The 60,948-nt window shown below is 60.2% G+C and overlaps 1 protein-coding gene and 1 pseudogene across 2 annotated transcripts; one reads left to right on the forward strand and one right to left on the reverse strand.

Annotated features, from left to right (window-relative positions):
• Positions 1-6,797: 6,797 nt before the first annotated feature.
• SGSM1 (small G protein signaling modulator 1) lies at positions 6,798-59,290 on the forward strand. Of its 2 annotated transcripts, XM_075435014.1 has the most exons (26): positions 6,798-6,854; positions 6,975-7,018; positions 22,558-22,633; positions 30,261-30,423; positions 31,248-31,400; positions 31,944-32,011; positions 32,540-32,685; positions 33,131-33,262; positions 33,782-33,906; positions 35,989-36,056; positions 36,492-36,655; positions 38,039-38,168; positions 39,288-39,467; positions 40,522-40,660; positions 41,038-41,102; positions 41,488-41,633; positions 42,738-42,866; positions 43,357-43,539; positions 47,572-47,643; positions 48,337-48,921; positions 49,124-49,248; positions 50,467-50,549; positions 50,856-50,965; positions 51,251-51,347; positions 51,775-51,942; positions 52,451-59,290. In XM_075435014.1, the coding sequence occupies exons 1-26, from the start codon at positions 6,836-6,838 to the stop codon at positions 52,537-52,539; spliced, it is 3,459 nt and encodes a 1,152-aa protein (XP_075291129.1). In that variant the 5' UTR covers positions 6,798-6,835; the 3' UTR covers positions 52,540-59,290. The 2 variants fall into 2 exon arrangements, with proteins under 2 accessions (XP_075291129.1, XP_075291128.1); XM_075435013.1 differs by lacking the exon at positions 39,288-39,467.
• On the reverse strand, positions 26,300-26,408 carry LOC142363071 (5S ribosomal RNA; annotated as a pseudogene).
• Positions 59,291-60,948: the final 1,658 nt, after the last annotated feature.

Below are 60,948 nucleotides of genomic sequence, written 5' to 3' on the forward strand. Positions count from 1 at the left end.
CGCTGCTCAATTCAGTTTGACCGTTTAGCAGCAAATTTTATGGGGAATTCGGTGGGGCCGTGGGGGCTCCCAGCCCACGCCGCTCGCTGCAGCCGCAGCACGGCGGCCGGAGCCCGGTGAGCCCCTGCCCAGCGCTACCAGGAGCTGCCGGGGTGCTCCAGCCCCGGCTTTTCCAGGCACCCTCGTCCGTAATTAAAAGAAGCTGCAGAAGAGATCAAGCCGGGAAGGGCGGTTGGTGAGGCCGCGGTTAGCGGGTTGCTGTGACGACGTGACGCAGCCGCCCGGCGCCTGCCCGGCACCGGGAGCCTCTGGACACTGTTAATCCCGCGAGGAGAAACGCCCAGCGGAGAACACACCTCTCGCCGGAAAACACCACGGGTTTCTGCTCCTGCGTTGACGAGGCGTGACCGGGAGCGGCTCTCTGCACGTGCCGTTCTCCGAGCTGCAGGGTGCTGGGGTGACGCCACGTGCCCGTCCCCACGCTGGGATGACACGTGCTGGTGTCCATGCTGGGATGCCACGTGCTGGTCCCCATGCCGGGATGCCACATAACGGTCCCCACACTGGGATGCCACGTGCTGATGTCCATGCTGGGATGCCACGTGCCGGTCCCCACACTGGGATGCCACATAACGGTCCCCATGCTGGGATGCCACATACTGATGTCCACGCCGGGATGCCACGTGCCCGTCCCCACACTGGGATGCCACATAACAGTCCCCATGCTGGGATGCCATGTGCCGGTACCCATGCCAGGATGCCACATGCTGGTCCCCATGCCGGATGCCACATAACGGTCCCCACACTGGGATGCCACATAACAGTCCCCATGCTGGGATGCCACGTGCCGGTCCCCATGCCAGGATGCCACGTGCCGGTCCCCACACTGGGATGCCACATAAAGGTGCCCACGATGGGATGCCATGTGCCGGTCCCCATGCCGGGATGCCACATGCCGGTCCCCATGCTGGGATGCCACGTGCCCGTCCGCACACTGGGATGCCACATAACGGTCCCCACGATGGGATGCCGCATGCTGGTCCTCACACCAGGATGCCACGTGCCGGTCCCCACGCCGGGATGCCACATGCCCGTCCCCATGTCCCCGTGGCCCCGCAGTGTTGCTGGTGTGGCTCCGCCGCGAGCCGAGGCCCGGCACATGGGCACGGGACAATTAATCTGCGGGTTTATACGGGGCTTGTGTCGCTCCCGGGGCTGCGCAAAGCCGCGCGGTTCGGCTGCAGCCCGGATGACAGCGGCGTGGGCGCAGCCGCCGGGAGTTCAAGCCAAGGCTGTGCCAGCGGCGGGGGCTGGCGGGGGCTGTGGCTGTCCCTCGCTTCGGGATGAAGGTGGGAAATCCTCGCTGCCGGCAGCGCCGGGCTGAGGAGCGCGCTGGGGGAGCGAGGTTTAACCCCCCCGGGCAAGGACCAGCTGACGGGCATGGACGGCAGAACAGAGGCAGCGGGTGCCGCAGCGGCCATCAAAGACGCCAGCTGACCCTCCTCTTCTCCGGGTGGCTTCCATGCGAGGGCTGGGTGTGCTGAGCATGGAGACCCTCCCGTGCTTGGTCCTGCTCAGGGACTGGGAGCTGGTGGGGGGTGTTGGCGGTGCTGCAGGATGTTCTGTGGGGAGCGGGTCCCCCGGCAGCACCCCCCAACGCGGGTGCCGGGCGGGCGATGCTTCGGGGTGCGAAGCAGCAGCTGTTCAAACACCAGCAGCGGTACAAAGCGAAGCTGCCTCCTCTCCCGAGCAGCCTCTCGTTTCCCCCGCGCTGATCTTGTCCATGGTGGGCGACGAGAGGCCGCGGCGGGCTTCGCCCTGGCACCTCGGGCAGAGCTGCGCCCGCAGCGGCGGCGCTACCCGGGCCCAGCTGCAGCTATCGCCCCAACAGCTCCACGCCGGGGCCGCGCGGCGGGTTTGCGACGCAGGGATGCGCAGCCCGCACGTCGCCATCTAAAAGCTCCCCGCGCCGCGGCACCGACCAGCACCGGCTTCCTAGCGCGCTGACGCTGCTCCGCTCCGGCCGTGCCGTGTGCCGTGCCATGTCCTGTGCCGTGTGCCGCGCCGTGTGCCGTGCCGTGTGCCGTGCCGTGTGCCGCGCCGTGTGCCGTGCCGTGTGCCACGCTGTGTGCCACACTGTGTGCCGTGCCGTGTGCCGTGCCGTGTGCCACGCCGTGTGCCGTGCTGTGTGCCGCACTGTGTGCCGTGCTGTGTGCCATGCTGTGTGCCGCGCCGTGTGCCGCGCCGTGTGCCGTGCCGTGTGCCGCGCCGTCGGTTCGACGCCGATGCTGCCGGTCCGGCAGCCTCCAGCCCTGACAGATCCCCCCGGGTCCTCGCGGGTGAATGAGCCGCGAATGCACCCAGCGCGCCCGTCCCGCTCCCACCTCCTCCCCGGGCGCCCGTGGGTGCCTCTGCGCCGAGCCGGTGATGCGGCTGCCTCTCCGCCAGCACCGGGGCAAGGCTGCCGCTGTCAAGTCAATCAGGTGAGAGCTTTGAAATCTCAATTCTTATTGTTTTTTTTAGAAACTGCAAGCTGGAAAAAAACCATTGCAGGTTCTCAGGGCTGCTGGAGATGGGGGCAGGGCGGAGGGGGAGGCGAGGGAGGTGGTTTTCATGGCGAGGAGTCGTGCTCCGGTATTTCGGGGCCCTGCGAGCACCGAGGTCGCGGCGGGAGCCCAGCTCTGCGACCCGCAGGGACGAGTTTTCCCCAGAGCTTTGCGCGTTCCGGTCCCGGTGCGAGGGGCTGCACGTCCTGCGCCAGCCCGGCCCATCAGCTGCACCGCGCCGGGCTCGGTGCTCAGCGGCGGGGTCTTCTGGGTAAAACGTTGTTATTTTGCCAGTTAGAGCCGAATATTTCGGTCCGTTGCCCGGCAGCCAGAAGCATTTCGGGGAGGAGGCTGCGGAGACTTCGGCCCGTGGCGGGGTCTCTGCCGGTACCGCAGCTCCGGCTCTGGGAGCCGGCTGGCCGCTGCGTCGTGCTGGCTGCATCCCCGCAGCGGCACGGTCGGGCGTACGCTGTGCGCTCCCTCCCTCGGCTTGCTGCTGCTGCTTCCCGTTGTTTTCTTTGCTCAAAGCACGAATCGCTTTAGATTTAACATCTAGCTCAAATCAGATTGAAATCTGAATTTCCGCCGCGTTAGAAGCTGTTTCTCAACAGTACGATTATTTGATTCGCAGATTGCTTTTATCCTACTTGCTCATCCGTGCAATGAAATGCAGAGAATTGTGGTCTTAAAACCACCCTGCTTAAGCTGCCGAGGCAGCAGTGGGAAGTTTAATTTAATTAGCATGATACTCGGAGATGTAACTTAATCACATTAAGTATAGATCAACGTGCTCTCATTTAAGCTCTCCAGACTTCAGAAAACAGGGACCAGTCGTCTCCCACCCGTCTTTAATCCAGGGAGAAGCAGAATTTTCCAAGGACAAGGAACCAGCAAGGCTTGTGGAGAGCTTGTCTCTGTGCGTGTTCAAGCTAATTTCTCCCCAAAGGAAGGCCACAAATGAGTAACAGCTCCCACCCCCTGTACAGCACCGCTGTTCCTTGGGGAGAAAAGCCAGGAAAATCGCTTTTTGTCCCTCTCACATGGCCTAAGCGTTGCCTTTTTCGGTGCGGGGTCCCCCGGCAGCGCCGGCACCGCCCCGGGTTCGTTGGGCGTGTGGACGCTGCCCGCCGTGCGCTAGCCAGCCCGCAGAGCCTGACGGATTGCACAGCACCGGCACGGTTCATTCGCAGGGATCAAAACGATCCGCTGGCTCCCCGGGGCTTCCCCCTGCCCACGCTGCGCGTTCGGGGGTGGTCATCGCTCCCCCGAGCTCGGCGCAGCCCGGGAGGGGGGTGGGCTCCCTCGGCAGCGTCCCTCGGCCGCATCCTGCTGGCACGGGCGCGGGGGGAACCGGGCAGCGCTTGTCCAGAGCCCAAACGCTAGGGCAGAGCTGCTGAGGAGTCCTGGGAGCGGCACAAGTTGCTTCGGCTCATCCTGGCCCCTAAAATAAGTGGGGTTGGTAGGTTCGTTGGGGAACGTCCTGGAAGAGCTGTTCTGGCTCAGCTTGGGCAGGGTCATGTTCCGGATTCGGGTGCTAAACTGAGCGGTTCCTGCTCTCCCCGCTCTTGTGCCGGTCAAGCAGCAAGTCAGCGCCTCCAACATCGTTTTCACAGTGGCAAAAGCGAGAAGCAGGCAGCAGAACCTCGCCTGCCTGCCCGAGGCCAAGCTCGCAGCTCGGTCGGGCAGCCCGGGCTCTCCTGGCTGGCAGGCGCTGTTGGTTTAGGTCAGCCTCATCCCGCGCCCCAGCAGCTTTGCAGAGACCGGAGCCGCGCGAGGTGCCGTGCGTGACGTGCCCCGGCTCCTCGGGGACCCGGCACCGTCTCCGTTCCGGCACCTGCACGTACGCAGAGCTGCGGCTCGGCGCTGCGACAGCTCGGGTCGGCGGGGCGCGTCGGCTGTCTCTGCCCTGGGTAATTGGACTCGCTGCTGATGGCTGACGGCGCTCTTAGGTGGTGCTTTATGGGGCCGCAGTGCCTTCATTATGAGTGTTTATTAGCTTGTCTTAATTGCCCGCTCAAGACTGTAGGCCCTGCGGTCATCAATAAATGACAGGGGGGGTGGCCAAGCAGCGGAGCTGGGTCTGGGCTGATGGTGAGCACGGGCCCGGGTCCTGTGCGGGTCTCCGGGCAGAGCTGCAGAGCCCTGGGCGCTGCCTCTCAGCACCCGCGCTCCCTCTCCTCCCACCTGCCTTTGGGCGAAGGGGACCCCGTCCGCGGGGGTCTCCATGGGCAGACCCCCGGCACAGGCTGCAGGGCGGGCGAGGTGCAGTGGTGCTGACCTGGGCTCCTGCCTCGGGGGTCCGGGGTGCAGACCTGCAGCCGTGCGGATGAACCAGGGGCGAGACCCCCGGCGCAGCACACCGAGTCGGTGTCGCTCGCGGGGCCCCAGCCTGTGGCCAGGGGTGACCCCGGGGCTGAGATCTGCGTCCCAGGGGTCCAGTCGGCACCCAGTGACTGCAGATGGGCGTTGTGACCCCCCGGCAGCGGCACCTGGAGCTGCCGGGCTGGATTCCCACGGACCCCCAGACCCGTCTGGATCGGCAGCCACGTGCCCCTGCGCAAGCCGGCCCTGTGGCTGTGGCTCAGCAGCACCTGCGCTGCCCCCACCTCTGCTCGCAGGGTGTTTAGCGAGCAAATAAACAGTGGAAAGCAAACAGCGTACAAGGAAATAGGTTTTCTCCACGGCGGATATGGCACAGGTATTCTCCTGGCCCCTGTGCCAGCCGGGAAGGACAGGACGGGGCCAAATTCCAATTAATCCCGAACGTGGAACTCCCTTCTGTCCTCGTGGCAGAGCCGAGGCGTCGGCACGCCTGGTTCTGGCCGTCTGCAGGGCCACCGAGCCCCAGCACCCAGCGAAGCGCAGCCGCTCCGACGCAGCCCAGCTCCCGCTGCCCAGGGCTGAGCGCTGGGAGTTGGTAACGGGGTGGGAACCTCCCTGCTCTGCGCCGGGACGGGGTCCCTTCCCAAGCGGTGGCAGCCGGCGCTGACCGCGGCCATGACAGGGGATGGCGGCCGTGTGCTGGTGCGCAGCGTGGCCGGTGTCCGTGCACAGCGTGGCCAGTGTGTGGGTGCAGCATGGCCAGTGTCCGTGCACAGCATGGCCGGTGTCCACGTGTGGTGTGGCTGGTGGCCATGTGCTGGTGCGCAGCGTGGCCAGTGTCTGTGTGCCAGCGTGTGGTGTGACCAGTATCCATGCACAGCATGGCCAGTGTCCATGTGCTGGTGCGCAGCGTGGCCGGTGTCCGTGCACAGCATGGCCGGTGTCTGCGTGTGGTGTGGGTGGTGGCCACGTGCTGGTGCACAGCGTGGCTGGTGGCCATGTGCCATTGTGAAGTATGGCCGGTGTCCATGTGCAGTGTGGCTGGTGGCCATGGACATCGTGGCCGTTGTCCGTGTGCCAGCGTGCAGTGTGGCCAGTATCTGTGCACAGTGTGGCCAGTGTCCATGTGCTGGTGTGTGGCGTGACCAGTATCCATGCACAGCTTGGTCAGTGTTCATGTGCTGGTGTGCAGCGTGGCCGGTATCCATGCACAGCGTGGCCGGTGTCCGCGTGCAGCGTGGCTGGCGGCCATGTGCCATTGTGCAGTGTGGCTGGTGTCCATGGACATCGTGGCCGGTGTCCGCGTGCCAGCGTGGCTGGCGGCCATGGACATCGTGGCCGTTGTCCGTGTGCCAGCGTGCAGCGTGGCCAGTATCCGAGCGTGGCGTGGCCGGTGTCCGTGTGCAGTGTGGCTGGTGGCCATGTACATTGTGGCCGGTGTCCGCGTGCCCGCGTGCAGCGTGGCTGGTGGCCATGTGCCGGTGTGTGGTGTGACCGGTTCCTGTGCACAGCGTGGCCGGTGTCCGTGTGCCGGCGTGGCCCGGTGCCGCTGCCCCGGCGCGGTCTGCGGCTCCCGGGAGCGGGGAGGAGCCCGGTGCCGTTTCCATGGCAGTGCCCGGGGCAGCGATGGGCTCGCCGATGGCGGCCCCGGCTGACGGCGGGCGCCAGGGCTTCCCCCGGCCGGGCCGCGGCTTCACCGGGGGCACCTCGGCGCTCCCGGGAACGGCTCTCCCCGCCCGTCCCGGCCTTCCTGCCCCGGCTGGGGGGGGCTGGGGGGGGTCCCGGTAGGCGGATGCCCCCCTCCGAGGGGCGGACGCGCGCTGCCGGCGAGGCCCCGCCCCGTCCCCCCGGCGGCGGGCGCGGATTGGCGGCGGAGGCGGAGGCCACGCCCTGGTGGGCGTGGCCCCGCGGCCCGGTCCCGGCGCGGCCGGCAGTCTGCGGGCGCGGCGGAGCGGAGCGGCGCGGCCATGGCGGCGGCCCCGGCGGGTAGGGCAGGGCCGGGCCGGGCCGGGCCGGGCCGGGCCGGGGCGGGCGGGCGGGCGGGCGGGCGGCGGGGCCGGGCCGGGCCGGGCCGCGCTAACGGGCCTCTCCCCCTTCTCCCCACAGACGCGGAGACCCGGCAGCGGCTGCTGCGCACCGTCAAGAAGGAGGTGGGTGCGGGACGGCCGCGGCACCCCCCCCCCCCCACACCCCCCGCACCCCTCCGGTCCCCTGTCACGGCTCGGTGACCCGCGGCGTGGGACCCCCCAGGAGGGCAGCCCCGGGGCCGGGCTCGCCTGCCCGCTGCGCGCCGCGGGCTGCTGCCAGTCTAACACCCCCCCCCCCCAGCCCCGAGCCCCCCAGCCCCGGCGCGGGGTCCCGCAGCTGCCCCGTTCGCGGGTGGGCAGGAGCGTCCCGGCAGCACCCGTGGGGTCCGGCACCCCGCTGCACCGTGGTTGTCATCGCCGGTGGCAGAGCCGCTCTCACGACTGGGGGTTTTCCGCAAGGGAAGAAAAGGGGTGACGGGCGCTGGGACGGGGCGCTGGGACGGGGCGAGCCCCCACTGCGGCCGGGTGCCCTTTGCAGGGTGCTGGGAGCCCGGCACGGACGGGGCTGCACCCGCAGCCGGCCACGCACACGGGGAGCCGCACGCGTGTGTCGCGTGTCCAGCGCGACGCCGTGGCCTGGCCTGCTCTGGACACCCGTCGCGGGCATCGTCAGCTCCGTTAGCTGATGCGGCGTTTGATGCTCAGCTGCCTCCAGCTCCTCCCGTCTGCGTCTGCGGCGTGCGCGTGGTGAGCCATGGTGGGTCTGGGGAGCCCACGGTCCACGCAGCTCGTGGGTTGCTGGTGCGTGGAGGCACGGGAGCGGTGGTCATCTCCCGGCCGGGGTCTGTCACCGCTCCGGGGTTTTGGAGGGTGTCATGCGTGAGGTTCGGTGCCTGGTCCCGCGAGCGCGGTGGCATCCGGCTGACGGGCTGCGGAAGGTGGGACAGCGCTGCTGGAGGTGCCCCCGCGGGCGGTGGGGCTGGGGGGCTGGCAGCGCCGCGCGGTTGTTCACCCCGACCGCTCCCCACCCTTCGTCCTGGGCCGGGTGTGGTGGTGAGGACTGCTACTTGTTGCCTTGGCAACAGCTATTAAACCAGAAAGAGGGGATGACATTTATTCGGCGTCGCGGATGGAGCCGGCATGGCGTTATTACCGTCTGCCTGCGGCGGCTGCTGAGCGGAGAGAGACGCAACAGCAGCCTGCGCTCGGCCGCTGCGGCTGGGAGGCCAGGACGGCCCGGTGGCGTGACGGCCGCGGCTCCGCGGCCTCGCGGGCTGTCCCCGCGGCCGAGCATCCTCCGCGCCCGAGCATCCTCCGCGCCCGAGCATCCTCCGCGCCCGAGCATCCTCCACGCCGGCGTCCGTACCAGGCTCCTCTCCGGGGCCGAGCGCCGGAGGGAAGTGCAGCTGGAGCCGAGGGCTGCGGCGTGCCCTTCCGCGGGCTTTTGGCGAAATAACCGGATTGCGCGAGGGTTTGGTGAACGCCGGTGAGGGCTGAAGGAGCGAGGTGGGCGTGGGACAGCCCCTGGGGACGTGCCACCAGCCAACGCGCCGGGGCTGTGTGGCAGCATCCAGCGCCTCGCCAGCAGCCCTCCACCATGGGCCGTGCAGACGCAGGGCACGGGGTTTCGTCTGGTGGTCTCGCCACTGCAGGCTCTGCCTCGGGACGCCGGTGCGGGTGAGGGATCTCTGCCCGCGCAGGCACCAGCTGGTTGTGCCGACCTTGGGGATTCTCCCAGCCCGGTGCCCGCTGGAAGCGGCGGGAGCTGGCAGGGCTCTCGGCGTAGTGGGCTGCTTGTGCCCCGGCACCCGGGCGGGCGAATCCCCCTTTGGACCCGTGCGCTGCGCTCCCTCCGCCTGCGGTTTGCTCTGCTGGCTTTCAGAAACACCTGGGGAAGCACGATCCCGAAGGCGATGGAGTTAATTATTTAGCAACATCCCTGAAATTGGGAGCTGGTGGGGCGTGCTTTTGCCTCTTGCTCCCTGCTCCTTAGGCCCATTTTGCTCATGATTTGTGGGTTTTTTTATTTTTCCTTCCCCAGACTGACTTCAGGTTAAGCCAGGAGCTTGTGCAGGCTCCAAGGAGTAGTAGAAAGGGCGAACTGCAGAGATCTCCGTCCCGTTTTTCCCCCCCACCGCTGGGATTGTTACCTTTCCCAAAGCTGCGCATCCTCACGCCGTGAGGCCGTGTCTCGGTTGCACGGCTGCAGCCACGGCTCCGTGGGCTCTCCTGTCCCGCAGAGCCCCGCTGCGGCAGGGCCGGCCGTGGATCGCGCATGGGCAGCCGCACCATGTCCGCCGTCCGTGGGCGATAGCCGGAGGAATAAAGCACTGTGAAGACGAGGTCTAATTAGAGAAGGTGGATACTCAGTAAATCAGAATTAACCAGAGCACGGCAGTGAGCAAACGGACTTCGGTGTCTGGCTGTTGCCATGGTTAATGCCGTTTGATTTTTAAGAAGTCCTGCTCTGCGGCGGATTCGCAGCGCCGAGTGAGCTGTGCCATCGCCGACGTTTTCCTTCCCCCCGTGCTGGTCCTGCCAGCCGCAGGGCTGAGGAGCCCGGCTCGCTGTTCCGCGGGAGGAGAGGCACCGCCAGACCCGCTCTGGTGTGTTCAGAGCTGTCATCGCGCGGGATGAGGCTGCTTTAAAAACCCAGAGGCTGAAATGTCCGGGTTTAAAAGGAAATTGGATTTTTGACTAACGATATTCTTGCGACCCACGAAATTGGATTTTTGACTAACGATATTCTTGCGACCCACGAAATTGGATTTTTGACTAACGATATTCTTGCGACCCATGAAATTGGATTTTTGACTAACGATACTCTTCTTGCGACCCCCGCTCCTCCCCTTCTTCAGCAAGTTTTGTTTTCGGCAGGGGTGAATGCTGGGGCAGGTCTGTGCCCACCCGCAGGTGCCTGCGCGGCGCGCGGGCGTGGAAGCAGGTCTCACCCGCGCGCCGCAGACCGTGCCGCGCCGTGCCGCGCCGTTCCTTGTGAGAAGAGCTGAACCGAATACGAAAGCGAACGGTTGTCTCGCTCCTTCTGCAGAAGCTTCCTTGGTGTTTAACTTCCCGCTCGGGGAGTAGCTTGGGGTCTTCTACTCGCCCGTGGCGGCGGTGCCCGTGTCGAGCGTCCGCCGCCTGTTCTCCGAGTGGTTTTTAAAGCTGTCGCTGACCCACCACAGCGCGCTCGCTTGCCGGTGTCCCTGCTCTGCTGTCGGATATATTTATATTTCAACGGCTTGGGTGGCCGTCACTATGTAGCTGTGGACTGGCTCCGTCATCACCTCCCCCGGTGACCCGTCTCCTCCCTCCCACCCTCTGGCAGGACCCCCCCGCAGCCGTGCCGCCCGCTCCCCGGGAAGCCACGCGGAGAGGCCGGACGGAGCGGGATTGCCACCGCCTGGGGTTGTTTTTCTGGAGCGTGTGTGCACGCCGGTGGTTCCAGAACGTCAGATTGCAGGTGTCAATGCCAGCTATTTCATTCTGGATCGGGGGAAAATTGTAAATTAATTTACTGTTATTAGGATTTGAAAAATTAATGTTGATAGCTTTAAATGTTCTCGAGGCCAATTTAAAAAAAAAATAAATAGAAGGCCTTTGTGTAGCTGTCAGAACTGCTCAGGCAAAATGAAGATGAGGATGATAAGCTGCAGGCTCCTAATGAAAGCTGCTGTTTGCAGAGGGCCCTCCTGATGTCTCTCAAGCACCCGGGTCAGCCTTTTCCAAATGTTCCGATATCAAAAGTAAACAGACGGCTTTAATGCAGCATCTCTCGATTGCCCGCATCGATCTCTGCTGAAAAGCGTATTACTGATCGCTGGGGACCATTTTCTCTCCTTTTGAAGATAAAAGCAGCGGTGCGCAGAAGAGCTCTCCTGCTCCAGAAACCCCGGGCTTGATCTTTGCTGCCCACACCGGGTTCCGTGCCGCTTTCCGCCTCCCTTCGCCTGCCTTCCCGGCGTTCAGGGAGACGAGCGTCCGAGGAGGCTCCGTGCTCCCCGCTCTGCTGCCAGGACGCCGTCCTGGGCGCCGTGGGAATCCCTGGGTCTGCACGGGTCCGGGGCTGGGGGCTGCACGCGGTTCCGGCGCAGGTGGGTCCAGGGCTGGGGTCTGCACCCGGTTCTGGTGCAGGTGGGTCTGGGACTGGGGGCTGCACCCGGTTCCAGTGTAGATGGGTCCGGGGCTGGGGGCTGCACCCGGTTCTGGCGCAGATGGGTCCGAGGCTGGGGGCTGCACCCGGTTCCAGTGTAGATGGGTCCGGGGCTGGGGGCTGCACCCGGTTCCGGTGCAGGTGGGTCCGAGGCTGGGGGCTGCACCCGGTTCCAGTGTAGATGGGTCCGGGGCTGGGGGCTGCACCCGGTTCCGGTGCAGGTGGGTCCGAGGCTGGGGGCTGCACCCGGTTCCAGTGTAGATGGGTCCGGGGCTGGGGGCTGCACGCGGTTCTGGCACAGGTGGGTCTGGGGCTGGGGTCTGCACCCAGTTCCGGCGCAGGTGGGTCTGGAGCTGGGGGCTGCACCCGGTTCTGGCGCAGGTGGGTCCGGGGCTGGGGGCTGCACCCGGTTCCAGTGCAGGTGGGTCCGGGGCTGCTGGTGCTGGAAGCAGAGAAATGACCGAGGTTTCTGCGGAGAGGTGGCAGCGCCTTCGGCGAGCGCCTGACGCGGTGCTCGCGGCGGTGCCGACAGATGGCACGGCAGTTTGCGCGTGACAAGCGCCACGGGAATAGAACCAGCGGCAACGTGATCTTAAGTGGTCTTAAATTAGGGTTGCATGGATGGAATTTTTGGCCGGAAGTCGCTGCCCTGCGAAGAAGATCTGGTGCAAAATACTGTCGGCGAGTACGTGTCGCTGGGGCCGTTCTGTTCCCCCCGGGGTACAAGGTTGCTCTGTGGACCCTCCCATTGAATGTCTTTTTGATTTCTTTTCCAGCAAACTCTCCCAGTATTCAGAGTTTATACGCCTTGACACCTTCCTCCTCCTCCCCCCACCCTGAGGAGAGTCGGCGCCGTGCCCAGCCGAGAGCACCCGCGGACCCTGGGGAGGGTCTGCTGGCCCCACGTGCGTCCCGGGGACGATACCCCGGCTGCGGAAGGTGCGATGTTTTATTGAGTAAGCGGTGATGAATAATGAAACAAGACTTTTAGCAAAGCCCAAGGTCTCAGCTGGTCGGATTGCGATCGGTGTTTCTGTGGCAGCGCGGATGCGGAGCCGCCAGGCGGCTTTGCAGGCAGGAGCGTGGTGCCGTGGAGCTGGCCCCGCGCTGTGCCCGGCCGTGCGAGGGGGCCGGGGTCTCCGCTGCTCCGCCGCGATGGCTGCCAGAGCCCGTGACGCCTCTGGGTGTTAGCGGTGCCCGTCCTCTGAAGCTGCCAGTGTTCTAGCCGGCTGGAGCACAATTAATTGGAGTTATTTAATCACAGAATCATTCAGGTTGGAAAAGACCTCTGAGATCAAGTCCAACCGCCAGCCCCACGCCCCCCTGCCTGCTAAACCGCGTCCTGAAGCACCACATCCACACGGTGTTTGAACCCCTCCAGGGACGGGGACTCCCCCACTGCCCTGGGCAGCCTGGTCCAGTGCCCGACCACTCTGCCAGTAAAGACATTTTTCCTAATATCCAGTCTAATGGTCAGCTAGTAGACTCTCAGATAAGTGGCAGAGCTTGGCTGCGGCTTGTGATGGTGCTGGAAAAGTCTGGCACCTGCGGTGTTTGCTGCTGGGAAGATAAGGAACCGTATCTTGGAACACCGAGTCTGATAATGTGAGTTTTATAAACAAATCTGCTAAAAAAGGATGTTGTAGCTTTGTCAGCTAAAGCAACGAGACAGGCGGTGGGCAGACATTTCATTTTCAAATGAGAAGATAAATCTGGTTAGAGAGAGCTGCTGGACTAAGCTCTGCTGTAGCTGAAGACGTGGCGTTCGGCTGCGGTGCGGGTGGGTGTGCTGGTCCTTGTCTCCACCGTCCCTGGCGCGATGGGCCCTGCAGAGATTGCTGCGGGCGCCGGAGCGGGGGGTCCAGCAGTGGGGGCTTGGGGCGATGCCTTTGTGTCCGAGAGCTGAGCAGAGGCTCTGCGCTTGCTTTGCCTCGGACGCGGGACGGCCGGTGGCACGAGGCAGAGCCAAAACCCCGGCGTTTCTGCCGGGAATGGTGGGCGAGCTGGTGGCAAAGCCCGGCGGCGTGCTGCTGGGGCCGCGGCGCGGGGAACGGTGCTGCTCCTTGGTGCAGCCGTGCCTAAGGGTGGGGGTCAGGAGGACGGGGCCAGACTCTTTCCAGTGGTGCCCAGCGACAGGACAAGGGGCAACGGGCACAAACTGAGGCAGAGGAAGCTCCAGCTGAACCCGAGGAAGAACTTCTTCCCTCTGAGGGTGACGGAGCCCTGGCCCAGGCTGCCCAGAGGGGTTGTGGAGTCTCCTTCTCTGGAGATATTCAAGACCGGCCAGGACAAGGTCCTGTGCCCCCTGCTCTGGGTGACCCTGCTTGGGCAGGGGGTTGGGCTGGGTGACCCCAGAGGTCCCTGCCAACCCCTGCCATGCTGTGATGCTGTGATTCTGTCTGCTTCGCCAAGTGATCCTACCGCGTTCTGCAGTGCCGGGGAAGGGCCGATGGCGCAGCGCTGCGTGGACAGGTCCCGCACAGCGCACAGAAACGGTTTTCTGCGGGGCTGAGCCAGGGCTTGTTCCTGGAAAGAGACCTCGACTCGGAGAAAGAAGTAGAGAAATGCTCAGACTGCAGCAAGGGGTGCCCGTGTGGGCTTGTTGCACCAACACTAACATGTAAAATGGGGTTTTTAAGTGCTAGAGTGAACTTCCAAATGCATAATCAAAGCGGTGCTTAAAGACTCGAGTGAGAAGACAGCAGCTCATAAAAGAATTTGAAAAGCGGCTGTACGAAAGCAAACCAAGTTTAAAGCCTGTATCATCAACGTGGGGGTTTTTTTGTTGGGTTTTTTTGGTTTAGTTTTGGGATTTTTTTTTTTTAAGATCTAGAAGAGCAGATTGAACGGGTTCGTGGAGAAGAAACGCGCTGAGGTTTAGTGAGGAGACTTGAACGACGAGCAGCAGCTGTAGGTCCTGAGCACAGTGCTGGCTGCGCTGGCTGCTTGTCGGGGTGCCCTTGCTGATTCCCTGTGGATTGATCCGGGATCGCAGTTCTCTTCCCGCGGTCTGGTAGAGGGAGCGGGGAGGAGGAGGGCTTCCCCCGGCTGCCCTGCGTCCGCGGGGGTCCCTGGGAGCCCTTGCCGTGCCGCTGCGGGGCAGGGTCGCTTTGCCTGGCACCGCGTCGGCCGGGGCTCGGTTGCCCTCCGAGGCGCGATGGGCTCCGAGAGGGTGCGGGCAGTGCCGCTGCCCGGCTCCGGCGTTGCGTCCTCCCGTCCCACCCGAGCCCTGCGCACCCCGTGCAGAGGTGGATGCTCAGAGGGAGCGGAAGACGTCTGCGTTTCGGCTGTATTTTTGACGGTGCGTCGTTTCCTTGCGGGACGCGGGCCACGCAGACGCTCAGCAGAAGGCCTTACTGTTTCTGGGCAAAGCAGCTCGAGCTTCGCCTGGAGACCGGGCTGGGAGGAGGACCAGCCTCGGGGCTTGGTGTGCGTCCGCGGGCAGTTCCACAGAGTGACGAGCACGTCCAGATGTGTGGGGATGCTGCGCTTCAGCACGAACGCCTGAACAACAGCGGAAGGTTCGCAGGAAGCGCGGCGGGGCGAACCGTGACTGCAGACATCACCGAGGGATCCGCAGTGCGGGCGGTGGGGTGCCCTGCCTGGGAAACCCAGCCAGCTGAGAGAGAGGTGTGAGTCAATATTGCCTCGGAGCAAGTGTGCCCTGGGTGCCCAGAAGGCCAGTGGGATCCTGGGGTGCATCACGAGGAGTGTGGGCAGCAGGGCGAGGGAGGTTCTGCTTCCCCTCTGCTCTGCCCTGGGGAGGCCCCATCTGCAGTGCTGTGTCCAGTGCTGGGCTCCCCAGTTCAAGAAAGATGAGGAGCTGCTGCAGAGAGTCCAGCGGAGGGCTGCGAGGATGAGGAGGGGACTGGAGCATCTCCCCTACGAGGAGAGGCTGAGGGAGCTGGGCTTGTTCAGCCTGGAGAAGAGAAGGCTGAGAGGGGACCTTAGAAATGCCTCTAAATATCTGCAGGGTGGGAGTCAGGAGGATGGGGCCAGACTCTTTCCAGTGGTGCCCAGCGACAGGACAAGGGGCAACGGGCACAAACTGAAGCCGAGGAAGCTCCAGCTGAAGATGAGGAAGAACTTCTTCCCTCTGAGGGTGCCGGAGCCCTGGCCCAGGCTGCCCAGGGAGGCTGTGGAGTCTCCTTCTCTGGAGATATTCCAGCCCCGCCTGGACGCGGTGCTGTGCAGCCTGCTCTGGGTGACCCTGCTTGGGCAGGGGTTGGGCTGGGTGACCCACAGAGGTCCCTGCCAACCCCCACCATGCTGAGATTCTGGGATGCTGTTTCCTCCTGATCTCTGCACCTCGGTGCTTGTTGTGGCTGCTGTAATATTCGGTTTGCTCCACCAGTGTAAGTGGCAGCGGGGGCTGGGTATGGGTATGAAGCTCTGTTGGGGGAAAATTGGACTTAGGGGTGAAGCCTTGCCCTGGGAATGCTGTAGCGGAGAGATCCGATCCAAGCCTGCATCCCTCACGGGGGGCTGCTGGGCCCCTACGGTTTTGTTCTCATTTTTGATGGGGGAAAACAAGCGGTTAGTCACACAAAACGTGAGTAGCAGTGTTTGGGCTGCGGTGGAGCGGGTCGGGCCAAGGGGAAGCGAAGGAGAGCCGGGGAGCGCTGGGCTCGCATCCCTGCGCCGGGGTGTGGGGTGCAGGCTCGGATCCCTGCGCTGGGGTGCGGGGTGCAGGCTCAGATCCCTGCGCTGGGGTGCGGGGTGCAGGCTCAGATCCCTGCACTGGGGTGCGGGGTGCAGGCTCAGATCCCTGCGCTGGGGTGCGGGGTGCAGGCTCAGATCCCTGCGCTGGGGTGCGGGGTGCAGGCTCAGATCCCTGCGCTGGGGTGCGGGGTGCAGGCTCAGATCCCTGCGCTGGGGTGCGGGGTGCAGGCTCAGATCCCTGCGCTGGGGTGCGGGGTGCAGGCTTGGATCCCTGCGCTGGGGTGCGGGGTGCAGGCTCAGATCCCTGCACTGGGGTGCGGGGTGCAGGCTCAGATCCCTGCGCTGGGGTGCGGGGTGCAGGCTCAGATTCCTGCGCTGGGGTGCGGGGTGCAGGGTCAGATCCCTGCGCTGGGGTGCAGGGTGCAGGGTCAGATCCCTGCGCTGGGGTGCAGGGTGCAGGGTCAGATCCCTGCGCTGGGGTGCGGGGTGCAGGGTCAGATCCCTGCGCTGGGGTGCAGGGTGCAGGCTCACATCCCTGCGGTGGGGTGCGGGGTGCAGGCTCAGATCCCTGCAGTGGGGTGCGGGGTGCAGGCTCAGATCCCTGCGCCGGGGTGCGGGGTGCAGGCTCAGATCCCTGTGCTGGGGAGGAGGGTGCAGGCTCGGATCCCTGCGCTGGGGTGCGGGGTGCAGGCTCAGATCCCTGCGCTGGGGTGCAGGGTGCAGGCTCACATCCCTGCGGTGGGGTGCGGGGTGCAGGCTCAGATCCCTGCAGTGGGGTGCGGGGTGCAGGCTCAGATCCCTGTGCTGGAGCGGGTGCGGGGTACAGGCTCGGATCCCTGCACTGGGGTGCGGGGTGCAGGCTCAGATCCCTGTGCTGGAGCGGGTGCGGGGTGCAGGCTCAGATCCCTGCGCTGGGGTGCAGGCTCAGATCCCTGCGCTGGAGCGGGTGCACCGGGATTCCCGATGCCCCTGACGAATGCCATAACCAAGGACTCCGCGCCCGCGGCACTCGTATCCCGCTTTGGAGATGGGGCAAGGAGGAAAGAAAATTGTTTCCCTCGTCCCTCCGCCGAGCGCGTGCAGCAGAGCAGGGCTGGCTCGGCTGCCCACGAGTCGGTGATTCAGAGGGTGGTGGCGAGACCAGGCTGTCGCCTGTTGTCTTCTTGGAACTGGAGTTAACGCTGCGGAGTCGGTGTGGACACCCTGTTGTGGGGTGTCCCTGTGACCCTGCCCGGGGTGACTTCTCCACGCTCACAGCTGGAGCCAGCAGGAGGGGTTTTATTGTCGTGGCGTGTTTTATGATATTCCTCTCGAGTTTACCTACAGCGAAATTACTAGTTGCTGTTTTAATTTCCTTTCTAATAAAAGAAGAGCAAACATCTCATTTTGCTTAGACTGGCTTCAGATAAAGAGCGGGCGGCTTCATTTGTTGAGATTGTTCTGGCTGCAAGATGAGAATTAGCATTAAAATGCTGGAACGCAGCGTGTTCAGAGGCTGTTGGAGCCTTCCCTGTGGAGCGAGCCAAGCGCGGGCTGGCTGCGTTCTCCGTCCCCGCGGTGCCACGGGCCTGCTCTGCTCTCAGGGGGATCCGGGAGCAGCGTGGCAGGCGGCTGCGGCGTTCGTGGTGGAGTTCAACCAGGGCAGGGGCAGGGTCCTGCACCTGGGGAGGAACAACCCCAGGCACCAGTACAGGCTGGGGCGGCCCTGCTGGAGAGCAGCTCTGCGGAGAGGGACTGGGAGTGCTGGGGGATGACAGGGTGACCATGAGCCAGCAGCGTGCCCTGGGTGCCAAGAAGGGCAATGGGATCCTGGGGTGCATGAGGAGGAGTGTGGGCAGCAGGGCGAGGGAGGTTCTCCTCCCCCTCTGCTCTGCCCTGGGGAGGCCCCATCTGCAGTGCTGGGTCCAGTGCTGGGCTCCCCAGTTCAAGAGAGATGAGGAGCTACTGGAGAGAGTCCAGTGGAGGGCTGCGAGGATGAGGAGGGGACTGGAGCATCTCTGCTACGAGGAGAGGCTGAGGGAGCTGGGCTTGTTCAGCCTGGAGAAGAGAAGGCTGAGAGGGGACCTTAGAAATGCCTACAAATATCTGCAGGGTGGGGGTCAGGAGGACGGGGCCAGACTCTTTCCAGTGGTGCCCAGCGACAGGACAAGGGGCAACGGGCACAAACTGGAGCAGAGGAAGCTCCAGCTGAACCCGAGGAAGAACTTCTTCCCTCTGAGGGTGCCGGAGCCCTGGCCCAGGCTGCCCAGGGAGGCTGTGGAGTCTCCTTCTCTGGAGATATTCCAGCCCCGCCTGGCCGTGGTGCTGTGCCCCCTGCTCTGGGTGACCCTGCTTGGGCAGGGGGTTGGGCTGGGTGACCCACAGAGGTCCTTGCCAACCCCTGCCATGCTGGGATTCTGTGATTCTGTGCCGGTGGGCTGTGGGTGACCAAGCCCATCGGGGTCTGCATGCGACAGCGCGAGGGCTTTGGGGCTCTCTGGGTTGGAGCCGTCCTGCCGGTGCCAGCCGCGTCCATTTGTGGGCAAACGCAAGATGGTTCCGTTTGAAAACTTTCTTGGTGTGACGCTGGTTTTCTGCCAGGAGCCCGGGGCCGGCTGCCTGGCCCTGCCTGCTGGCGCGTGATGTTCGCCGGGTAGTGGCTCCGTTCCGCTCCAGCCCTGGTTGCAATGCCCGTTCCACTGCTATTTCTTGAGATTTATTTTGTTTTATTTTGTTTAATGTGATAACCTCAGTCGATACAGTGGGGTGTTTGGTTTTTTTTTTTCTTTTAATGAGTAATTTTCCACTAAACTGCGTCTCTTGGAAGGTTTTTTTGTGAGTGCCTTGAGAGTGCAGGTTGTCTGTGCTGCGTTGGCACCGAGACGCCGGGTCGGAGCCGGCTGCTCCGCGGGCGCCGAGGAACCAGATGGTCCCAGCTCCACCAAGGACGGTCCTGCCATGGCTGCTGGCCTTGGAGGTGGCTGACAGATACCCGAACACACCGCTTTCATCTGGCTGTGCTCCCGATTTGATCAGAAGCTGCTAACAAACTGTGCTCGTTGATTCCCAAGTGTGTTTTGGGGGGTTTGAAATACAGACAGTGCCAGCGGTGCCGTGGGGGTACTCGTTGTGTGTTCCTCGTTTTCTGGTGGGTTCCCTGGGGGTGTGCGGGCGTGGGGCCCGTGTCCTGCTGACCGGGAGGCTCAGCCCGGCCCCGGGGCAGCTCGAGCGGCGGGGAGAGCCCAGCTCAGGGGAGACCCCGGCCCCAGGGCGTGCGTCGCTGGAGCTCGGCCAAGCTGCGGCGAGGGGCCGAGCGGGGACGGGTCTGGGGCCCATCGGGTTTCGCAAGGAGGGGTTGGCATGGCTTGGTGGGACACTTGTGGTGTCAGGAGGAGGAGGAGGAGGAGCTGGGTTTTGGAGGGCGCCTGGCTGCTGGAGGACGAGAGGTGCATGCTGCCAGCCATCTCCATCCACCACTGCAGCCCAGGCCAAGGGCTACGTCTCGCTCAACGCAGCAAATGGAGGGGGGGACTCCTCTCCCGTTGCTGGGCCGTGATCTGTCCCCATTCCTGCTTCCCAGGGCTCCTTCTGCTGCTGAAGTCTGAAGTAGAGCCCTGCGGGAGCCGTGAAGCCTGGCTGAGGATTGCACCGAGCCGTGGTGCTCAGCGCGCGGCAGCGGGGTGAAGCCGTGATGCAGCGAGGGGCGAGGCCGTGATGCAGCGAGGGGCGAGGCCGTGATGCAGCGAGGGGCGAAGCCGTGATGCAGCGAGGGGCGAAGCCGTGATGCAGCGAGGGGCGAGGCCGTGATGCAGCGAGGGGCGAAGCTCGCTCCCCTCGCCCAGCCTCGCCAGGAGGTGCCCCGAGGGGGGTCGGCTGCGGGTCTTGGCCCCTGGCCGCAGTAAGGTAGAGGAGGGAGCTTTCTGCGGGTCTCTGGGAGCAGAGCCCTGCGAGCCCGGGGCGTTCCTGCGCTGGAGTCGCTGCTCCGGGAGCTGCGGGAGCCGCGTCGCGCTGTGCCCGGGTGCACTGCCCAGCGCCCTGAGCTGCCCCGAGTCCCACGGTCCCGTCTCGGGGCCGTTCCCCGCGGGTCTGGGCTGCGCGGTGCCGGTGAAGCCGCGGTGCCAGCCCCGCTCCCCCCGGGCCGCGAGCAGGCTCTGTCAGTCACCCAGCACGGCGCAGAGCGGCGCGGGAGCTGACCCGATTGCTTTAGCGTGCGGAGAGGTGCTCGTGGCTTTAGATACGACTTTTTTTCTTAATCCATATTTGTGAAAGGATTTCCTTTATTGAGCTGTCATCTGTGCATAACTGACCTTGATTATACCTTGCGAAGGACTTTAATTCCCCCAATGATGCCACTGAAGGTCTCTCACACCTGCAAGGTTTGCTTGGCCAAGTCTTGACCTGCTGTTTTTTCCTCCTCCCTGTGCCTTCAGAGAGAACATCTTGGTAAGCAGAGCCTCTCGTACGCCCACATCTCTGCACCGTGAACCTGTTCCCCTGCATTTTCTGAAACCAAAGAGTGAAAGGCGAGATGTTGCAGAGGCACTAGGAGATGAGATCTGGGCACGCTGGCAGCTCTGTGATTACAAGGAAAAACGGTTGGGAGCGGAACGCTGAAGGACCAAACGTTCAGCTGGAGTTTTCCTGATCTCGGCAGGATTTGGGGGGGTGACAGCTGGAAGTCACCGCTGCTCCGAGCAGGGTCGGGCGGGCTGGCTGCGAGAGGCTCGGCACTGTGGCTGGGGTCTGCCCGGCAAGGCCGCGGGGTGACGAGGGGACGGGCGGAGGGATGGCAGGTCCGGCGGTCTGCCGGTGTCGGCTGCGGGGCTGCGGTGGGCACGGCGTGGAGGACGCAGCCCGGCTGGAGGCCGGCGGCCGGCCGAGCTGGGGTGGTTCATGGGGCCGTCGCACTGGGGCTGCCACCTTCATTATAACACAGAATCACAGAATAGTAGGGGTTGGAAGGGACCTCTGTGGGTCACCCAGTCCAACCCCCTGCCCAAGCAGGGTCACCCAGAGCAGGCTGCACAGGACCTTGTCCAGGCGGGTCTTGAATATCTCCAGAGAAGGAGACTCCACAGCCTCCCTGGGCAGCCTGGGCCAGGGCTCCGTCACCCTCCAAGCCCTCAGAGCCAGCTCCTCCAGCGCTGTCTGAGCAGGGCTCGGATCTCCCTGAGCGCTGAACCCCACGTCTCTCGTGTGCAGCTCCTGCGTCCCACAGAGGCGCGGGGGCAAACGGAGGAGGTGCTGCCCGAGAGCTCTCGGAGCCGCTCTGCGTTCCCTGCTCTGCCCTGCGCCGATCGCAGGACTGCGTTCCCCCCACCCACCCAGCTCTAAGGACATTTCCTGCAGGATCCCACCCTGCAGGCCAGGGCACCCCCAGCAGTGTTCCCCCAGCCTGTGGGCACTGGGAGAAGCCGTCTCCGAGCGGGCGAGGCTGCTCGAGGGCCTTTAGCAGAACCCGGGTCTGGGTGCTCCCTGCAGGGTCCTCCCCGCAGAGAGCAGCGGGGGTCGGCACAGCAGCAGGGTGGCTGCCAGGAGCAGTGGGAGACACTGAGGGGGGACAGCAGGCTCCCAAAGGGAGACCTTCAGCACGGGGGGGGACAGCCTGCTGGCAGCCGATGGTCAGAAGGAGGAGGTCAAGGCACTGCAAAAAATCCTCTCCTTCGACAACGACTCGGGTTCGTACCCTGCGGTTGCTGTGCGGGGTTGGAAGAAAGCTCGCCCAGCCCGGTTTTCTGGCTCCAGAGCAGCATGGGCTGCGTGGGACGCTGGTCTGGAGAGCGGCGAGCTGGCTCAGGTGGCTCTGCCAGGCTGCCGGCACGGCGGGACGCGCTCCGCGCTGGAGGGCTGAGGCTGAGCCCCGCGGGTACCCCTGGTCGGTGCGAGCCGCGGGGAAGCGGCGTGGTCGCTGCGGTGCTCCGAGGGGACGTCTGACGGCTTCAACGCGCGACGAGCTCCTTGGCGCTTGCTTACAGGGGGACCCTGCCGTATCGCCGCCGCGGGTCCGAGGGGGCTGCGAGCTACGGAGGGGACGGAGGGCAGAGCTGGGCAGGGCCGGTGCGGGCAGGGCCGGGTACCGGTGACGAGCAGCAGTGCCAGCGGTCCCGGGATCTCCGGCTCTGGGGGTCCCTCGACTCCTGCTGGGGAGTAGCCAGGCGGTCCCGGGAGCTGCTCGGAGGCTGGCGCCTGTCCCCCGCAGCCTGCTTCCCTGGCAGCTCTGACCTCCCGTCTCCTGTCTGCAAAAATCACGCTCCTGATTTGTGTGGGTTCCTATTTGTTTTCTCCCCCTAATCGTGCCCCTGATGTGCAACCCGCGTCACGGCTTCCTTTTGATTAATTGCGCTGAAATGAGGGCCAGAGATGTGCCATGAGCCGTGGAGGCTCGGTCGGTCGGAGGGCGGCTCCGATAGCCTTCCCCGTCCCGTTTGGTGCCGGCTGCTCGCTGGCAGAGCCACCGTCGCTTGGGGCAGCTGCGTCGCGTGGGATTTGTCAAAGCCCCATAAAACAGTGCTGTAGAAGCATTAAATATGAGATTTGATTACCCTTATAAGCTGTCTTTTATCTGAGTGGTGCTTGATTCCTGCAGTAAATTCTCTGCTCGTAGTTTTCCTGCTTTGAAGTTTCTCAGAAACACTCCCCCTTTTTTTTTATACCTGACTTTTTGAAATAGCCAGTGATGCTCGGCGGGGAGAGGTGCATCAATTCTCCATGAGACCTCATGTGCTCTTCGAGGCACTCAGAAGAGCCCGGGGTCTCCTTACAGACACGGCGCAAGCCGAGCGTCTCGCGCCCGCTCCACCGCGGGTCTCCTCGCTCCGCTCTGCGGCGGAATTTCGGCGTTTTCTCTGACGGGGCCTCTGTTCCGCAGGTGAAGCAGATCATGGAGGAGGCAGTGACGAGGAAGTTTGTGCACGAGGACAGCAGCCACATCATCTCCTTCTGCGGTGAGTGTGGGGCGGCAGGGCGCGGGCAGGGACGGGGGCTGGAGCACCCCCGACCCGCTGGGCTCCCCGGGGCCGTGCTCCGGCTCTGCGGCCGCGTGCCGGGGGATGAGCTGTTCCGGCAGCGCCCTGGGTCCCCGAGGCCTTCGCTCCGTGCTTAAAATACATGGAGATGTGTCAGAAGAGGGGGGGATGTTGGCAGTGTGTACAGTCACTTAAGAAATACTAGAAATAATCTTTTTTTTTTTTTAATTCCCTTGAGAACTGATTCGACGGAAAGTCTGTTAAATCCAAATATTTCTTTGCTATTACAGAATAGGAATTTATGGAAAGGGGTCTTCGGTCTGCGTGAGCGCAGGAGCAGCGAGGCTGGAGGCTGCTAAAGAATTTTAAACGGAGTTTGCGGGAGACCTGCTCTGATGTTGTGCTGGTTTCAGGCTTGGTTTTTGGCAGCCATGCTTTTCACTTAGCCTGTTGTCTTCACCTACTTTTTTTTCTACTGGTGTGAGAATTTTGTGAATGTGGAAGTGTTTCAGAATGGATCCATCAAAATCCTGGTTTTTAAACCTCCCCGAGGAGCAGTTGGCTTTTGTCTGCGATACGCGCGGGGGGGCTCTGGGCAAAGACTGTGGGGCGGGAGAGGAGCAGGAGTTGTATCTCAAAGGCAGCGTGGAGCAGGAGAGAGCAGCCTTGTTCCTGGTGGGACGCGTCACGAGTTGGTGGCCAGGTCTCAGCCCGGTGCCGGCTCCCGGCGAGCAGCCCGGCGTGCGGCAGCCCGGTCTGCGGTGTGGCACGGCCATGGTCAGCGTGGTGTGGCTGGTGAGCTCGCTTGGCGCCGGTGCCCAGGCTCCTCTCGGCAGCGGCTCTGCGCTGGAGGAGGTTTCTGGGGGCTGGAGCAGCCCCCGGAGCGGTGCTGACGGCTCCGTCTCTTCTCTGAGAGACGAAAACAGAATTTCGTCCTTTAGTAAGAGCACTGCTGATCATCAGAGGAGACTCCTATCATAGATCACAGGGCTGCGAGGATGAGGAGGTGACTGGAGCATCTCTCCTACGAGGAGAGGCTGAGGGAGCTGGGCTTGTTCAGCCTGGAGAAGAGAAGGCTGCGAGGGGACCTTAGAAATGCCTCTAAATATCTGCAGGGTGGGGGTCAGGAGGACGGGGCCAGACTCTTTCCAGTGGTGCCCAGCGACAGGACAAGGGGCAACGGGCACAGATTGAAGCAGAGGAAGCTCCAGCTGAACCCGAGGAAGAACTTCTTCCCTCTGAGGGTGACGGAGCCCTGGCCCAGGCTGCCCAGGGAGGCTGTGGAGTCTCCTTCTCTGGAGATATTCCAGCCCCCCTGGCCGCGGTGCTGTGCCCCCTGCTCTGGGTGACCCTGCTTGGGCAGGGGGTTGGGCTGGGTGACCCCAGAGGTCCCTGCCAACCCCTGCCATGCTGGGATTGTGGGATTCTGTAACCTGCCCCGCTCTCCGAGGAGAAGCGGTGCTAAGGGAGGGCGGCTGGCTGTGCCCTGCTGACGGGGCGGCTGGAAGGGCCTTGGGAGAGACCGCTGCCAGCTGCTGGGAAGCCACCCGCCGCTTTTGCCCGCGGCTTGCTGTCCGCTGCCACCTCTCCTCCCTGGTGACAGCCAGCTGGCCCTGCGGTCCCTGCTCCGGGCCCGGCAGCGCTGCGAGGGGAAGCATCGCTCTGCAGACCCGGGAACTGGGCTGCGCTGCTGCGGGCGTCCGCTCGGCATCGCTGCTGCCGGGGACGGGGACGGGCGTGAGGGCCTCGCAGCGCCCGCGGCCGAGCCGGGTGCTGTAAAAGGCAGAGCAAGAAGCTCCGCTCGGCCCCGGTGCCGGGGAACCTCTCTGCTGCTCTGCTCCGACACCACGAGCCGTGGCTTCCACCCGCGCCCGTCCGGAGCCGGCTCTGCTCTGCGCCTGCCGCTCTCGGCAGAGCCGTTGGCTGCGCTGCCAGCACGCCGGGGCTGGGGCCATGCGGCCGCTGCGGAGCGAAGCTGCGGCAGCGCGCGCAGGCGAGCGGCACGGCTGCGTTTGCCGATGGCTGAGGGGCAGCTTGCTCATCTGGGGGCTGCACGATGGCGGAAGGGACGACAGCCAGCTTTGAAGAAGCTGCTCCGAGAAGGCTCGTGCGGCACTGTCGCCACGGAAGAAGACTGTAGCGTCCGGAGACGCAAAAGAGAAAGAGAAGGGAGCTGTGGGGTCTCCTTTTCTGCGTTGGAGAGCAGAGAAGCTGCCGCTTTCCTTGTCTCCTGGGCCCTCGCCGAAAAGGCATGCAGGCGCGGGGCTCGGGCCGGCGTGCCTTCGGATGCTGTCGACCGAACGGCATCGAAAGAGCAGAGCAGACTTCGAGGTGTGAGTCATCCTCTGCTTTTCCGTGCAGCACGAGGCGTCGCAGCCCGCGGTTATTTATAGCCGCCTGCGACACGGAGCTGAGGCATCCGGGCACGAAGGGCTCCTCGGTTCCTTCTGGCTTCTTCATGGTGCCGCTGCGCTTTCGCTGGCTGCTGGTGCCTCCGCGCTGTGGTCTGGCCGCTGCGCTCTCGGAGTGGTGCGGGCACCTTGCTCGGCGCTGCGGCTCTCCACGTGAGCCGGGTGAGCTGAGAAATGACCTCTTTCCCTGACAAGCAGAGCGTGCTGCGAGCCTGGTTCTGCCTGGGCAGAGCTGCCCTTTGCTCTGGGGAGAGCCACCTTCCTCGCAGAGCCCTCCTCATCCTCTGCGTAGCCAGCGCACCGCGGAGCCCTGCTGATGAAAGCGGTGGCGCGGCAGGAAGGGGCAGCTGCCCTGCTTTGCCCCGAGGGGAGGGTTTGGAGCGGACAAACGCGAGTTGGCATCGGTCGCGTTCACGCTGCGCTGGGAGGCTGACGGGGAGCCGGCGGCAGGGCCGGGGCCGGCGGCAGCCGAGGGCTTGGTTGTCCACTTCAGCGCGGAGACTGCCTGCGTGCTCAGCCCCGGGCGGTGTGAGCTGTGCCGGGTCGGAGCGCTCTCGGGGATATCTTTAGTCCTTTGCCAAGAATCAGAACTCCCACCGTACCGGGGCGTAGCTGCCCAGAGCCCCTGCACCAGGTGTCTCTGCTGTGGGTTGTGCCCTTAGGGATCACAGAATCACAGAATGTTCGGGGTTGGCAGGGACCTCTGGGGTCACCCAGCCCAACCCCCTGCCCAAGCAGGGTCACCCACAGCAGGCTGCACAGCACCGCGGCCAGGCGGGGCTGGAATATCTCCAGAGAAGGAGACTCCACAGCCTCCCTGGGCAGCCTGGGCCAGGGCTCCATCACCCTCAGAGGGAAGAAGTTCTTCCTCGGGTTCAGCTGGAGCTTCCTCTGCTTCAGTTTGTGCCCGTTGCCCCTTGTCCTGTCACTGGGCACCACTGGAAAGAGTCTGGCCCCGTCCTCCTGACCCCCACCCTGCAGATATTTAGAGGCATTTCGAAGGTCCCCTCTCAGCCTTCTCTTCTCCAGGCTGAACAAGCCCAGCTCCCTCAGCCTCTCCTCGTAGGAGAGATGCTCCAGTCCCCTCCTCATCCTCGTAGCCCTGCGCTGGACTCTCTCCAGTAGCTCTTCATCTTTGTTGAACTGGGGAGCCCAGAACTGGACACAGTACTCCAGATGAGGCCTCCCCAGGGCAGTGTAGAGGGGAAGGAGAACCTCCCTCGGAAATATATACTGCCTACAGCACCCGGTATTCCCAGGCGGTCTCCCATCCAAGTACTAACCGGGCCCGACCCTGCTTAGCTTCCGAGATCAGGCGTTCTCAGGGTGGTATGGCCGCTGCTGATTGGCACCGTGACTGATTGGCAGCTGATGGCTTGGCAGAGCTGAGAGTGCCGCAGATCCAGCGCTGCTCTTGCCCCGTGTCCGGCAGCTCCAGCTGCATCAGCTGCGCCTCAGCGTAACCTGACGTTCCCAAAACAAAGCTGTGGCTTCTCTGCTTGCAGTTCCGCTCCAGCTGGCTCCTGAACTCACTTGGCTGGGTTGGCGACTGCGGCTCCATCCTGCCAAGGCCAGCGGCAGGGACCTGCCCGCGCGTTCGGGAGATGCCTGCTCCCTGGCTGGGCGCTCCGAGACGGGCACGGCTGGGCGCAGTCTCGGGCACGTAGGGCTGTTTGTGGCTGTCGCTTGTGTTTCAGCCTTGGAGTGTGGAACAAATGAATGGGGGGACGTGGCGGGGGGTGATCTGAGTGCGTGTGAGGGGGAGTTGGGTCTTTTTGCGTTTGGTCCCAAGCAGCCTGGTCTTATTTTACAGCTGCAAATAATCCTCTGGGACAGAAGACCCATCGGTGCATGAGCCGTGCTGTTTGCAGCGTGCCTGGGCTTCAGGAGGGTTTGTGCAGGGCTTTGGTTGAAAGCCGGGTACCCGTCCAGCAGGGTCACACAGCTGTGCTGCTGTCGCACGGGCCGCGTCTCCGCACCTCCGAGGCTGCCCGCCCGTCCTGCCCGCTCGGCCATGAGCTCAGGCACGGCACCGAGCGGGGCAGAGGTAACAGGAGCGTCTCTCCGCCCTGGGAGCGGGTGCTGCTGGGTCTACATGAAACATCTTTCTAAATATCTCCACGGAGTTGTGCAGCTGTAGGGAAAATGCCTTTCCAAGCGAGAGGCGAATCGGCGGCTGCGGGGAAGGCTCGGCGTGGCTGGCTCTGCTGGGGAGGGAGGGGTGCCGGGGTGCCAGAAAGCTGGTTGTCAGACCCAGATCCATAGCCTGCAGAACTGTGGGTCCGTGTAATTTTCCAGTGCTTTGATCAGCCTGTTTAATAAGTCCGTGTTTGACACTGGCCATCCATCCTGAGCCCTCCCAGGGGACTCTGCAAGCAGACTGCCGACGGAGCCTGCGCGTGTGCGCAGCCTTCTGTGCAGTCATCGCTGGCTCCCCGCTCGCTGCGTGCCCGGGCAGGGAGCCTGGCAGGAGAGGGCAGGCAGCCGGTGCTTTCTGGGCACTCGCTGTGGTTTGGTGAGTGCCTGACGCTGCCTTTCGGCAGAGCCCGGTGCAGGGACTTGGGCGAAGCCTTGCACAGGGACTGGACCGCTGGGTATCTGCCAGGAGCCAGCCGAGTCACCACCCAGCTGGGAGGGTCTCCGAAGCCAGACTGAGCTGCTGGCATTGCCTGTGGTTTATCCCCACGTTCCCTATTGCCTTTAGGTTTTTTGGGAAAGTATTTGTGTGAACAGTGAGAGTTTTTGTGAAAAAAAAAACCAAACCCTGCTCCTTTTCCTTTGCTGCTTTAGAAATCCTCCGTGCGCCTGTGTCTCACTCCCGAGCCTTCTCCTTCTCACTTGGACTATCCCAGTGCAGGGTCCCAGGGCCAAACTCTCCCGTTCCTGTCCCTCAGACTGGGCCGAAGGGAAAACTTCAATGAGTTGTTCGGTTTCTCTCTAATCTGCAAGAAGCCCGCGAGGAGAACGTCAGCCCGTGTGTCTGCACAGCCAAGCGATTATCCCACTGGAGGGGATGCAGTGCTTGCTCGTTAGTTGTCGCGTGTCTGATGAGGACGTTTTCCTGAAGGCCAGGTGGGGAGGTTGTCTGCCTCAAAACGCGTTCTCTGAGGGGTTTTACACCCCATCCTTCCGTCTAGCCCGTTGATTAATGGCTGTGGCTGGACCCATGAGCACATTGGAGAGAAGGAAGAGGGGCTCGTGCGCTGCGCTTGCGGAGAGACCCCCGGGCGGGTGCGCTGCTGGCAGTGCCCTCCCCAGTGCCACTGCAAAGGCTGCTGCCTGTCCCAGGCGTGGCTGGGGCGGCCGGCCCTGCAGGCGGACTGGGCACTGAGGCTGCTGCAGACCCGTTTGGCCGGGGGAGCAGCACCAGATGCGTCACTGTGCCGCGTGCAGCCACGCTTGGCTTCAGGCTCTTACAGAATCACAGGATGGTGGGGGTTGGAAGGACCTCTGTGGGTCACCCAGCCCAGCCCCCTGCCCAAGCAGGGTCACCCAGAGCAGGCTGCACAGCACCGCGGCCAGGCGGGGCTGGAATATCTCCAGAGAAGGAGACTCCACAGCCTCCCTGGGCAGCCTGGGCCAGGGCTCCGTCACCCTCAGAGGGAAGAAGTTCTTCCTCATGTTCAGACGGAACTTCCTGTGCCTCAGTTTGTGCCCATTGCCCCTTGTCCTGTCACTGGGCACCACTGAAAAGAGCTTGGCCCCGTCCTCCTGACACCCACCCTGCAGATATTTATAAGCATTTATTAGGTCCCCTCGCAGCCTTCTCTTCTTCAGGCTGAACAAGCCCAGCTCCCTCAGCCTCTCCTCGTAGGGGAGATGTTCCACTCCCTTCATCATCCTTGTAGCCCTCCGCTGGGCTCTCTCCAGTAGCTCCTCATCTTTCTTGAAGTCGGGAGCCCAGAACTGGACAGAGTACTCCAGATGAGGCCTCACCAGGGCAGTGTAGAGGGGAAGGAGAACCTCCCTCGCCCTGCTGGCCACACTCTTCTTGATGCACCCCAGGATCCCATTGGCCTTCTTGGCAGCCAGGGCACGCTGCTGGCTCATGGTTAACCTGTCGTCCCCCAGCACTCCCAGTCCCTCTCCGCAGAGCTGCTCTCCAGCAGGTCAGCCCCAGCCTGTCCTGGTGCCTGGGGTTGTTCCTCCCCAGGTGCAGGACCCTGCATTTGCCTTTGTTGAACCTCATCAGGTTCCTCTCTGCCCAACTTTCCAGCCTCTCCGTCACCCTCGGAGAGAAGAAGTTCTTCCTCCTGTAGAACTGCAGATAAACCATTTACTCCCACGGGCTTGACCTGAGCGACTGTGTGAGCGGGCTCTTGGCAGCTCCTGAGCCGTGCGATTGCTGCCGCGCCGTGAGCCGGTCGCTCCTCTGCTGGGAAAATCACCGCTCTGGTAGCAGCGGTCGTGCCGGTGCAGACCTGGCAGCGCGACGTGACCTCTGTGACCTCTGCGCACGCTGAGATCTCCCAGCGGTAGCAGCGACTCGTTTGCATCTGGGGTATCGTGCAGCAGAGCGGGATCCTGGCGTTTTCGGAGCAAAGTCCAACCCCCTTCTCCTGCTCTGTTTTTGTGACTGAAACCCTCCGAGAAGCCCTAGTCCAGGCTGCTGGCTTGGCTCGTTGGCGCGGGCTGCTCGCTGTGGTCCGAAAGCTGCGTGTTGCCCGTTCATCGCTAGTCTGGGAAGGTCTCCAGGCTGGTCAGATAGGTGGGTCCGAGACGAGTTAGTCTGCCTGACTAGTCCTTCTCAGGTGGTTTCAGGGAGACCCTGGATCTGCTGTAGCAGGCGCAAGCGAACTCTCCTCTGAAGTGCTTACGTCTTGGCACACCCACGGTTCGTGTTTGCTTCCATCAAGCCAGCCCTCTTGTGCAGGTGAACTGGACTTCTGATAGACTTCACCAACCTCAACTTCTCTTTTTCTGTTTCGCAAAACTGAAGTTGTACCTCTGTGTAGTCGGCAGAACTGACGGCTCTGCGGGCAGAAAAGCTGCTCCGCTCTCTGCTGCTTTGGGTCAGATGACATCTGGGTTCCCTATCTCCGCTCTGCTTCGGCAGGAACGGAGCAAGGCACCGGTTTCCTCTTGGGAAACCTTTCTGCTGTGGGGTAAGGTCATGGGTGCAGCAGGAGACTGGCCGTTGTGACGTGAGCTCCGAGTTTTCCTGCCGCTTCGGTGACGACTTTGCTCTGTTGCAGCCGCTGTGGAAGCCTGCGTCTTGTACGGCTTGAAGCGGAGGGCGGCGGGATTCCTGCGCAGCAATAAGATAGCAGCTCTGTTTATGAAGGTGGGCAAGAGCTTTCCTCTGGCAGAGGAGCTTTGCAAGAAGGTGCAAGACCTGGAGCAGCTCATTGAGAACGCGTAAGGCACCAGCGTCGCTGTTATCCCAGGGGTTGCTGGCGTTTCAGCGGGGGCGCGTCGTGGGGGGGTGGCTGTGGATGGCGGTGGCCACCCTGAGCCTCTCCGGAGGAACTGCCCTTTCCGTGGAGCAGGGTCCTGTCCTGGGATTTTGATTTCCTGAGCGAACTGGGCACGTTTCTAGGAGGCTGTGAATTGAGGTTGTGGTTTAAGCTAGAGCGGCCAAGCTCGTGCTTCCTCTGCCCCTTGTCCCACGCTTCGGGGACAGCTGAGCATGGTCGCTCCTGAGTGGTCGCAGTTTGTGGACCAGTGCACTAAGCCAGCTGGAACCCAGTTTAGTTGTCTTGGTGTGCAGGGCTTGAACCTGCAGTAATTCAGCCTCCGTGGGAGAGTGGCTTTCTCGTCCTTGGACAGGAACCAGGGAGACGGATGCAGCAGCTGCCCGGGGGCAGGAATCTTTATGCTGTCCGAAGAAAAGCCGCTTTGCTCGCAAACTGCTGACCTCGGGCACCAAGGCCTGCGGGTTGGAGAACGTTGATGAGGCAGAGGCTTGTCCTAGGGTGCCTTTACGGCAGGAAACCGGTTTACTGGAGTCAGTTTTCAAATGCAGCTGTGGGCCTTCTGGAGCAGGGGGTGGAGGAGATGGAGGGAGCAGTCTCCAGAGCCCTGTCCCCACGCGGTTCCCTGGGCATCCCCCAGCCACCCCGGGCAGCACCACAGAAGCCCCGGCCTCATGCCCCGCGAGGTGCCGTGAGTGCCCTGGGCTCCTGCAGCGCTCAGTGATGAGCCAGTGATGATGATGTCTTTTGCCTTGTTCCTCTAAATAGACGAAATCAAGTCCAGGGCATCCCAGAGAACGTGCGCAAGATGCCGAAGCTGCCCAACCTGTCTCCTCAAGCCATCAAGCACCTCTGGATCCGCACAGCGCTCTTTGAAAAGGTCTTGGATAAAATCGTGCATTACCTGGTAGAAAACAGCAGGTGAGTGCTGGCACAGGCCAAGCCTTCGCGCCTCCCAGTCCGCCCCTTCCGACGGTGCTGGAGGTGCCGCTGGCTGAGCTGCGGCCGGGCGGGTCCCCTGGATGGGACAGGCCAGTTGGGTGGCTCTGCGCCCATCGCGGGGACTCTGGCCGATGCCCTGCTGCTGGTGGCCGCTGTGCGCTCCCTGGGATAAAGGCAGGACACACTTGCTCTGCTGACGGGTGGCTTGTTAGGGACCGCACTGTCCTTGTCTTCTGGACACTGCATGCTGAGGTCTCCTGCCCCGGGGAGGTGTCGTCGCCAGTCCTGGGGTGTTTTGTTAGGAGCTGGTGATGCTTGCAACGTGCTGCGGGAGGGCATCTGTTCCCCAGGAATTTCACGTCCAGCAGAAACAGCCTGTGAAGGGCTTCTTGCCCTCTCGCCGTCAAGGAGTGATGCACAACGAGAAGGGCATTACAATGATTTGAAACCACTGTCTCTGTCATTCTGTAGTCCCCAAGGGTTGAAAGGCTACAGCATTCTGCTCTCTTTTATGTTTTCTAGTAAGTACTATGAGAAGGAAGCTCTCCTGATGGATCCTGTGGATGGGCCAATTCTTGCATCTTTGTTGGGTAACGCTTTCCTCTTACCCTACGTCGATCGCGTGCTTTCCAAACCTGTGTTCCCAGTTCCGTGATCTGCGATAAGAAATGCAGTTGCTTTCTAGTAAGAACTTCAGAAAACTTGGTAGCCCTGGACGGGTAGCCCTGATGAAGACCACACAGTGCACAGCTGCTGGGCAGTGCGTAGGGCTGGGGAGGTGCAAGGCTGAGCCTGGTGGTTTCCGTTTCTTGCACAGGTTTTGGTAAGAGCGGTGGGCGTAAGCCAGGCTCTGGGAAGCAGTGCGGGGCTGCGATGCAGGGCTCGGCGCGCGCACGGCCGGGCGGGCACTGGGTTATTGCTCGCTGCCGGGGCCGGCCGACCCCGCTGGATTCTTTGCTGCTGTTAGCGCAGCAGTGGGTGCTGAGCCTGGCGCTGGCTGCCTGCTGTCCTGCCACCCGTGCTCTAAGACGCTGGGCTCTGCGGGTCCGAGAGGTGACCACAGTCGTCGGGCCGACACCGGTGACTTCCTAACGTTTGCAGTTTTCTCCTCTGAGCAGTGGGGCCCTGCGCGCTGGAGTACACGAAGATGAAGACTGCTGACCACTTCTGGACAGACCCCTCCGCTGACGAGCTGGTCCAGAGGCACCGGATCCACAGCTCGCACTGCCGCCAGGACTCGCCCACCAAGCGCCCGGCGCTCTGCGTGAGTGGGGGGACGCGGCCGGCGCCTGGGGCTCCGGCTGCTTGGGAAGGGCTGCGCAGCCCGCTGATGAGGGAGGGCAGAAAAGTGCGGTCACGCGACGTCTTCAAGCCAGAAGCGCAGGGAACACGGGCCGTGGAGACTGCTGGACCAGCGCGGTGCTGCGTCGTGGCGTCTCTGCCCGCTGAGAACATCACGTGTGAACAAAAAGCAAAGGCAGCTGAAGTCTGCTCTGTTTATTGCAAAGAAAGCACGCGCCCGGGGCTTCTCTAAGTACAGAACCGAGCTTGGCCAGAGCCAGGAATCCTCGTAGGTGACCCCAAGGGAAAGATTTCTAGTAGTGACTTTCTCAAGTATTTAAGTGAGGAGGGAATGAGCTCGAAGAGAAGCTTTCTGAAAGCAAGAGGCCTCTGTGCTCACCTCACGTTTGTAGGTGGGTCTCTTCCAGATTCAGAAGAGGCATTCGAGTGGCAGTATGGACGACCGGCCGTCGCTGTCTGCCAGGGACTACGTGGAGTCGCTGCACCAGAATTCCCGAGCCACGCTCCTCTACGGCAAGAACAACGTCCTGGTGCAGCCGGTACGTACCCGCCGGGGCATCTGGGCTTTCGAGTGCCGCTCTGCTCCCCGCCAGGTCGTTCTGTCCCAAGTTGCTCCTTGGTGGAGCAAAGCAGGCTCATTTCTAACCGGGGAAGGCAGCGGCTGGCCTGCGTGTGTTGAGGCCCTGGTGGTACGGATCTTCCCAGTGGAATGGAGGAGCTCTGCTTCTGTCTGAGCAGAAACGGGCTCCTCTCCCTGCCCGCTCTTGACCAGAGGCCGTGGAACACCTCCTCCTGTCCCTTGCTGCTGACTGTGGTCAAGTCAGTGAAGCGCAGACTGCTTGGGTGGAGCTGCTCGGTTTGCCGAGCTGCGGAGGGGCCCGGTGGCTCTGCTGGCAGGTTCTGCTGGGGAGCGGACGGGCTCGGGGCTGTGTTAGGGTCCAGAGCTGTGTTCCAGGGCATGGCTCAGCCACGGGCAGGCTCGGGTGCTGCTTCATGCTCCTGGTGTCTTCCCACCGGCTCTCACCAGCTCGCTCTCTCCCTGCGTTTCTCCTCGGAAGCGAGACGACATGGAGGCGATCCCGGGATATCTGTCGCTTCACCAGACGGCCGACATCATGGCGCTGAAGTGGACTCCCAACCAGCTGATGAACGGCTCCGTGGGGGATCTGGACTACGAGAAGAGGTGACTGGCTCCCAGTGCACCCTGGCGCGGGGCAGAGGGGAGGTGAATGTTCCTGGGTCTGGTGTCCGAGGCCATCCGTGGGTTTTCCCACTGAGTGGAGCAGAACGATCACCCCTGAGTGTGTGAGAGGGGAAGGGATGGCGAAGGAGGCCTGAGGTGGTGGGAGATGCTGTAGTGGTGCCTGGAGGGTGCTTGTTCTGAAAGGCACTCGGTGATTTTGTTCGTTGCCTCGGGAGAATGCCCTCTGCGCGCTGCCCGGCGCTTGCAGGTTCATCCTGCAGGTTCAGCGTGGTTGTTCAGTCAGGGGGCTCGGGAGCTGGTGACCAGGGGAAGCGTGTCGGCCGGGAGGGCAGGGGAGCGGTTCCCCGATGACCGCGCCTCGGTAGCAGAGCGCGTGCCGTTTTGCGGTGCTGCTGCAGTGCGGTCTGCGGCTGGTCCTGCGGGCAGGAATTCAAAGTCCCTTGGATTTAACGGAGTCCCTGGAGCTTGTTCCTCCAGGGGGGCCGAGGTCTGCTCCGTTTGCTCGGCGGGGTGTACTGCCGTGCCCCTTTGCCTGGGATTTGCCTCATGGGCTGCTGGCGTTGCTCTTGGTGGCTTTAATCCTTTCTAACAAATCACAGAATCATGCCAGGTCCCAATTTGCCTGAGAAATGAAAAAAAGCCAGCAAAATCCCTTTCCACCAGCAACTAGTCCAGGAAAGCTGACGTGTTTAGGACGCTGATTCTTTGACCTGGGGGAGAGATCTTCAACAAAACTTGTTCTCAGTTTTGTTTATTCTCTATTGTAGCTTTTTGGGTTTTGTTTACCTGTGTTCTTCTCATCTCCCCTTTCTTCCTGGCCCCTGGGCCATTCCGTTATGTCTGGTACTCTCCCCCTAAAATGCTATTTTCACCTCTACGCTACTTTTCTGAGTTCTTGACTTGGGCATCAGCCTAAGCTCTAAAACTTCCCAGTGTCAAGACGCGGCCAAGGAAGAGAGGAGCCAGATGACAGAGTAAGTGTGACTCCACAAGGAGTGGCTCCTACACACCCCTTCCCGTCCTTAGCTGTCTGTGTGAGCCTTTTTGAGCGCTGTTTCTGTGAAGGGACAGATAACGCTGCTCAGAATCTGGAAATCGCTTTGTTGCAACGAAGCAGGACGTTGTTAAACGCTGACACCCTCACAGAGCAGTGCTCTTGCCGGGCTCCCCACAGAAGTGAAACCCTGTGCGAGGCCGCGTGCCTGCCCTTCCCCGGCGTCTCTCCGGCCTTCTGCCCGGCCCGGGGACCAGCAGCTCTCCCAGCGCTTTCTGGGTTTGCTCAGTCACCTCGGGTGCCTGTGCTGAGGGAGCGCAGTGCTCAGACAGAAGCAGCTGGGACCAAATCTAATTTCAGCTTTGAAAGAACCCGCAGATTGCGAGGGTTTTCTCCCCCCTCCCTGGGGGACAGGAGCTCAGCAGAGCAGCAGCCCAGGCTGGGACTGCGCTGCGCGTTCCCTTGGGCTGCGGGGTGCTCCTGCCGGGTCCACTGGGATCTCCCAGCTCCGCAGTAGGGTGGGGAGTCCTCTCCGGGGCGCCCAGAGGAGAGTGCTCAGCTCTGCAGGGCTCCACGTCCCTCCCTGCCATGCTTGGGATCCATGGGCACGTTGTCCGTGTCTGGGATCGACGTGAGGGTGGAGGAAGAGCCCGAGGCAGGAGGAAGTTGTGGAGTCTCCTTCTCTGGAGATATTCAAGACCCACCTGGACAAGGTCCTGTGCAGCCTGCTCTGGGTGACCCTGCTTCGGCAGGAGGGTTGGACTAGATGACCCACAGAGGTCCCTTCCAACCCCTACTATTCTGTGATTCTGTGAAGAGCCCGGGGCAGGCGGGACTGGCCTTGCCCTGATGGAGCTGTGGTGCCAGGGACAGTCACCGGTTCTGCGGGGATGCTGTCGCTTCCTCGGGCTGGCTCCGTGGCAGTCGCACTGCTGCTGGAACCTCATCCTCCCAGCAGCTTCCCCTGGTGCCAGGACAGGTGGAGGGAGGGTCTGGAGCTGGTGGGAACAGAAGCAGAGCCTCGTGCATCCCTGAAGCTCACGACATCCTCTTGTTCTCCGTTCCAGCGTGTACTGGGACTATGCCATGACGATTCGCCTGGAGGAGATTGTCTATTTGCACTGTCACCAGCAAGGTAAGGCCCGAGTGGGGGGCTGCGGGAGGGTTCGTCACCCTGACGCTTGCTTCCTTAGATCTTCGGGAGTGCCCGTAGGGGGGTGTTTTGCTGCAGCTCCAGGGCAGACGTCCGGAGCTCTGCGTGGTCACTGCTGTGTCAGTGCTGCTAGGAAAACCTTTGAACCAGCGCCCGGCTGCGGTGCTTGGCTGGGGAGTGCTCCCTGCAGAGCAGTGCTCTGTGGTTTCCCAGGCTGTGATCTCCAAGGCAAGCCTTCTCCAGGGCCCCAGGCCTGTAGTGGACGTAGAGATGAATCCAAACAAGGAAGGAAGTCTTCCTTTTCCATGCGAGAAAGACAATTCCCTGAGCTTTCTTGCCTGCCCTCTGCATTTTTGACTGGTAATGTTCCCCTCATTCATGTCTGTGTCTTCTCTCTGCTGTCCCTGTCGCTAACAGTAGACAGCGGTGGGACGGTTGTCTTGGTGAGCCAGGATGGGATTCAGAGGCCCCCGCTGCGGTTCCCCCGAGGAGGGCACTTACTGCAGTTCCTGTCCTGCCTGGAGAACGGCCTCCTGCCCCACGGGCAGCTGGACCCACCACTCTGGTCGCAGCGGGGAAAGGTGGGCACCCCGAAACCAGGCTCGTTCCTGAGCCGGGGGCACGGCGGGTTCTTGCTGGTGTTTCCTTGGGAGTGTCTCAGGGCAGAGCTGGTGGGGAGGACCCTCTGCCCGGCCTTAGTGCACTTTGAACAATTCCTCTCGCGAAACTAAGAAGGAAGGCGGGCTGGAAGTACGGCCGTTCGGTTTAGCTGGTGGCCTCGACCAGCTGAACAGACCCTTCCGGGCAGATCAGCAGGGAGGTGGGTGGGAGTGCTGGCGTGGGGCATGGCGGGGTTGGTTCTCCTGGCCCTGGCCATGCTGCGTGGATTGTGCATACCCGGTGCACAACCAGGGTTACAGATTCACCGTGTGATTGAAATCACAGAATCCCAGCATGGCAGGGGTTGGCAGGGCCCTCTGTGGGTCACCCAGCCCAACCCCCTGCCCAAGCAGGGTCACCCACAGCAGGGGGCACAGCACCGCAGCCAGGCGGGGCTGGAATATCTCCAGAGAAGGAGACTCCACAGCCTCCCTGGGCAGCCTGGGCCAGGGCTCCGTCACCCTCAGAGGGAAGAAGTTCTTCCTCGGGTTCAGCTGGAGCTTCCTCTGCTTCAGTTTGTGCCCGTTGCCCCTTGTCCTGTCGCTGGGCACCACTGGAAAGAGTCTGGCCCCGTCCTCCTGACCCCCACCCTGCAGATATTTAGAGGCATTTCTAAGGTCCCCTCTCAGCCTTGTCTTCTCCAGGCTGAACAAGCCCAGCTCCCTCAGCCTCTCCTCGGAGGAGAGATGCTCCAGGCCCCTCCTCATCCTCGCAGCCCTCTGCTGGACTCTCTCCAGTAGCTCCTCAACTTTCTTGAACTGGGGAGCCCAGAACTGGACACAGCACTGCAGATGGGGCCTCAGCAGGGCAGAGCAGAGGGGGAGGAGAACCTCCCTCGCCCTGCTGCCCACACTCCTCTTGATGCACCCCAGGATCCCATTGGCCTTCTTGGCACCCAGGGCACGCTGCTGGCTCATGGTCACCCTGTCGTCCCCCAGCACTCCCAGTCCCTCTCCGCAGAGCTGCTCCCCAGCAGCTCAGCCCCAGCCTGTACTGGTGCCTGGGGTTGTTCCTCCCCAGGTGCAGGACCCTGCCCCTGCCCTGGTTGAACCTCATCAGGTTCCTCTGTGCCCAGCTCTCCAGCCTGGCCAGGGCTCGCTGCATGGCAGCACAGCCTGCCGGGGTGTCCAAAGGCCGAAAGCTGAATCCAAAGGCTGCTCCAGCGCAGGGAGCATGCAAGCACCATCCGGGCTGTCGAAGCACGTGCTGTTGCGGGGCAGGCGTTCGGCAGGCGAGGCAGTGGGCACGCTGGCTGCGTGGCCGGGCGTGGGGCGGCTTGTGAAGAGCAGGTTTTGTTCACCCAGGGGAAGGTGTTTCCCAAGCTGAGGAAGCGGAGTCCCCAGGGCTCCTCCGAGTCTGCGTCTGACAAGGAGGATGACGAAGCCACAGATTACGTTTTCAGGATAATCTACCCGGGGACGCAGTCTGAATTCGGTGAGTGCGTCGGCAGAGCGTGGTCCTGGTGGGTGCTCACGGGGTGTCTGGGCAGCCGGGGCTGCAGCACTGTCAGGCACCCAGCAGTTCACGCCAGGACGCGGTTCCAGAGATCGAGCTTTGCTTGTAGCATTACTGCCTTTTACCCAACGTCATGTATGGGTTGGGGGTTTGTTTTTTTGTTTCAGCCTTTCACTTGCTACCGAGTCCTTCGTTTCTGCAGCTGCACAACAGGCCATGACTGCCTTAATGCTTAGGAAAAAAATTCTTGCACAGAATTTCAGCAGTAAGGTTTCCTTTGGTCGCGTTCCTTGGGGGTCACTTTTTGCCTTCACAGGCCTCCAGGGCTGGTTCTTCTCCTGCTGTCACCAGGCCAGCTCGGCAGGTGCTGCTTTGAAGCCAGCTATGGTCCTTCAGCATTGCTTCTGCGGGCGAAGGAGAGGTTCCAGCGCCCTTCTCCGTGTAGTGCCAGGCGTGACCCGTGTGTCTGCGCTCCCTAGCTCGCAGGGCGAGGGAGAGGAGGCTGCTGGATTCGCCAGACCAGGAATATCTCTTAATGGCTGGTTGCAAATGGCTGGAGTGACTCTACATTTGTCCTCACTCTTCTGTGGGGTACGAAGAACAATTTTTTGTCCTCTGGGAACATCGCAGGTGATTTTATAAGGGGGAAAAGCAAGAGTGCAACAGAAGACCTGTGGAGTTTTAAACAGCTGTGAAATTTGATCAAAAACTTGTTCCTTTATTTCTGAGGCTAGGAGGGGGCAATTGCATCCCCTGTGACTCCTCCGTAACATCAGTGAAGATTACACTCAGCTCTCCCTGCCTTTAGCTGACTAACACAATTCAGTGAGTCAGATAAAAATCTGGTTGAGGCTACAGCAGCAGATAGAGATGCTCCTTTCTGTACCTTCCTTTTGATCTACCCCTTAAAATTATGTGCTGGGGGCCAGATTTTCTGTGAAATGAATTGCTGCAATCTCCTCAGCTGGCATCATCAAGTCTATGTGGTTCCTGTGGATCTTCCCAGAGGGGGGTGGAACTGCGTCAGTTCTTTTTTCTCTACAGGTTCTTCCTTTCTCCCCTTTCATTTGTGCCCCTGTCCTCTCTCTCTGTCTCTAGTTACCATTAATGGTAATTTTCATCCATTCCTTGCATCCGTGATCTCCATCGCTGCTGTGAGAGGGAAGATGGCAAGGACTCCAGCTGCAAGCAAGACGCTGGTGATCCCTAAATGGTTTCCGAGCCTCCCCATCGCGTCCCGAGCTCCCCTTGCTGTGCTGGGGGCCTCTCGGTGTCAGTGTAACGCGGCTGTCTGGGTCTGGTTCTGCTGCCTGCCCGTGTTGTCACTTGCCAGTTCCTGCAGGGGTGTCCCCTGCCACCGCTGCCCGTCACCGAGCCGTCAGCTCCTGCTCAGTGGCAGGGAAACAGGAATATTTCAACGTTTCGCTTGCTAGTATCGGGTACTCGGTATCACAAGCAGGGAGAGTCGGTGAGACCCAGGGCGAGTGAGGAAGCCCCGTCCCAGCTGGAAGCTGGAATTTCTGCCACGATTTAATTTCCAAGGAGGTGCAAATGGGATTATTCTCCATGAATCTTCGTCCGCATCTCACAGTCTACCTTCTTCGTGATGGCCTTTTCCTAGGGAGGCCCAGGAGCGAAGGGCCAGGGCGGTTCCAGGGCAGGACAGCAGCCGAGCTGCTCTCGCAGCGGCTCTGCGCCTGCTCGGGCTGCGGGGCGATGCCTGAGCGGGACCCGAGGCCGACGCAGCAGCGTTTCCGAGTTTAAGCAGGGATTTAGCAAGTGACAACATGAAGAACGACTCGCTTCTGCTGTCCCTCTCAACCTTTTCATCAAAGTCTTTGCCTCCTGTCTTGTGATTTGGGTGCTCTCTTCTTTCCCTGAATCTTAGATGGGATCCTAATCTTCGAGAGCTGGGGGCTTTTCCCTTCCAGTGATCCACTCTTCCTGGGGCAACCCTTGATTTCAATCCCCTTTTTTTTGATCTGTGTGACAATCTGTTGCAGCCCCTTGTCTCAAGTCTCTCTGGGCTGGGTGTTTGGTTTCTGCGTTGGTGGGCGCTCAGCCGTTTAAGATGAGCTTGCTGGAGGCACTGTGCTTCATGAGAAGATGGTTTTCTCTCACTCTGTCTCATTGATGCTCTTGTTTCCTTTTCGTTCTCCTGAGCTCACCGGTGCTGTGATTACCTGGTGTGGGTCCTGCCTGGTTGCTGGAGTCTCCTTGGGAAGAGCGTGAGATGCTGCATTTGCTGATCAAAACTCTGTTGATCTCCTGTGGCTCCCCTGATTCCGGGGCTGCGCGAGACTCTGACGCTCGTCTCTCTCCCATCTTGCAGTGCCCCAGGACCTGATGGACGCGCCGGCTGCTGGCTTGCCTCCCATCTGGCAGCCCAGCACCCGCAAGTCCTCCTGCTCCTCCTGCTCTCAGAGCGGCTCCTCCGATGGTGGGCCGTCCAACGGCTGCAGCCACGAGAGGTACGACGGCTCCGCTGCTGCGTAGTTTGAGAAACAGAGGTAAAATGAAGCGAGAGCTACAGGTGAGAGCCCAGCTGGGTGGCTGGACTAGAGGAATCATGGTGCGAGTGGTGTCTCCAGCCTCACACTCGGCTTGGTTGTCCAGGGACCCTTTGCAGGGGCCAGTGGGCTGTGTCCAGGCTGAGGTGAGGCTTGTCCCCTCGTCCGGGATGTCTCAGCTGCTCTGTGCTGGCAGCAAGAATCGCCGCGCTCGGGCTGAGCAGAGGTCCCGTGGTGCACCTCTGAAGGCCCAGCTGGACCAGTCAGATCGGAGCAGGGGCTGAAGGAGTGCGTGGGGGCATTTCTTCTCCTCACACCCGATGTGTTTTTCTTGGCAGAGCTCCGCTGAAGCTCCTGTGTGACAACATGAAGTACCAGATCCTCTCCCGGGCCTTCTACGGCTGTGAGTACTTGTGACATCCACGATGCCTTGAGATGTGCGATGGGCAGGGGAGAAGGTCCGGGGCTCCGGGCTGAGGCAGCGGGGCAGTGGCCAAGGGCACTGGGAGCAGTCTGTCGCATGCAGGGCCTTGTGTGCCCACGCTCAGGATTGGGAGCAAACAGTTGAACTCCGGCCCTCAGACCCCAGCCCAGCGGGCAGCAGCGCTGGTGGTACGGGATGCTGAGACAGTGACCTTTCCCAGGAGACTCCCTGCTTTGCTGCGTAGGCTGGATGTGGCTTCAGAGGGTCTCCTTCAGGGACCAGGTTCATCGGAGCTCTCTCCTGCACTGCATGCTCATGGCCCTCCCGAGTTCCCCGGCTGAATGTTTGCTTCTGCCTGATGCAGGGCTGGCCTATTGCAGACACCTCTCCACGGTGCGCACCCACCTGTCTGCGCTGGTGAACCACAACATCGTGTCTCCGGACGTGCCCTGCAACGCCAGCTCGGGACTGACCGTCGACATATGGCAGAGATACCTGCAGGACAGCACGGTAGGGCCAGTGCTCTTGGGACACGCCGGTTGCGGTGGGCTTGGGGTGTCCGGGGCAGCGTCACTTACGTGGTCATAGCATGGTAACATGAAGCCTATTGAGAGGTCCCCCAAGAAGAATCACAGAATCCCAGAATGGTCGGGGTTGGCAGGGACCTCTGGGGTCACCCAGCCCAACCCCCTGCCCAAGCAGGGTCACCCAGAGCAGGCTGCACAGCACCGTGGCCAGGCGGGGCTGGAATATCTCCAGAGAAGGAGACTCCACAGCCTCCCTGGGCAGCCTGGGCCAGGGCTCCGTCACCCTCAGAGGGAAGAAGTTCTTCCTCGGGTTCAGCTGGAGCTTCCTCTGCTTCAGTTTGTGCCCGTTGCCCCTTGTCCTGTCGCTGGGCACCACTGGAAAGAGTCTGGCCCCGTCCTCCTGACACCCACCCTGCAGATATTTAGAGGCATTTCTAAGGTCCCCTCTCAGCCTTCTCTTCTCCAGGCTGAACAAGCCCAGCTCCCTCAGCCTCTCCTCGCAGGAGAGATGCTCCAGTCCCCTCCTCATCCTCGTAGCCCTCTGCTGGACTCTCTCCAGTAGCTCCTCATCTTTCTTGAAGTGGGGAAGAGCAGTCATGCAGCCTGCCTGAGGCTGCACGGAGCCCGGGACTCCTAACCCTCGACGCGTGGAAGCCGGGGAGCGAAGGCTGCTCTCCTCAGCACGCTTCTGCTCGGAGCCTGCAGCAGCGTCTGTCACCCGAGTGCTGTGGGCTTGAGGGGGGTTCCAGCCACCGTTACGGCAGGGTAGCTGGAGAGCTGTGACCACTGCCGCCGTCCTGACGTGCTGCCGGGGCTCAGAGGCACAGCCGTGACCTTGGGTGACTTTGGGCCGCTTCGTTTCCCAAAACATCCATCCGCAGGGGCTGCTGGCTGTGCCCAAGCCCAAGTGGAGATGTGGGAGAGCGTCTGCAGTGAGTGGGCAGCGAGTCTGCGGGGGGTCGGCGTCTGGGCAGCACGCTGGGTGCTGAGAGGCGGCGCGGCCGGGCTGGGGTTGCCCGTGCATCTGCCGGCTGATGGGCTGTGGTCCCGGCTGCGTCTGTGCACTGACTCAGAGCTCTTCCCCCAGAGTTACGAGGACCAGGAGCTGCTGCGGCTGATCTACTACGGCGGGATCCAGCACGAGATCCGGAAGGCGGTCTGGCCCTTCCTTTTGGGCCATTATCAGTTTGGGATGACGGAGGCGGAAAGGAAGGAGGTTGGTGTGGGTGTGCTGCCAGCTCAGCAGCCTGGGGCGTTGCACTGGTGTGCCCTGGATGTTTCACAGCTTGAAGCGTTCGTATCCCAGAGTCCACGCTGTGAACCCGCTGGGTGTCGCGTCCCCTTTGTACTGCAGCTGTAGGCAGGAGATGGGAGAAAGACTCAGATGAGCAGGAACTGATGGGACCGAGCTCAAAGCTCCCCTATGCGGGTGCTGGCTGCTGCTGCTCAGTGCCCTCTGCACCTCTGGGAGGAGGGAAAGAGATGGATCATCTTCTTCCATCCTCGTTTTTGTGAGGTTTTGTGGGTCAGGCTCTGGCTGGCACCGTGGAGGAGATGGGTGACTTTATGCCCCATCTAGTGACAGGTGATGCAAGAAGGCACTTAACCTGTCTGTGCAGAGCTGTGCAGGGGATGGAGGCGCTGGTTTCTGGGCTCTTCCAGGGGCGTCTGTTCAAGGACCCCCCCAATCTCTCTCAACGCTGCAGGCTGACGACCAGATCCGCGCCTGCTACGAGCACACCATGGCGGAGTGGCTGGGCTGCGAGGCCATCGTCCGGCAGCGGGAGAAGGAGTCGCACGCCGCAGCGCTGGCCAAGTGCTCCTCCGGGGCCAGCCTGGACTCCCACATTCAGCGGATGATGCACAGGGACTCCACCATCAGCAACGAGGTGAGGGCGCGGGGGCTCGGGGAGGGCGGTGCCCACCCCGGCTCCGTGTCGGTCTGTGCACGGGGAGCGATGGAGGCACAGGTCCTGCTCACCCTCCTGCCCTGACCTCTGCCAGCCCTGGAGCTTTCTTACCTGTTTTCTTTTGCCTGCTCTTCCGCACTGTTTAGCAGTAGGAGCGGGCATCTCAGAATCACAGACTCCCAGCATGGCAGGGGTTGGCAGGGACCTCTGGGGTCACCCAGCCCAACCCCCTGCCCAAGCAGGGTCACCCAGAGCAGGGGGCACAGCACCGCGGCCAGGCGGGGCTGGAATATCTCCAGAGAAGGAGACTCCACAGCCTCCCTGGGCAGCCTGGGCCAGGGCTCCGTCACCCTCCGAGGGAAGAAGTTCTTCCTCGGGTTCAGCTGGAGCTTCCTCTGCTTCAGTTTGTGCCCGTTGCCCCTTGTCCTGTCGCTGGGCACCACTGAAAAGAGCTTGGCCCCATCCTCCTGACACCCACCCTTCACATATTTGTAAGTATATATTAGGTCCCCTCTCAGCCTTCTCTTCTTCAGGCTGAACAAGCCCAGCTCCCTCAACCTCTCCTCGTAGCAGAGATGCTCCAGTCCCCTCATCATCCTTGTAGCCCTCCGCTGGACTCTCTCCAGTAGCTCCTCATCTTTCTTGAACTGAGGAGCCCAGAACTGGACACAGTACTCCAGATGGGGCCTCACCAGGGCAGTGTAGAGGGGAAGGAGAACCTCCCTCATCCTGCTGGCCACACTCTTCTTGATGCACCCCAGGATCCCATTGGCTTTCTGGGCAGCCAGGGCACACTGCTGGCTCATGGTTAACCTGTCGTCCACCAGGACACCCAGGTCCCTCTCCGCAGAGCTGCTCTCCAGCAGGTCCACCCCAAGCCTGTACTGGTGCATGGGGCTGTTCCTCCCCAGGTGCAGGACCCTGCATTTGCCTTTGTTGAACCTCATCAGGTTCCTCTCTGCCCAGCTTTCCAGCCTATCCAGGTCACGCTGAATGGCAGCACAGCCTTCCGGTGTGTCTACCACACCTCCCAGTTTGGTGTCATCAGCAAACTTGCTCCTGCAGTAAGACCCCAGTTTCTGTACTGGGTGGTACTCCACTGACCGGGAGGCTTCGGTCTGCAGCCGGGGTGAGGTGTAGGAGGTCTGACAAATTTGCTTGGGTTCTTGGAGCTGCCGTATCTGCAGCGGCACTGAGCAGCTCTGCATCTGTGACCCCAGGTGAGGGTGCTGGGCACAGAGGGCCTGAAAGCCAGGGCAGCAGGAGGGGGCAAGGGGTCCTGGCAGGGCGCAGGAGCCCAGACCTCGTCTGTGGAGCCGCGTGTCCGAATCCAGACGCTCTCACCAGTCCTGTGGGTGTTTCTGGACAAGGGGAGATACCCGTTACCCGGTTAGCACTCCTGGTGCACATCAGGATGAGCTCCGTGGAAGTCGGTGTTGAAGCTGGGGGAGGGAGGCAGACCGTGTTTCGGGCACGGAGGGGCTGTGAAACAGGTCAGCGCGCTGCTGGGCTCCCTTCTCCGTCGGCTGCTCGGCACAGGGGAAGCCTGGGCCGCTGCCCGTGGGTGGGAGGAGCGGGGTGGCCCTCGGGCTGGCTGTGGAGGAGGCTGCGGGGCGCGGGGCAGCCTCGGTACGCTGCCGTGCCATCGTGGGACGGAGCCAGGCCCTGGCACCCAGCGCCGTGGGACTGTGCAGCAAGGAGTTAGATCCACAGCCCAAACCAAAGGGTGTGGAGGGAAAAGCCTGTTAAAGGAAAGGCAGTCCTGGGAATGGAGTCCAGGGGGTGTTTCCATGTGGGTTTTGTCCTTGGAGAACAGCCCAGCATGGCAGAGCAAGTGGTGCCGCGTTCTCTGACCTCGCGCTGCCACACCGGAGGCTGACGGAGGCGAAGCCAGAAAGGGCCTGGTAGTTGCCGCCCTGGAGACTTCATCTGGGTTCCTCTGGGGAGTTTGTGTGGATGCTTTTGGAAGGAGATGAGCTCAGCCCCAGCCGTGCAGGCTACGTGTCTGTACAGAGGGGGAATCACAGAATCACAGAATAGTAGGGGTTGGCAGGGCCCTCTGTGGGTCCCCCAGCCCAGCCCCCTGCCCAAGCAGGGTCACCCACAGCAGGCTGCACAGGACCTCGTCCAGGAGGGGCTGGAATATCTCCAGAGAAGGAGACTCCACAGCCTCCCTGGGCAGAATCACAGAATCACAGAATGGTAGGGGTTGGAAGGGCCCTCTGTGGGTCATCTAGTCCAACCCCCTGCCCAAGCAGGGTCACCCAGAGCAGGCTGCACAGCACCGCGGCCAGGCGGGGCTGGAATATCTCCAGAGAAGGAGACTCCACAGCCTCCCTGGGCAGCCTGGGCCAGGGCTCCGTCATCCTCAGAGGGAAGAAGTTCTTCCTCATCTTCAGCTGGAGCTTCCTCTGCTCCAGTTTGTGCCCATTGCCCCTTGTCCTGTTGCTGGGCACCACTGCAAAGAGCAGGGAGACGCAGGGGAGGCAAGCCCGAAGCGGGCTCTGTGTGCAGGCGCGGAGGGCACAGCTCTCGCAGGGGCTGAGCAGAGCTGGGCTGCGCGCTCGGCATCGCTGAAGCCCCGTGAATCGTCCACATCCCCACAGCATCTCCCCTGTGGTTCTTTTTTTGTAGCCACGTCTGCCTGTTCTGGGAACGTGTGCTAGGAGGGGAGCTGGCGGAGTTGGTACAGGCGAAGGTTCACCCTTTTCCCATCTGAAGGCTGAGAGGGGACCTTATAAATGCTTACAAATATCTGCAGGGTGGGTGTCAGGAGGATGGGGCCAAGCTCTTTTCAGTGGTGCCCAGAGACAGGACAAGGGGCAATGGGCACAAACTGAGGCACAGGAAGTTCCGTCTGAACATGAGGAAGAACTTCTTCCCTCTGAGGGTGACGGAGCCCTGGCCCAGGCTGCCCAGGGAGGTTGTGGAGTCTCCTCCTCTGGAGATATTCCAGCCCCGCCTGGACAAGGTCCTGTGCAGCCTGCTCTGGGTGACCCTGCTTCAGCAGGGGGGTTGGGCTGGGTGACCCACAGAGGTCCCTTCCAACCCCTACGATTCTGTGATTCTGTGAACCTGAGATTTCCTGTTACTAAATGCTCCCATGGTAATGGAGGAAGACTGTCGCCCTTCCTCTCTCCGTCGGAGCCCTGCCCAGCAAACCCCCGCGATACGAGGGTGGGGACAAGTCCCGCTGCCGTTCTGAGAGCGCCGTGTTTCCTTCAGACCCTCTTGTCTGTGTGTGATGTCGTTGCAGGGCTCTGTGCGTCCCGGCTTGCGTGCAGCCGCAGGCTCCTGCGCTTCCGCCAGCCCGGCGCAGGGGCGGCTCGGAGAGCGGGGACGGCTCGCTCTTCGGGGAAGACTCCTTGCTCAGAGGGCATCCACTGGGCAGAGCGCTCAACTGGGCACTGCAAAGCCCCATGCTGCCTGCTGTGCTTCAGCTGGAAGCCAGAACAGGGTGCTGTTGACTTTTAGAGGGGCTGCCTCAACCGACTCTGGCTTGAAACATCAATATTTGTCCTTTAAGAAAAGGAAAAAACATTAATATGCTTGGAGGGATTGTTTTACAGCCTGTGACTTCATCGTTTATGTAAACGAAGATGGGGTGAGTCTCACTGCTGCCAAATTAGGACAGAGATTTGTAGAAATTTGCAGTCCAGGGAGACAGCGTGACCTCTCTGCAGGCCAGAAGAAAGCAGTTCCTTTCAGACCGAAACGTACAGTATTTGAACAACTGGATTGGCCTGGGATTTTGTCTTTTGTTATCTTCTCCAGCAAGAAATGTCCGTGGCGGGCTGAGGCAGGGGTGCTGTGCTAGGTGATAAATCTGCACAGCAGAGTTGATGTGACATGAACGTCTTTTGTGGGTCAAGTGTGAGAATTTATTGGATGCATTTTGTGCTTTTTCTTTACACGCAGATGCACCCACCTCTGAGAGCGTGGCTGGAGCCTCCTCCACTCCAGACACCGCGCTCTTTGTCTTTTCACTGGCCTTTCCCCTCTCTGTTGCAGTCTTCGCAGAGCTGCAGCTCCGGCCGGCAGAATCACGCCCGGCTGCAGAGCGACTCCAGCTCCAGCACGCAGGTGAGTGGCAGTGCCTTGTCCCCTCTTGCTCCTCCAGCCACCGGCCACCCCACGGCGTGCGGCTCTGCCCAGCGTGGGCTGGTCGCTGCCCGATGACCAGAGTGATTTCTGGCAAACCAAAGCAGTAGTTGGAGGTAAATGACTCGCAGACCTCCCTCTGGGGCCAGTAAGGTCAGAACTGCGCGCTGCTTGGCCACGTTTAATATTCACCAGCTCAAAGGACCAACCCCTGTGTGGCCCTGAGGGCCCTTGGCTGCTCCGTGTGTTAGCAACCAGGTGCTTACCCAACCCGCCTGAAGGACGTTCTGCCCAGTATGCTACGCTGAGTAAAGCGCAGTCCTTTGGAGCAGGGACTGTGGGCTCCGAGTGGTGCAGGTGACCAAGCACTGACCTGCCAAGTCCAGGCAGGGGAACCTAAAGGCCGAGGACATCTTCTGAGTTGGCCCTTCACTTCTGCACCCAGAAATTCCTCCCAGAGTCTGGTTAAAACGAGACAGAGCGCTAGATGCCCAGGCTGAAGCTGTCTCTCACTGTAGCGAAGGTGTGGAGCCACAGCCGGGCACAGCACCAAGTTAAAATGCCCTCGGGTCCTCTGAATGCAGCTCTTGGGGACACCACGCCCGTGTTCCCAACGGTTTGCTGAAGGCAGGGGGTTTGCTCGCTCTGACGCGGCGCTCTGCTCGTGCTCTGCAGGTGTTTGAGTCTGTTGATGACGTGGAACAGACTGAAGCGGATGCGCAGCTGGAAGATGGCAAACAAAGCAAGATCCCCAACGGGACGGTTCCCAACGGCACGTGTTCCCCTGATTCTGGGCACCCCTCTTCCCAGAACTTCTCCATCGCGTCGGGATTCTCGGAGCGCAGCTTCAGCAACGAGGACAGTGCCCTGGAAACCAACAAATCCTCGGTGAGCTCTCAGGGAAAGGCTGGTGGGTCCGATGGGCCAGCACCACGGGACCCAGATGGTGCCCGGCGCGAGGAGAAGCTGCAGGGCCAAGACAGCCTAGAAGGTGAATTTCCCACCGGTGGAAGCATGGACTTTGTTCCTGTGGGTGAGAGCTCGGCAAGGGTCCTGCATGATCGTGACACCGTGGCCCTGACTGTGGTGGAGAGCTGGGCAGACAGCGAAGCCGAGAAGCAAAGCTTGGTGGAGAGTGAAGATAACCTCTCCGAGGAGCCGGAGATGGAGAGTTTGTACCCGCAGCTGGATTCTCTGCCTGTGGCTGATCTGGCCAGCAGCGAAACCTCTGCTGTCTCCTCGACGGGTGTCACCTACTCGGTAAATATGGACTCGTTCACTGAGTGGGTTTCTTCCTGGGTATCTCACTATGTTCCTGCATTTGCCCTGTGCTGCTCCCACAGCTGGGTGTACAGGGACTCTCCGCCTTCCCCCAAGCTCTGCCCCGTCGCTGCATTGCCCCTGCATCTTTCTTTTTGGTTTTTATTTGCAAACAAATCAACTTTGCTTTTGTTTCGGGCAGCCAGAGCTACTGGACATGTACACAGTGAACCTGCACCGCATCGAGAAGGACGTGCAGCGATGTGACCGCAACTACTGGTACTTCACCCCTGCCAACCTGGAGAAGCTCCGCAACATCATGTGCAGGTGGGAGCTGCGGGGTCAGGGTGGGGGCCTGCCAGCCCTCCCTGCGATGGGAGCACTGGTGGTCGGTTTCCCTGGGTTCACCTCGGGGCTGGAGCCTCAAACTTTGTTGCCGACTTTCGCCTCCTTGACTTCCTCCCCCAAATCCCCTCATCATCCCAGAACTGGGGCCACGGCTCCACAGACCTCGTGGTTGCCAGACCGAGGAGCCCAGGCATCCTGCCGTGGGCTGCTCTGCCCCGGGGCTGCCCAGGCGTGCTGCCGCGCGGTCTGAACCCAGCGCAGCCCACCTGCTCTCTGGAATGTGTCCGGAAAATGTTTTAATGAGGCTCAGCCCGCAGGGCCGTAGTGCTAATGAGGAAGCTCCTGAAGCGACCGCATGGTTCGTGCCTGCCCAGGGACCCAGGAGATGACAATACCTGGGTGCGCTTGCGATTCTCTTTGCTCAGTCCCTGTGACTAAGAGGTTGCTGTATGACATTCACCAACTCAAACCAGCTCCAGCTCAGCAGCTGCGGCCGCTTCAGGGGCAGCGAAGGCTGAAATATTATTACTCATCTTGGAAATATGAGGAGAAGCTGCTGTTTCGTTAGGGCTGTCGCTTTATCTGACAGCCAGAGTTGGAGATCTCTGCTGAGATGAGATCTACAATACAGCAGATTTTGGAAAACTAGCGGGCAGGATGGAAGAGATTGTTCCCTTGTGCCAGCCCTGGATCCGAGTCCTTTCCGAACGCGTTTTGACTTGCTACCAAATATGGGAAGATATCTCTGCAGGGCTGGTTGCTTCCTGGGCCGCTGGGTCCAGGGAGGAGAAGCAGGCGATACGGTGCAGAGAGAGCCGAGAGGATGAAGCGAGGGGGAAGGGAGGGAGGGAGAGATAAATTAACAAACGCTTCCGCCAGCCGCCTCGCATCGCTGTGCTTTTTGACTTCACTTTTCCCCGCGCTCAGTTCAATGCAATGGCCACGGCACGGCTTACCTGAGGGTCACCACGGGAACTTCATCATTTACAGGCTGGCTGTAGAGGAACGAAGCACAGGTGTAACAGAATAAACAGGTCTGATGTGCCCTGCCTGCTGCCGTGGCTTGGTGGCAGCATGTAGGACACGCTAGCGTCCCAGGAATGGAGGCAGGGGACAGGCAAGCGAGGTGGCAGGTGGTGGCACTCGTGCGTGGCACGGGAAGGGCTCACCAGCCACTTTTGGTGCTCTCTCACACAGCTACATCTGGCAGCACATCGAGGTCGGCTACGTGCAGGGGATGTGTGACCTGCTGGCCCCTCTCCTGGTCATCCTGGATGACGGTGAGTGGGTGGCTCTGCTCTGCTGTCCCCAGATCTTCGTGGGGGGATCTGCTGGGCTGGTGGTGGCCCTTTGCAGGGTCCTGTGCTGTGGAGCAGCGGGTGGCAGGATCCCGTTTGTCCTCCATGCTGTCTGACTCCCAGGAGCCCAGCCTGGGGACAGCGTGTACCTTGTGCAGCGTGAGCTGTCTTTCCGCGGCCAGTCCACGCTGCGTGCCCCTGACCGCGTGTGGGGCAGGGAGGGACGGTCCTGCTGCCGGAGTGGCAGTGTCCCTGCAGCCGAGCAGTGACTGTCTCTTCCCTGCGCAGAGGCTCTGGCTTTCAGCTGTTTCACCGAGCTTATGAAGAGGATGAATCAGAACTTCCCCCACGGAGGAGCCATGGACACCCACTTTGCCAACATGAGATCTCTGATCCAGGTGGGGGGTCCCTGGCACAGGGACGGCAGGGTCTCAAACCAGAGGGGGAAAGCTGTTCTCGGGACGGGGTCTCAGAGGGGCTGAGGGGAGCTTTCAGTGGTGGGAAGCAGGAGGGAGAGCAGGGGGCCGTAAAGAGAGCCTGGGAGTGCCAGGATTGCAAAGGGAGGGAGAACCTGGGTGGGAGACGGTGTGGTAGGAGAGCAGTGGGAGTGGAGGAAGGCAGGCAGAGGAATGGCTCATGCTTCTGGTGTGCACTGAGGAGTTTTCTTTTGCTCTTCTTGGCAGATTCTGGACTCTGAGCTCTTCGAGCTGATGCACCAGAATGGTGATTACACTCATTTCTACTTCTGCTACCGATGGTTTCTCCTGGACTTCAAGAGAGGTGTGTGCTGGGAGGGAGGCAGCTGAGGCCAGCAAACGGGGAGGGAAGGCAAGGTCTGCCATGCTTCCACGCTGCTCGGTGCACTCTGCACCTTCAGTTGTCTGAACCTAACCTTTTTCCATGGGTTCCTGTTTTGCGTTTCCCTGGTAGACTTGCGGCTGACTTTTCTGACTAGACACAGAACCTGCTGTTCCAGAGCTGCTGGTGAGCCTCCACGGGCTTTGTGTCCTGAAGCCTGTGCCACCCGCTGCAGGCCAGAATATTTGTCCCTAAAGATGACTGACTTATTGCTTCCAACTGGAACAGGTTCTTGTGGGAAGAAGCCACCCAGCGTGTCTTCCCAGTGCTGCCATGAACTCCGTGAGTCAGGGTGATTGTAAGCCCGTGGCTGGCACAGTAACTGCTGGGCTCTTCCCTCTGTTAACAGAGCTGGTGTACGATGACGTGTTCGCCGTCTGGGAGACCATCTGGGCAGCTGCACACGTTTCCTCTGCACACTACGTGCTCTTCATAGCCCTGGCCTTGGTGGAAATGTACCGGGACATCATCTTGGAGAACAACATGGATTTTACAGACATCATCAAGTTTTTCAACGGTACAGCTTCTGTTCTGTGGGGCTGAATTTGCGGCAGCTGCTGAGATGTAGGCAGCACATGTCTGACTATAGACACCCACGTCTGGGCTATACTGGCAAATGTTTAAAACAAACAGAGCAGTGGATGGTAGTGCGATGCTGATCCTTGCAACATGGTGGTAGGGACCCCTTGCCCCTGAACAGTCAGGCTCTGAGGGGTCTGGTGGTGCCTGGGGGAAGCCAGCCCTGCCATCCGTGGCAACAGCCCACCTCGCCGTGCTTGAAGGGAGCTGTGAGAGTAGGCTGTGCTTCTTGCTGGCTCCCGAGAGGAGCTGGTTGTGATGGCTCTTCTCTTCAGAGCCAGGTGTCTGCGAGCGATGGTGCCTGCGGACTTGGACAGGAATTTTCAGCTTCAGCTCCTGCCCGGAGCTCGGCTGAGAAGCAGAGGGCTGTGAGGCTGGGGGGACCCTCGAGACGCCGGGCTGCTCGGGTCTAGCGTCTTTGTGGGTTCCTTCTGTCTGTGTTCCAGAGATGGCTGAGCGGCACAACACCAAGCAGATCCTGAAGCTGGCTCGGGACCTTGTCTATAAAGTCCAGACTCTGATCGAGAACAAATGAAGGACGTGGGGAAGATGAGGCATCCAGACAAAGAGCCGGGACTCCCTGCAATGCTTCCTGCCCTTCTCCTTTTTCTCGAAGTGCCACGCCTGTGGAAGTAAGGTAGCTGGACACGTGCTGCTGTCTAAACTGGAAGTACCCTTAGCTTTCCAAGTGCTGTGTTCAGTGTTAGGTCCAGGGGCCCGGCTCAGATCTTCGCAGCCTTCTTCAGTGACTTAACCAAAGATCTGTACAATCGCATTTTATTGCTAAGGACTTGCTCTGGAAGCAGGATCCAGCAGTCGCTTCCTTGCCTTGCTGCAGCAGAAGGGCAGCAAGCGTGGTTACCACCACAACTGCCGAGGCAGTTGCCAGCATCCCAGGTCAGAGCCCCGGGGTCTGGGGGAGCAGAGCTGCCAGCCCTCCTCGGGACTGGCTGGGGCTCGACAGCCTTTGTGGCGAGGAAATAACGCTGCTTCCTTGGATGGCCGTTACCCTGCGGCACGGGGAAGCCAGCCAGCTCTGCAAGCCTGGGCAGGACAGGGATGCTGCCGGTACTCAGCTCCTTACTAACAGTGTGAGGTTCTGCCAGTAACAGAGAGGGACTTTGATCACAGAAATTCCCCTTCTTTTGATCTTGTCCCTCGATGCATAGCATCCCCTTTGGTATTTTTTCAGGGCTCTGTTCTCTCCCTGGGATTTTTATGTTGTTTGTTACTACAATGTCTGAGCACACAAGAGTTTCAGCTCTGGATGGATTTTCAGAAGTGCTCCAAATTCAGCATTGGGGTTTTTCTTTCAAAATCCAGCCTATGTAACGCTCTCTGAACACTGGAAAATCTGGTCCTAACCTCCTCTGGGAACTCTAGACTTGAGGTTTTTGTACCTGCCTTACTCTGGCTGCGTGTGCTAGGAGTCTGGTCTCCCTGTCGTTCCTCTGCAACCCCTGTTAGGGGAGGGCTCCTCGGAAGGCGAGTCAGCGCTCCTGAATTTGATGACTGTCCTGACTTTCCCTCTGAAGGTGCCTGTCTCGTCCTCTGTTAATTAAAAGACCAGCTGCTCAAAGCTAGGCAGTGCAAACAATCCCCTCGGTGCCTGCAGGTTTTCTGTGTGCTTCTGGGGCTGGCTGGAGACCCCCCCCAAGTCCACTGAAAGTCTTCAGTGAGGTTTTGGTGGGCTTCTTTCACATGCCTGCAAAGAGGAAGACAGCCCAAGGTCCCCGAGTGGTCTTTGCTTTAGGAAGACGCACTTCTGCGGGCGCTCCTCCGGCAGCGGCTCTCCGGCGTTGCAGCCCCTGGAGCGCGCTGCACGAAGAGCCTCCCAGCACTGCCGGCGCGAGAGCGAGCCGCTGCGCCAGGCGAGGGCTGCGCTGCGGAGGGTTTGGGTTCGTTTTTCAACTCAGGTAAAAACAATAAAGGAGAAGGAGAGGTGTAGGTTCTTGGTAGGTCTAGTTCAGCCCGGGAGGGCCTTGTTGTGGCCGCAGAAGGCTGCCGTGAACGTGTGCTTGCAGCAGCAGGGAAGGCGCTGGGTTGTAGCTCTCTGTCATGGTACTTTCTCTCGAGTTTTGCTGCAAAAATGTGTGTTCCCCCTCCATGCGATGTGTGATGTGTGCGTGCTCTCCTCCTCCCCTCTGCAAGATAAGGCCCTGCTCATCTCTTGCTGTTGGAGTGCTGCTCACCAGAAGGGAAAAGAGGCCCTTCCCTTCTTCTGTGGAACGTCTGCCTGTGCTGACTGTGCTGTGTGTTTACTTGTGGCATGTGTCAGATGTCGCTTGCAGGAAAAAAAGACAGATGTAAATCTGCAGAAGAGAAAACTGCCGCTTCAGAAAAGTTCTGCAGAGCGTGGTGAAGCGATTTGTGGTTTCTGAGCACACCAGCTGGTCTTTCTGCAGTGCTGGGACCCAGAGGCGGCAGCTATCAAAACCAGGGAGCAGTAGGACACGCTGAACCCTTTGGGGAGGAGGGCCGCAGCGAGGGGTGAGAGCAACGGGGAGCCTCTCATTTCTCATGATCCCAACAAGCAAGTGTGTGCCAACAGTCTAGGAAATTCTTTGAAGCAATTTTCTGCATTAAATCTCCAAAGAGTGCTTGCTCTGTGCTAGCACGGGAATCAAAGGCGTTTGAGCTTCACATCTGCCAGTTCACGTGTGAATCTTTCATCTCTCCACGAAGCAGAGCGGGAAGCTGGTGCCCTCCCTGCCAGGCTGTTCCTCTTCCCACTGGGTCCTAGGACAGGTAGTGGTCTGCCTGCATCGCCTTCTCCGAAGGCGGAGGGGAGGGGAAGTGCTCTGCCCTCCCCTTGCTGCGGGACAAGAACCAATAGGTCAACTTTAAACACAGTCTTATCAAGCAGCATCACTGACACTTTATCTTTCAAGCTTCTGTTTTTCTTTTCTTGGTTTTTTAAGCAAAAACAGCCAAGAAATTCTGCACAATATTTGCTGTCTGTATTAACTGAGAGTGTCTTTGGGCCGCTCAATAGCAGTGTTTTTTGAATAACTTCTAAGGGAAAATAGTATTTATTTATTGATTGTACATTACTGTGTGTCCTTGTATACTGAAGTATGTGAGTGTGCGTCGTTACGCAAGTGGAGATATATCTTTTCAATGTTCTTTACAATATCTTGTAAATGTTTACCAGAAAAACGTGTCTATATATAATATATATATATACAGTATAGAGAGAAAATATGTGAATGAAGTAGGTTATTTTTTGAGGGGGGAAGAAGATATCTTTTGCTGCTAAGACCTGTATGGTTTCTATAGCACCTATTCCATGATGTGCCAATCTGTCACTGTCCCTGTACTGAGAGAGTTGTTCTGGTATGGCAACGGGAAGCTCGGAGCATAACCACCGTCATGACCTCAGCTTGGCTTGGTTTTAGTTCTGATTGGAAAAGAAGAAAAAGGAGGGGGGGAAAAAAAAAAAGCAAAAAGCTTTGTTCCAGCTGTGGTGCTGAGTCGAGTCTGCAGGAGCAGCTGGGCAGGGTTTTGTGCCTGCCCTGGGATCAGCTTGGGGAAGAACAGTTGCAGAGCTGAGGCTTGGTGTGGCTTGCAAAGAAACTGGATGGTCCAAAGAAAGTGGTATGTCAGGCTGCATTTAAACTGGGACCAAAGTCATTCTCCTTTGCAGCGGATGGTACCGTTCGGTTAGGAAGGGAGCATTCCGTGACCTGTACAGCGTACCCGGGGAGCTGCTCCGCTCTCCTGACCAGCGCCCATCCCCCTGGCTCTGCTGAAGGCGGTGCCCCCCACCCTCTGCTTTACTCCCATTCGTACAGAAGTCAGCGAAAACCATCCATTCCCATGAGAACTCAAGTCTGAGCTTGGAGGTCCGGCTTTGGGATCCCATGCAGGTGTGAGACAGAAGATAGGAACTGTCTCCAGGCTCTGCACCGGTGGCTGGAGCTGTTCCTTGGCTGCCCGCCCTGCCAGACCCTCGCCGTGCTGCCGGCGTGGGAGCGGGCAGGACCGTGGTCGCGGGAGGTCAGAAACAGGCTGTGATGGTGCCTGTGCTCTGCCCTTCTACAGCCCCTGTCCACGCGTGGTCCCAGCGGGGCTTCCAGCATCGTGTTGGAAGCCGCAGTGGGTAGAGCCGTGCTCCTTGCTGACCCCTCCGGGGCAGGACCGGCAGGTTCCTGTGCTTGTAGACCCTTAGTGAAGCAACACCGGGAGCCTGGGGCTGAAGATCTACTCGATGGTTAAAAGCTACTAAAATTTAAGGACAGATTTTTATTGTTGAGCTGTTCATAGGCCTTCTCCTGCCTCAGCCTCTCCTGCCTGGCTCTGCCCCTCTGCTAGGTTGTCCTGAGGTAAAAGCATTCCTCTGGGTTTCCGACAGCGTGAATCCCCGTGGCCCTGCGAGGCGGCACCGATCTCTCCTGGCTGTGCAGCTGGAGATCGCCTGTTTCCCGTGGAGGGAGAAGCCCGTCGCAGGGGAATGCTTGCCCATATACAGTAATCTTGTCTGGCTCCTTGGGGGAAAGGAATGTCGCATCCCGGCAGCTCCGTGCAGCTGAAATCCGCCCTATGCAGTGGCACTACAAGCCAGGGACTATCTTTAGCCTGCTGTGGTTCGCTCTGGGGGACAGGGGCTGGAGCTGCTCTGCCTTCTGACTCGAGACTGCTGCGTCCTTCCCCTGGGAGCAGCAGGGTTTGCATCCCGCTTGCCCCCGGCCGGCATTTCCCGCTCTGGGTCACTCCGGAGCTGTGCCCGAGGGACGGACGGACGGACTCCGCGGGCTGAGCTGCTCAACTCGCGCTGCACCCGCAGCTGCAGAGGTGGTGGGGTTTTCACTTCATCTTCGCTTAGAGCTGCTCAGCTCGCAGATAATCCTGGTGTGGTTAAATGCAGTGAACGTTTGTGTCCTCGCCCCGTGTTCCCCTGCAGAAGTTCCTAATGGATTCTTGTTCTGTATTTGAGCTTTCTGCTGATGCAGCCTACCAGATAACTCGTGGTACCCATCTCTTTTAGTGTTACTCATGTAAACTCTTTAGAAGTTGTCTTTGGTCCTGAATAGGTGAGTTTTATGGTTTTACTGTGTTGAGTCTCTGAATTGCTTTGCTATTAACATTTTTCATGAAGATTGCGAGGGTTTTTTGCATGGGAACTTCTTGCTGCCACCCTGTTCTGCTCTCATCCAACCTCTTATGTCTTGAACATCCCTTAACATACCCAGATACACCTTTTATTGTAACCAGAGCCAGCAGCAGAAATGCAGGTATCAACCATCGTCGCTGATAAGTAAAACCAGATGAAGAGAAGTGACTGTTCTTGATGTGGTGGCTTGAAATTGCAGTTCTGCTGGGAACCCATCCATGGGCAAGCTGAGCCCATCCCAGAATCCCACCTTGGAGACACAAGCCTGGTGGCCAAGAGCACTGTATGGGATGAGATTCTTCTTGTTCTTTCTTCTTTATTTCTTTGTTTATTTATTTTAATCTGGCTGGCTAATTTTCCTTTTGTTCCCCATTTACTTCAAGAAGCCAGCTAATTCTCCTCACTGGGAGCCACTGTGGCAAACAGTCCTCAAAATAGGTACGGGACCACCAGATTCAGGATTCTCATCAGTTTGCTTTTAAAAATATCTTACAATATCTTAAATTGCTGCTCTCTCCTGTGGCATTGCTGTTCAGCTAGTGGTAGCCTCTGAGCCCGTTTATCAGTGGGCTAAAATGGTTGTCGTTCGTCAAAACATCTCTCAAACACTTTTCACCCCATCTGGGACTTTTCACAAGCACCAAGCAGTTCTGGGCAGGTTTTCTGCATTTTACTGCCACGTGAGCACAAATTGATAGTGAAAGAGCACAACTTACAGATCAAGTGACAATTTTCTAGCAGCGTGGAAGGGTTGTAACTGTCACCAGAACCAGTTTCCAGAAATTCTTACAAAAGTTTTCAGATACCCTGAAGCAAATAAAATGCCACTGACTGCTGCCTGCCATTTCAGGCACGCCAGTGATCTGCACTCCAGGTCGTTATCCCCGTTGCCTGCCCTGAAGTAAACGTGTGTCGCTGATTAAGGCTGCTGGAGGCTTTGGGGGCCCCAGTCGCACTCACCATGTTTATGTTTTGTGGTGGCAGCGTGGGCCAAAGTGAAGGTGGTTTTGGTGTCGTAGCCGTGCGTCTCTATACCTTAGAGTGTTTGGATTGCTTCTGAACTTTGTCCGAATGCTGAATTTCCTAGAGAATGTACGTTGTTGGAATAGCCATAGCACTCTTTTGATATGTGTCTAATTTTAGATTAGCGATAAGCATATTCAACCTTAAATTCCCATTCAGTAGTTTAATAACTTCCTTTTTTGAATTGATTTTGCACACGGAGACTGAGCAGGGAGCCCAAAGGCGGAGCTGCAGGTGACAGCCTCTGGTCCAGGGCTGGGCGCGATGGCCCCGAGCTGCTGGCACGCCAAGGGCCTGCGGCCCTGTCGGCTCTGCCTGCTGCTTTGTAAGGGGTAGAAAGCACTGTTTATATATTTTTTTTTTTCTTTTTTTAAATATATAAATCAATGCTAAAATTTAAACTATGCACAAGATCTCAAAAAGTACATGGAAGTTTTAAGAATCAGTGTGGCTTCACTGCTAAGGAAGATACAGAATTAGAAATCTTAATACTGAATACTGAGATACTAAAAATCTCATTTTCATGACTACATAAGAAGATCTAATTAAATTCTCAGCAATTCAGTCTGTTCTTGGAGAGTAATTCCCAGGAGCCAGGGAAGGAGAAGGCTGTTTTTCACAAGCAGAATTAATGAAAACTTTTGTTGAAAATCTGACTCGGATGTAACTTCAGACCCGTGACCGTCACCTCCCGAGTGCTGAGGTGTGTTCTGGAGAGCCTGGCAGCGTGGGTGGGTGACGCTGGGCTGTCACCCTGCTGCAGCCAGCGTGGAGATGACAGGCACCATGGCAAGCGCGGCAGGACACGGGATTACCTCTCAACAGCAGGGTTACGAATGTATCTATCTGATGTGTCGGCGTTAGACTTTTGTGTTGCCCTACACTGAATTGCTGCTTTTCTATGTTGAATGCCATTTTGGTCTCTGGGAGCTGCTCTATCGGAGCTTAATGAGCACTATAGCTTTTAATATATTTGTAGAAGTGCTGCTGATGTTCTTAGATTATTTGAATTCCACACTGTGGTACAAGATCTGTTTTATATTATTTTATCCATGCTTTTGTTTTTTATGTAAACTGTTCCTTATTGTTGTTCAGAAAGAAAAATTAAAGCTCTATTCTCTATGGTTAATGTATTTTCAAATCAATAAAATCCTGGTTGTTCTTTACAGCTGCGCAGTCCCTGGTAAGACGGCAAACGTGGGCCAAAAGGCAGTGCCGCCGCCTTCGGAAATGCTGCGTCCGAGAGCACTGGGGGGTGACTGCTGCACCCAAAAACATTTCAGTCCCTGGGACCCAGTGGGGTGCTTGGGTGCTTTGTGCTTGTTCTGAGGACAGACGCGAGGGACCAGTACAGACCGGGGCAGAGCTGGTAGGTGAAACCTGGCTCTTCTCTGATCCTAGCATGCAGTGGGAAGGGAAACCTTCCTCTGTGGACGGCTGCCTGACCCGGTCCCACCTCCCTGCTGCTCTCAGCCTGCTGACACTGTCACTTCTCTGCTGGTAGCCCACCTGGTAGCGGGGAGAATTGAAACTGAGGACTGTTAAGCTGAAATAAGAGCACTTAAAGAAGAGAAAAAAGCCTGCCAGTCACTAAGGGATGGCTGGGCAGATCCTCGGCTGCTGCCCAGAGTGAGTGAACTGCGGCAGTGTATGGGGATGGAAAGATGGCAGCGGACCCTGGTGCGAGGGCAGCTCCTGGCCCTGGGGCAGCCCAGAGCCAGGGCACGGTGGTGATTTTTTCATATCTGCCCGTGACCCTCCGCTCAGACAGACGGGGTGGGCTGAAGGCAAGGGAGTGCTCTCTGTTAGAGTGCGTAAAGTGACCTTGGACTTGGTCTCATTAGCCTGCCTTGATATTGCCTGGCTCTATCTCTAGACCTTTAAACTGGTAGTGATGTGGCAGGCTGCGGTGCCCTTCTCGCTGCAGCTGAGCAGGTAACGGGAGTGACAAGTTTTTCATTAAAAAATGCAAGGAGGATGAGAGGAGAGCGGGGGGATGAGCTGCTTGCAGGTCCCTGCCTGTGCCTGGGGCTGGCACTTGCCATCCCTGAGATGCTGGAAGGTTTTGGGGGACTTGTGGGGGCTTCTGGTGCTCCCCAGGAGGCTGTCGTGCATGGCCGCGGGCACGAACTGAACTGAACCCTGCCCCTGGGAGTGCTCGGTGCCATCAGCCAGCTTCTACCGCGTTGTGCTGGTGGGTTCCTGCGCTCGCACGGGAGGGCAGAACAGATCCGCATGCGCCTGAATGTCCTGTTTTAAACAGCACCGACCCAGTTTAAATGCATTTCTAAAAATGGGATAGAAGTGAAAGCACAATTGGATGCTAGCTCCAGATTCCTGCCTCTACATACTTATGAGAAGAGGCTTAATTAAATAAAACCTGGTATTTAATTAATCCTTAATATGTTTGCTTCTTGGGGCATGTTTGCTCTAATGGCACAGCACCAGTTTTCAGCGCAGGCTAATTGATTGCCAGGGAGCTCACAGTGAAGAACTTCAAAAGGCTGATGAAGACACTCCCCAAACACGCAGTTTGCAAAATGTCAGGGTGGGATTCAACCAGCCCTTGCAAATGTGTTAATTACCTGAATTAATTGGCAGTGTAATCACTAGAGGCCAGGTCCCCAATGTGTAAAAGCAGAAATGCTCTGCATTCATGGTGTGGAGAGGCTGGCAAAAATCCTGCTGCTCAGATGGAGGAAAGCAAATGATCCTAAAAGTGAATTTCATTAATTTTTAACTCGGGATACTTTCTCACAAAAGCAGATATCCTGGGGTTGTGCTTTGAAGTGCACTTACGTTGCTAGA

The sequence above is a fragment of the Opisthocomus hoazin genome, chromosome 13 (genome assembly GCF_030867145.1).
Source record: "Opisthocomus hoazin isolate bOpiHoa1 chromosome 13, bOpiHoa1.hap1, whole genome shotgun sequence".
NCBI lineage: Eukaryota > Metazoa > Chordata > Aves > Opisthocomiformes > Opisthocomidae > Opisthocomus > Opisthocomus hoazin.

Bases quoted from the DNA above. Each gene is read 5' to 3' on its own strand.
- SGSM1 (XM_075435014.1), top strand. The intron at 33,907-35,988 runs GTGACTGGCTCC...TCTCCGTTCCAG, and splicing joins GATCTGGACTACGAGAAGAG to CGTGTACTGGGACTATGCCA. The intron at 51,943-52,450 runs GTACAGCTTCTG...TCTGTGTTCCAG, and splicing joins CATCATCAAGTTTTTCAACG to AGATGGCTGAGCGGCACAAC.